Source organism: Cyprinodon tularosa, unplaced genomic scaffold, assembly GCF_016077235.1.
Source record: "Cyprinodon tularosa strain WSP-4 unplaced genomic scaffold, ASM1607723v1 ctg1202, whole genome shotgun sequence".
Classification (NCBI taxonomy): Eukaryota; Metazoa; Chordata; class Actinopteri; order Cyprinodontiformes; family Cyprinodontidae; genus Cyprinodon; species Cyprinodon tularosa.
The window spans coordinates 27,690-99,778 of NW_024038007.1; the positions used below are offsets into that span (position 1 = coordinate 27,690).

A 72,089-nucleotide genomic window follows, 5' to 3' on the forward strand; every position below is an offset into this window, starting at 1 on the left:
AAATATGTTTGTCGCTTTACATCATATATTAAATTTTATTTTATGTCAGCATGACAAAATAAATTTGCTTCATGACATTTCTTTAGGTTATACCACTATCTAGTGGTATAACCTAAAGAAATGCTGTCCTGTTTCTCTGACTGTGACTAACTGGATGTGCTCTCTTCGTCCTCTGACATGGGAGCTGAATCGGACCTCGTCTGCCTGGCTGTGTGTTTCCTGGACGGGACCGCCTTTTACAGATGCTTTTTGTATCTAAGCTTCTTTTTCTATCTCCGCTTCTGCCTCCTTGAACCCCAGTCGGCCTCAGCAGATGGCCGCTCACACTGAGCCTGGTTCTTCTGGAGGTTTCTTCCTGTTAAAAGGGAGTTATTCCTCTCCACTGTCGCTACAAGCATGCTTAGAGTGCGGAATTGCATTCGAGTCAATAAGTTGATGCAATCAACTGGTTTTCTAAGATAAAAAACTTTGAATCAATCTGACTGGATGATCTGGTGAACTGGAAAGTGTCTTGAGATGACATGATGTGAATTGGCGCTATGGAAATAAACTGAATTGAAATGAAAAGTTCTGAGCATCACTGAATCCACAGTAATAAACACCATCTATTGTTTATCATCTAAGTCATATTTGTTATTTCTTTTAAAAGGGGATTCTGGAGTTAATGCAGTAATGGTAGTGAAGAAACATCTAGAACATAGAATATGTAGAACACTGCTTGTAATCATAATATGTAAAAATCTATATCTTATTTAGATTAAAATAACATGCTACTCCCTCCTGAACATAAAACCCAACACCAGTTCATTTAACCACTCCATGTTTATTGCTTATTCATATTTTTACATTAAAGTTCGTGAAGCTACTGAGATCAAGAGAAACGCAACATTTGTTGTTCACTCCGTTTCAGACCAAACTCCTCAGCAGGAAGAGAATAAATCATTCAGAGAAACATCATCAGATAAAGTGTGAATGTGACAGGAGCTGGTTTTTTATTTTTCATAAATAATCAAAAACAGTCGAGCTCGTCTTAAAACAGAAACGAAATAAAACATTCAAATCAGACGGAACAGGAGACTGAAAGCGCTCCTCGGCTTCCTCTGGGTCCAAAAGCGGCGCAGGGCTCTTCCACAGAAACATTTGATCATGGCGGCTCTCAGCTAACACCTGATCAGGGATTAATAAAAGCCCGACTGGAGCCATAAAAAACCAGAAACCAGATTGGATTAAATCAGAGAAAAGCTGCACATCAGAACCAGGAGAACCACAGCCGATACAGGAAGTAGGTTAAAACATGAGAGCCAATGAAAGGGAATCAGAAAGAAAACATTTTACTTCCAGACATGATGAACTGTAGTTTTATTGACTTGATTTGGAGGAAATCCATGGAGGGAGAATTTAAGATTAACTTAATCTGACCGAGTTAAACTAACTGACAGACAACCTCTCAGTGTCAATCGTTTTTAGTCATCAGCAACATCCTTTCTGTTTCATTCTTTCACATCGAGCTAAAACAAACACACTGGCCTCCATCTTGGTTTCATCCTAATCCCAAATATTCTGGGTTATTCATTTTAGACGACATTATTACTGAAAATTTGTTCCCGGAGTCAAACTGAAGAAGTTCTGTTTGGACTTCCATACCCCGGCTACACCTTCCATCAGAACCATCATTCAAAGATTAAACCTTCAGAACCAGAGCGCCTCCCACCGCTAAAGGAATCCCAGGTTTATTTTTCTTCACTCCCACATTTATTTGTAGAAACTAAACCTAGAGATTCTGTTTGTCAGATCTATAACAGAAAACGCTGCAGACTCATAAAAACCTCCAATCGGTTCAGCTGAGCGGTTCTCCTGCTCACAATTCCAGGAGTTTCTCCAGAAATCTTTATGTTTTTCCAGTCATCATTAGAAATCTCCTCCATTCTAAGAAAAGGCGGGAATCACCATGGAAACCAGTGACTGCTCAGTTCGACCTTAAAGTGAAGATTCTTCCAGGAATCAATTGTTCTGATATGATTTCTAGTTTATTAACGGTGGATTTTTATCTGAGGTTTAAATATAAAGGAAGCAGTGATCCGAACAACCCCCCCCCCCCCCCAACTGCTGCAGACGCAGCAGAGGAAGCTTCTCCTGATTGGTTGAACTCACGGTTCCGGTTCAGAAGTTTTTATTTTGTTTATGGGTCGAGAAACTGATACAAAAATTAAAAACACATGATGAGAACTTTCTTCTGTTGCCTTCACTGTCGTTTCTGTTGGTCCGTTTGGGTTCCTGACTCCTGAATACTTGGATTTTAGGCGTTTTTATCTCCGCCGTAAGAAGAAAAGCAGAGATCAGAGATGCCATCTGGGTCAGATCCAGAACCTCAGTGGGTCCTGGTCCTCGGCTCTGACAGCAGATCGGTTTGATTTAAATACGGAGTGAAATCGTGAGTGTTTACAGCCTTATTATAAAACATCCACACAGTAAAAGGATGAGACCCACGCTGAATATTTACATATATAACAATCGAGTCCACCGCCGGGCCGCCGGCGCCGCTGCAGCCGGATCCACAGTTCAGAGGCGTTAACAGAGGAGGGACGTCTTAGTCCCATCTGAGAACTGTATATCTGTGTTGCTAAGTCCTCCGCACACGCACGCACACACACACGCACACACACACACAGAGAGAACAGTCCCCCAACCCAGCTGAAGAGATGTGCAGCCCCCTCCCAACTAAACAAGGCAGCTCCTGTCATGCGTCACACATTCAGGTTTAGTCCAGAAAACCTTCTGCTCTACCAAACAAGAGGAAAAATTTGAAAGAAAGCAAACGATTAACCCCGTCGGTGACGAACGGCAGGAGGCTCCTCCGGTCGGTTAGCTTCAAACGTGTTAACTGGGAGTCGCGGTTCCTGTGCCGTCAGCCTCTCTGTCCGTAGTTTACATCCTGGCCGTTATTCGTCTCCATCGGGTCGTCCTTGAATTTCTCACAATGCTCCATGACTTTCCTGGAAACAAGAAGCATCAACGGCGTCACTAGATGAACGTTTTCAGATTCGCTAAAATTCTAACAAAAACTAGAGCGCATTTTAAGTGGCAGACCAACACAGCGGGAGCATCGATGTAAAGTTAAAGATGGATTCTATCATCTTTAAATGGAATCTGAAAAGTGTGGCATGCATTTATAAAGTGTGTATAAAAATGCACATTTTAAGAACTTCTCTGCTTCCCTTCCTCATAAAGAAAGTCAGCTGCAGATCATCTGAATTTATAAATTTTTTTTTTAGCAAGAATAAATTTTATTTGTAAAACATGGTCAGAAAGTAAATACATTTAATTAAAAATAAGTAATAATTTAAACGAAATACATTATTTAATTATTTTAGTTTCATTAATTTGATAACTGCATCTCAAATATCATTAAAAATTTATGTTTGAATCCAAATTAAAATATTTCCTCCTTGATTTAATTAAAATATTGGCACCTATGGCTTTCCATACAATCCAAATGTTTGAATTGATCAACTTTACCTGGTGTGAGAGATTTAGATTTAACTTTTAATCCTTAATAATAGAAGATTTCTTCAGTTTCTACATCAAGATAAGTGACAGCAGTAATAAAAACACACGATAAATAAATGACATAATTAGCAATGAGTTATGTTATTTTGTGGATTTAAATCATTACATTTTACATCAGAAAAATAAATAAAGGAAGACATTTTCACAGCTTTAGTCTTCATATAAAATCCTGTGTCCTGTACTAAAAGTACAGCCGGTGCAGTAATTGATCATTTAAATTAGTTTAATTAATTTAGTTCTGGAATTACAGGACATGCTAAGAATAAATTTAAGGATTTTATATTTTTTCTTCTTTTGTCTTAATAGCATGTACAGAAGAGGATTAGGACCAGTGGGAAAAGAAAAATGTAACTGATTTTTACATTTTATTTCAGTTAAGAATTCTGACTTTTCTCAGAATTCTGACTTTTTTTATTGTCAGAATTCAGTCAGAATTCTGTGATTAAAGTCAGAATTCTGAGAAAAAAGTCGGAATTCTGAGAAAAAAGTCGGAATTCTGAGAAAAAAGTCAGAATTCTGAGATTAAAGTCAGAATTCTGAGAAAAAAGTCAGAATTCTGAGATTAAAGTCAGATTACATTTTTTCCAATACTAAGTTGAAATAAAATTTTAAAATCAGTAAACTTTTTTTTTTTTTTTCAGTGGCCCTAATCCTCTTCCGTAAGCATGACACTGTCTCATTTCCCAGTCTTCTCCCGATTGGTTGATCAGCGTCTTCGTTGAATTTGCTAGTTATGAGAGTCCAAAGAGAAACAGAACCAGTGAGAAGTGTCTGCCTTCAAAGCCTATGAATGGTTTCTCTTTCTCACTAAAGTTGTGTCCTACTTCGACTTGTTCTGTCACATAAAACCCACTCCAGTTCATCGTTATACGACATGAAATGAGATGTAAAAATGGTGTAAATGTTTTATTCCTCTCTCACAGTGAAAAAAATGGGAGCTGATATAGAATGACATCTACTGCAGATTATATTGTTTTATTGAAGCCTTGAATTGTGTAGTAAATGTACTGCAGCTGTGATAATTCAGTGGAAACCTGCAGATCAATGCATGTTAAGCCTGAAGCTTTAGGATGAGTACCGGGAACAGAAAGTGAGACCTTTGGAATGACTGCTGCTGATTCATCTCTATGCAGATGACGCTGTTGTTTTAGAGCAAAATGAAGGGACTCTTGCTCACCTGGCCATCTCCTTGGTCTCTGGTTTTGAACTTTCCAGTTCAAGGACTTTCTCCAGAAGGCTAACTCCACCTTCCTTTATTAGCAGCGGACAATATTTGCTCGCTGTTGATAAAAATGAAACCATAGAATGAGTCCCATGCACAATACAGTTAGATCTGAATCAAATGAGCACATCAACTTAATATGAAGGAAGTTGTGAGAAATAATTCAACGAGGTAATTAAGGTGAAGAAATTTGTCCAATAAGCTTTTTGTACAACATCAAAGTGTTTTATCAAACACAAATCTGCTTTATAAGCTGGAACATGTTTAACATTGTCCTCCTAAGAGCAGTTCTGCTCATAAAGGTTATCACAGATTGAAACCAAGCAGATACTCACGGTAAACCGAAACCAGGTTGTAAAGAGCCCACGTGGCCCAGTGCTGACTGACAGGCGCGATACCCTGAGGAAGGAGGCGGAGGATCGGCTCAAATGACCTGCAGGATAAAATGTAAAAAAATCAGAAAAAAAATAATGTCACCTCCACAACAATCTTTAGGTTAAGAGCTAGGCTAACACCTCCATCATGATTTTTAGGCTGACAGCTAGGCTAACACTACCATCATGATTTTTAGGCCGACAGCTAGGCTAACACCTCCATCATGATTTTTAGGCTGAGAGCTAGGCTAACACCTCCATCATGATTTTTAGGCTGAGAGCTAGGCTAACACCTCCATCATGATTTTTAGGCTGAGAGCTAGGCTAACACCTCCATCATGATTTTTAGGCTGAGAGCTAGGCTAACACCTCCATCATGATTTTTAGGCTGACAGCTAGGCTAACACATCCATCATGAATTTTAGGCTGACAGCTAGGCTAACACATCCATCATGACCTTTAGGCTAATAGCTAGGCTAAGACCGACATCATGATCTTTAAGCTAACAGTTTGGCTACCACTATTATCATGATCTTTAGGATAACAGCTAGGCTAACAATATTTTTTCATGATCTTTAGGCTACCAGCCAGCTTAACAGCACCATCATGATCTTGAAGCTAACAGCTAAGCTAACACTACAATCAAGATGTTTAAGCTGACAGCTATGCTAACAGTACCATCATGATTTTTAAGCTGACAGCTTGGCTAACACTATTATCATGATCTTTAGGCTAACAGCTAGGCTAATACCACCATCATGATCTTTGGGCTAACAGTTAGGCTAATATCACCATCATGATCTTTAGGCTAACAGTAAGGCTAACCATAACATTATGATCTTTAAGCTAACAGCTATGCTAACACTACCATCATGATCCTTAGGCTAACAGCTAAGCTAATACCACCATCATGATCTTTAGGGTAACAGTTAAGCTAACCATACCATCATGATATTTAGGCTAACAGCTAGGCTAATATCACCATCATGATCTTTAGGCTAACAGTAAGGCTAACCATAACAGTATGATCTTGAAGCTAACAGCTATGCTAACACTACCATCATGATCCTTAAGCTAACAGCTGATGTGATGCCTGCATCATTCCTGATCAACCTGCAGTAAAAACCATCACCTGTAGTTGATGTTTCGCCGCGAGCTGACATCCCAGCTCTGGATTGCTTTCCACATTCTGTCCATCACGGCGTCTCTTTTCGGCTCCTCCATCGCCCAAACTTCAGGACCGTCGAACATGATGTGTGACAGGACTCCGCATGCGTTGTAGGACACCTCGATCCCATCGGCTTTGCTCTCCAGCAGGTAACTGCATCAAACAGCAGGAGGAAATCAGCCGATGAGGGTTATTTTATTATAAACGGAGTGCCTCCTCAGCTATCAGACATATTTTATTGTTTCTGGGAATTACACAGTTGCTCAAGGTAGGCTGAGCGTTCTTACCTGAAGACAGTGATGAACTGTGGCGTCAGCAGCTGTGGCCTCAAAGATTTCACCTCTGCAACATTTCCCAGAAGTCCCAACATGTTACGGTGAAGCTCCTGCTTATCTGGAAACTCCTGTTGGGCAGAACCAATCTGGCATTACTTCTCCATCAGGTAAGATACTGAAAGCTCAGATCTACTCCAAGTCATCCCCGTTTATGGAAATAAAGATGAGGACTCACCCCCAGACACTCCAGGAAGAGACTCATCCCACGGCAGTTCAGGAACATCTGACAGTTGTCTGGTGTCTCGTCTGTGATGTTCCAGAGCGCGCTCCAGGAGAACTCCATCACCTGGTCACACTGAATGGAAACAAACATCAGAAACCTCCTAAACACAAGCTCTAAAAACAGGCAGTGGGTCTTAATAAGATGGAGACTCACAGTTCTGTCCTGCAGCTTCTTCTGGATTAGATTCAGCATGGTCTGAGAAGAGAAAAAGATTCATTTAAAAACATCTTAAAAACTGGTCGGAGCTTCATTCCACACATACTGTGGCTCTGGTGGTTAAGGGAATATCTGTTCTTAAAATATTACAAAGAATTATCAATTACAAAAATTTGATTTCATTGATCTTCACCAGTTTCTTCTTCCACTAAACCTTCCATTAACATGCTTGGTTACAGCATGAACAACCAATTCCTTAGCAGTAAGCGTCTGCAGCTTATATCTTCCAAATGTTCTTTGTAGAACACAAGTAATAGTAGTAGTAAGAATATTTTGTGACTGTTCTGATATTAAAACATACCGAGAAACCAAAGGTTTTTTTTTTATTTGCCATAAGCTAGAATTATCAGGGTTAACAGAAAGCAGCACGTTTAATGCACTTTCTGTATGAATATAGTCAACATTTAAAAATAGCTCTTTTTAGATAAACTTGTTTATTTATGATTTTATTAATAAAAGTTTTGGTGACGTTATTTCTTTTTGTATCACAGAAAATCTTACCAATTTTGAAAGTCCCACCATCAGTTCTTACCCTCTCAGATCAAAACCAACTGCCGAATTTTCATTTTTCACCAGTTGGAAGGATGAGAGCACAGAACCAAGGGCAAAACGTTTTTCCTGTCAAAGTTATTCTGGAATATGGATCTGGTTCAAGAGTTTACATTTTATACAATTGGAGCCCAGTGAGACCAAACCTCACTCTTGCTGAATCCCAAATCGCTCCCTAACCACTAACCCTTCACTATCAAGTGTTACTCCAAAGTAGGGATGGAACGGTTTATGAAAACCGTCCGAACCGTTCGATTCGACTGTCTCGGTTCGGTTCGTGTGTGTTGCGTTCGGTTCATACGCTGCTCCTTTTTCTCATAGGCGAAGCGTTTACACTCCAGAGCAGAAGGTGGCGGTACTGCGACCAAAGCCAACCGCCAGTAGTAAACAAGAAGAAGCGAAGCAGCGTAGCCGGGTGTAGCAGAAAAAAATCAGTTGTTGTGGAGAATTGTGTGGGTATGGCGAATGGGAAAGAACAGGAGTTGGAAGACGCGCCAGCAGCACTTTATAGGTCTGCTGTATGGGACCACTTTGCATTTAGAGTGACCTACGATGACGGCGGAAAGAAAGTGTTGGATAAAAGTGCAACAGTGTGCAAGCATTGTGCAACACGTTTTGTTTATGCTAACAGCAACATGACCAACATGTCATGCTAACAATCAACATATACCGAACCGAAAACCGTGACCACGAAACCGTGAACCGAACTGAACCGTGGATTTTGTGAACCATTCCACCCCTACTCTAAGGTCACAGTAAAGTCACCCTCGCAGATGTGGAAGGCGCCTAGATTGCGTGGGGGGTATAAATGTGAATGGGGTGGCCTCTTCCCTCCAACGGAAAGGGAAATCAGTCGTTCCTATGGCGACACCGTAATGCCGTATGGGAATGGCTGTAGCACATTTGCCCCTTTCTTAAAAATAAATCTATCCAGTCAAATAAAACTATTTCAAAGACGACCTTCCATTTAGGGACCAAAGACGTCTTTTTTCTTTCTCCTAATTTGTGATTTTTCTGTCAGTGGGATGCCATATTCCAGTGAGTCTGCACCGATGCAGACTCGCTATTTAAGGGCTGAATGGTCGGACCCTCTGCGGGAACACGTAAAAATAGGACTAGAGTTTAGGGGCCGGTTTTGGGATTAAGCCTTAGACTCCCTCTCAACAGATTTCAGCTCTTTCAAATCTGAACCTCAAAGTTCTGTTTAACCGCTCAGATCTTCTACAGAAACATCTCAAGGTTTGGACCCAGAAGGTCCAACGATCCCAGTTCTGAATTTCCTTAAAACTGCTTCCACTGATCATCTGATGACAGTATGGAATAGTAGGGAATCACCATAGCAACCACCTGGAAGAGGTGTTGATTTGGACTTTCAAAATAAAGCTGAGAGATTCCTATAAAATAAAAGCTGAGCTCTCTAATAGTTTAGATTAATACTAAACAATTTTCTCTGTAGTTTCCAAAGATCACAGAAAGGATTTATTCTTATACAGCAACATCCTTCAAATATATTCTGAAAGGTTTCATGCATCCACTTGTATCCACCATGTATCCACATCTATGCTGATTAAATTCTGCTTTTGTCAGTTTTTCATGCTTTAAATACAGAATGTATCATGTTTCACTCTGATTCAGAACCGAGTGAAAGTTCGGACCCAGCTAGGATCAGTTACCGTGCCGAGCTAGATTCTTAACGAACATTTACACACCATGCTAGTGACGATCTACGGTACTACTGCTCTCTAGTGGGAACCAACATGGAGGCGCCCGTAACATTCAGAAGGTTTGCGGAGAGTCAGGCGACGAAGGCAGCCTTTGGTGAATTTACTAAACAGAGTCGGCTTTTGGGAAGTGGATACGACAAACGATCGTCTAATCGGGGGGATACAGATGCAGGAAACAACGACAGACGTTGAGGTTCATCACACTGCTAAGCAGAATCATGACTGGAAATCATGTCTCATATTAGGGAAGCGAGGATTTTTATGAATGTTTGAAATTGCATGATTAAAGAGGCTGACTGTCGGGAGATGAACTAGTGCCAGTTTAGCACGGTTAGGTTGCATCTGGCACGGTTAGGTTCAGTTTTGCATTCCATTTACAATCAACATTTATCTCAGTTATCGTGCTCGGATCTCGGCACGGTTTCAAAAAGGCGGTGTAAATGGGGCTTTAGGAACATCCATATCTCACATTTCCAACCTTCATCAGAGCAAGGTTTTTATCTAAATTCATCTTCCAGAAGCACACATTAAATCCTCCTGAGGTTATAAAGACAGGATATCCAGGTGATGGAGTTACCTTGACGAAGCCCATCTTCCCCACAGCCTCCTTGTGGTGGTTGTCCACCTGGCAGACCAAAGCGTTGCAGAGGTGAACGGCGATCCTCTGGATGGACTCGTCCTGCCGGGCCGGCTCCAGGATCTTCAGCAGCAGCTGGTTGACCCGGCTGTACTGGAACTCCAGCTCCTCTGGGATACTGAAGTTACACAAAGTCAAGCAGCAGTTTCTCTGGACCTGAAGCGAGAATATGGAGAAGTTTCAACCGGAGGAAAGACATCCGCTCACTGAAAGCAGATCAAACTATAGATTTTCTACCCAACGGAACCATCTGACTTACAGTGACCTCCTGGTACTGCTCCATCCCGTTCAAAACCACCTGGATGACCTCCCGGCGTAACCGCACGCTCTGGTCGCTGCGGTACTCCGTGTTGGTAAGGTAGAAGAGAGCGGCGCTGCCCGTCACCTGGATGCTCTTATCGTATTTATGGCACTTCAGAGCGGCGATCACCAGCTGTTAAAGAGCAGAAACAAACTAACAGTCTGAGGCAGCGAGGCGGCTGGAAATCAGACGTGTGGGTCCAGGTTCTGACCTGCAGGGCTCGCAGCAGCTGGCTGCAGTGTTGTATCCGGGCGATGTCAAACAGCTGGTTGATGGCTCTGTGGGCGAGCTCCGGACGAAACTCTGTGTAGGCTTCTATGGCGTTCAGAACCTGCTCTTCATTCTTTGATCCGGTTACCTGAGAGGGCGCCGAGCAACAGGAGGGTGCGATTAGAGATCAATCGACACGGGTTTGTTTAGATCAGTCCAGTGGATCCCAGATATGTGCAGCCGATTAGTTTGGGGTCCGATTCCTTCTTTTAGATGATAAAATGTAACTTAATTCAATTCTCGATTTAAAAACAAACAACTCAAAGAAAATGTGAATAAAGGCAGAAAATGGAGTAAACAGCATTGCATGCACTTGATCTGACAAAGGCAATTCAATTTGCATGCATGGACCTGTGTTCTGATTGCAACTCTATTTTAATCTCTGTAGCGGCAAACAAACTTCAGGGCTGGAGTGAAAAAGTCGCTCTCTTACACATACTCCTATATATTTTACCTTCAATTTATTTTGGTTTCATCTTGTTTCATCGTTCTGCATTTATTCTGAAATTTAGTTGCATTATTTTCCTACTTTTTTTACTACAATAATAAGTTATGAGTTCAATCTTTGTTTTATTCAGTATTTGTTCCAGATTTTTGATCCCATTTTGATTTTTTATTAAAAGATCGCAAGACCTGTCTTGGTTTTTTACAATTGCTAAATTATTCTTTTAATTTGAAAATCCCTCTAAAAATGTATTAAAACCAGACTGAATTTAAGCCACCTCCATGCTCTTCTATCCAGTTTTGTTCCACTATTTCAACCAAAATGTAGAAAAGATTTAAAGGACTTTCTTTTTATCCTTTTTTTTTTTTTATTTGGATTTTAAATGTTTCCTAGAGTTAGCATTTTTCTTCCAGATTGTACCCAGATTTGTTCTGGATGAAGGAAGTTTGTAACTCTAAAACATTTGTTTTATTAAAGTACAATAAATAAGTAAATGCATTTAACCTATCCGCTTGGGGGGCAGTGAGCTGAGTTGGGGAGCAGTCTGGTGTTAAGGGTCTTGCTCAGGGACCCAGAGAGTCAGTCTAAGGCAGGGGTCGGCAACCCAAACTGCTAGAAGAGCCATATTGGACCAAAAAAAATAAAAAATAATCTGTCTGCAGCTGCAAAAATGTAAAAGCCTTACATATGCCTCATATGGCATCTTGGGCTCTAAGTGTTTTATCCCACTATAGAAAAGGACTATGTGGGCTTAAATATATAATAAGCATTCATGATTAAATGTTTATCCTGAAGCAAATGTCACATAGTAGCCTGAGGTGAGGGAGGAGCATTTATAATTATAGAAACACATTAAAGGAACCTTTCTATGGTGTTTCTGTGTTTCTGTTGGGAGGAGTTTATTGAGTCATGAGGAACCAAGCAGGAAGTGACATCAGAGCTGTGCTCTCTAATCCCGAAATCCCACATCCTCCGTCACCATTGTTCCTTGGTCTGATTAATATTTTTAGGATTTGGGGGAAAAAATGGAAGAAAGTTCCCATCCCTGCATCAGAGCGCTGCCTGTTTGATCTGTGGACGGTTTTCCATCATTGCAACAAAACTAGCAGCAGTAGTGGAGTTTGGAAAAGCAATCCACTTCTTAAATCTATCTTTGCGCTCTTCTAATTTATCGTGCAATCGCACTTTTTCTCTCACTCCCAGCTTGGTGGTGGGCTGCAGATTTAGCTTTCCCTGGAAATGCCTTTCCACATTTTTCTTTTTTGTTTTTTGACAACCTCTCATTACAAAGCGAAAATGCAGGCAATCGTTCAGCATTGTAATGAAAGCAGATGAGTCGGCCTATTTGAATCCTCTTTTCTCATCAGCAATCTTCCTTTTTTTCCCTTTGGGATTCATATTCCGAGACACACCTGCAGCTGTGTTAGCCTGGCACCGAGCCACGCTGGTTCCAAGTTATGATCACTGATCTCTATGGCTTTAACACAAATTATTGTTTAAATTTATTTATAATACACATTTCTAAAGCATTGGAAAACATTAATTTTTGTTTACAACCTGCACACCATATAAAAAAAAAAAAAATCGATATTCATAAATTTTTTAAAAAGCTCCAGGGAGCCACAAGGGGAAGGCTAAAGAGCCGCTAAAGTTGCCGACCCCTGGTCTAAGTGGACAAACTATGTAAAATCAGTAATCCCTGTGATCTAAACTTATCTTATCACATGCTAATACCATTGTGCTGTGTATTGTACCCTATTGGCAGGCTTATGTCCTGGATTGTGCTTTTCCCCAAATATAAGGAACATTTTAATCAGACCTCATGTTCCCACTCCCTTGCTTTTCAGTTATAGATGTTTGGCTATTATACAAAAACTCTGGATCGGCTTATGTTGTTCTTTCCCATATTTCCACTGTGGTGGAAGCTTGAATGTACAAAGTAATTGTAACTTGCCTTTCCAAATAAAAATTTCAATAAAAAAATAAAAATAAAGAATACATTGGTTTTATTAAAGTAAAATAAATAAATAAATGCATTTAACCCATCCCCTTGGGGACCTGAGTGAAGTTGGCAAAAAATTTTGTTTGTGCCGCTATCATTTTAAAGATATAAAGAAATGTTTCTAGAGGTCATCAAGGGTCAACCAGCCCCCCCGCCTTCTTCAAAATCAGACGAAATGGATGTCAATTAACTCAGCTCCGTTTGTGCAGCAAAACATTTTGTTTGTGCTGCTTTGGCTTTGAAGATATTAATGAAAATGTAAAGGTCAAAAGGTCAACCAGCCCCCCCACCTTCTTCGAATTAGACAAAATTGGTGTCAAACGTTTGTGCAGCAAAAATGTTCGTTTGTGCCACTATCATTTCAGAATGAACAAATGTTCACTGACCTTTGATGGCTTCTACAAACAATTATTAATATCATTAAAATGATAGCAGTACAAAAAATGTATATATTTTAAAATATGCATTTTTACATTTTTTATATATTTATTTTAAATATTTTATATTTAAAATTATCAGCCAAAGCTTCAGCCCTCTTCAAAGCAGCTGAGCAGTACCTTATAAGCAGGGATGTGAGTCACGTTGCACAGTGTGGTATCATAGAGTCCCAGAAACTGCAGCGGCCTCTTCAGCTCCTGGAACGGGTAGAGGCTGCTTTTACAGGGTTCAGTGCTGAAAAAAGAGACCAAAGTCTGTTATCTGATGGGAAAAAAATTTGATTTATCCGAACGTCAGATGGATACCCACCTGGGACGGCCCAAAGCTTCCTCGAAGTGGGGCACTGTGCAGTTGTCCAGCATGATGTGACCCGAGATGTCCAAGGACACCAGATTGACCAGACGCTTAACGATGACGGTCAGGACCTCCTTGGTCATTTTAAACTTGGTATTCCTTCTGCTCTCTCTGGATATATCTAGGTGTCTGAAAGAGAACACGCATGTTGGGGCATGAAGAAGAGCTTCAGTGTGATGAGACGATGCTAATCCTAACAAAGAAGTTATTTAAAAATTCATGCAAAACTAACTGAAGGCCACAATGTTGTAATTACTTAATATCATTATTATAAACGTTTCTCAGATAATCGACAAAGTATTGAAATAAATGAGTTTCCTTCAGATGTTTCTAGTTTAAAACCAGGATAATAATGTTAAGTTATGAAGCATTACATCAACCTTTAGATGAGAAACAAGCTGCAGGCATTCAGGAGCCAAAGGAACAGGTTGATCTACTTTCCTTTAAGGATGTCTTTCTATTACTGCCTAACCTTGGATTTCCTGTTATAACATATTCAGGCTGTGAGGTGATGATGTTAAAATATGATCTGACTCTCAAACATGTTCCAAAGTGAAAATGGAGGCAAAGAAAGAGAACTGAATGTTTCAGACGAGCATAAACAACTACCGAAGTGTATTTAAATGACAGTGGAGTTAAGAAATGTCTGTCAGATCTTTTCTCTATCACACTCTAATCATTAGAATGGTACAAAAACAATCCCCATATAAACCTGACACTGAACTCTAAACAAAGCCAAAATGATAGTTATCTTTATTTTACAAACAGCCCTCTGATCTAAAACTACTGTTTCTGTTCACCTATAGATGGATAACAGGATCTCTAAGGAACTCTAGCCTGAATAGATGGCTCAAGGTTAATAAAGATACAATTTTCTGCATGAACACTATTGTAATCAATTCATTTGTTTGTAATGTGCTGAGTGAGTTTTCACTATTAATTTTTGCAGCTCTTTCCCACTACAATCCCACCAATTACACTAGGCTGATTCTACATCCCATGGCCTTTTTTATGTAACCCTGAGCTATCTCTATAGTTATACTGCTATAGGCTTAGACTGCTGGAGGACATGGGGACCCCCATTTCATCATTCATCTTTTTCTCATAGTAGCTTCATCTGGTCTGTTCCTGTTCTGCTGTGACTCCATCCTGGGGAGAAATATCAGCTGTGCTGCTGCCATCAACACCTTTGTTTCTAGATGTTGGAGATCGGCCTGTTTTTCAGTGTAGTCCTGTTTCTCTGATACTAACTGGCTGGATGTGCTCTCTTCATCCTCTGGCATGAAAGCTGGCTTGGAGCTCGTCTGCCTGGCTGTGTGTTTCCTGGACGGGGCCGCCTTTTATTAGCCTCGTGAGACCATCCTGATCTCGCGAGCTTTCAAGGTTTCACTCGCTAATCAGTCTGGAGACTCTCCATTGAAGAAAATTTGGAGCCGTTCACCAAACGAATGTCCAATCAGCGTTGGTTTTGAGGCGGGTTGAGGTGTGACTCAACGAGAAGCGCGAAAGTTCAGTCTAAAGAACATGGCGGCTTCAGCCGATGAAACTAGCGTTAGCGTGACTATCGAGCAAGTTTTATGGGAATTACAGAGTATTTCTTCACTGAAAGAAGAGCAAAACACTGCTCTGGAGGCTTTTCTCAGAGGAAAAGATGTTTTTGCTCTTCTCCCGACTGGTTTCGGCAAGAGTTTGATCTATCAATTGGCTCCTCTTCGTCGTCGCTCTGTTAGTACGTCATATGCTTCGTTGATCTGATTGGTTTATTTGGCCCGTCTATCACCAACATAGGCCAATCAGCTAACCAGTATTTTCGCTCCTTCCCAAAATTACTTCAACGGAAGGTTTCCAGATGGATATGCGGAGCAAATCCATCTGGCGGAGTCAGGTTACCCTTTTACAGCTGCTTTTTGTATCTCTGCCTCTGTCTCCTTGAACCCCAGTCGGCCTCAGCAGATGGCCGCTCACACTAAGCCTGGTTCTGCTGGAGGTTTCTTCCTGTTAAAAGGGAGTTTTTCCTCTCCACTGTCGCTACAAGCATGCTTAGTGTGAGGGATTGCTGAAGAGTCAATGAGTCGATGCAATCAACTGGTTTTCCTTAGATAGAAAACTTGAATCAATCTGACTGGATGATCTGGTGAACTGGAAAGTGCCTTGAGATGACATGATGTGAATTGGTGCTATAGAAATAAACTGAATTGAACTGAATTCATTTTGTGCATTAAAAACAAAACAGTGAAATCTGTGAAACTTCAGGGATTTTTATGTTATGCATACATCTGAGTAGAAACAGAGGTGAAGTCTTAAAGACATAACCAAGAAGAAATACCCAAAGAAAAATAAACAAAAGCTGTCCAAGTACCAATCCCTGTGGAACGCCAGGACAAAAGAGAGAGGCCCCGTTCAAAGGATATGGTCAGAGTCAAGGACTCTGACCTTAAACTCTTAGCAATTTAGTGCGTATTTGTAATTTAAATATCAGACATGACTGACATCAAGGACTCCAACACATCAAACCAACTCATAATCTCTCAGACTGGGTAATACAGACACTATTTGTTGGATTATTCCCCCTATGGTTCCATGAAGTCATTTTTCTCTATGTAATTTAACTACATAGAGGCCCAAAAGTATTCACACCTCTGGCCGGTTAAGGTTTTTTTTTGACAGGTTATTATTGAAGTAACATTAATGGTTCGGTGTGGTCAGTTCAGAGTCTGGATTTAATCTGATAGAAAATCTGTGGCAGGAAATAAAGATAAGGGTGATGACACAGAGGCATTCCAACCGCTTTCTCGCAAAGGAAAGACCCAAGAAAGGGAAAAAGCTTGTCTGCCATCGGAGGTTAGATGGCTGTAATAATATTAAATATGTTTCAATTAATTATTCATGTTTCCATTAATTATTGAGAATTGTATAAATAGTATAATGGTATATTTTAATAAAATGTACAGATAAACAATCCTGAATTGATTCCTTTTCCATCTATGGGTAGCGTGGGGGGGGGGGGGGGGGGGGGGGGGGGGTTCTGGTGTCGTAAAGGAAAAGTTTGGTAACATTTAGAAATTAAACTTCGGAAAGTACTTTAAATAAGAAATTATTCCATCCTGTTCAATAAATTATACGTTTTTTTTAAATTCAGAGTAATTTTCATGTGAATGAGCTTTACTGGAGGCATCCATGTTTGTCAAAGAACACTACTGCCACCTACTGGTTAGTGACGTCACGGTGCGGTATCGGCTGTTGATCAAGTCCCAGTGCTGTATCTGGTGTTTGTCACAACGCGCTATTATCCAAGCCATGTTGAAAACATTCTTCTTCCAAATGTTGGCTACATATTACGGGTTTTTTCTCTGGCCAGAAGTTCGATGGCAAATTCTCCCTCTTCAAGTTGGCGATCCAACGACCAACCCGTCCGTGGAGGATCAGGAATCAGAAAGGTGGAATAACTCTTTTTTTTTTCACTTTTACCCGATGTATTCCAGCATCCAGCTGCCATGCACGTGGGCATTGTCAGTTTCACTATAGCTCTGGTGAATTTCAATGGTGAAGTCCTCTGGAAATCTTCAATAATTGTTGTTGATTGCAGATGTGTCTAGTAGTTCCCATTGATTTAGCTTGTAAAGCGGGGAGAATGGCGCTAGGCTTACCGCACCGTGACGTCACTGCTGGAAGATGGCAGGAGGGAGGGGTTACTATATTTGGGCAAAAATGGCCACTCCCAGACTCTGTGATCGCAACTAAAATTATTGTTTGGATTTTCTTAATGATTAATAGTAAATTCATTAAATCACCACAAACATACTAGTTTTAGGTAAAGATAATGATCCATTGATCATTCCTTGCTGACCTTGTTTCCTTTAAGTGTGTCTTATCACCTCAATCATGGATACAATGTCACCAGACTGATCAACATCTACATAAGTTATTTTTTCTTAAAATAAGTGAATTTTTTCTTGAATTTAGGGGATAAGTGAGACACTTTGCCAATGGAATAAGACAATTCACATTTAAAATAAGAAAAAACAAATTCATTGTCTTATTTGAAGTGCATATTATCTAATTATCTTATTTTAAGAGTAAATATCCTCATCCCATTGGCAATAAATCTTATTTACATACTCAAATTAAGGGTAGATACATTTAATTTAAGACATTTTGACTTATTTCTAGATGGTTTTTGCAGAGTATAACTTGACACAACCTTACTTTGAAAGTGTATTTCCAGGCTCGAAACTCTGCATGACCTTCTCCACCTCATGTTCCTCTGAAGATCTCACCAAGAGCTTACAGAGACACTCAACATTTTTTATTACTGAGATAGCAAAATCTAAGCAGCTAATTTTACCTTCCTAAAGCTTTAAATAAGCCTGCAAATTCCTAAAGGTTTTCCAAAGACGCAAGAAAACTAAGAAGTTAAACCAGTTACTCCTCAAAAATAAATTTGATAACTAGATAAAAAAAACAACAACTGTTTAATCACCACTAATCTATTAATCACAGAGTGGAGATTATGACGATGCAGCCAATATGTTGAATCAGATCACGGTTCCAGATGGCTCTTTCCGACCGATACAACATATTTGTATTGGCTGACAGAGCAGTAAAAGTAAACAACTGTAAACATCAGATGATCAAGTTCAGGACATTGTGCATCTCTGTTTAATCAACGACGCCATGAGCCAAATGCTTGATGTAAGTTTGAATATTTTTTCTTTCTTGTTTACTGTTTTTCTCAGATTTATGACTTATATGAACATGAAATATTTTGGTTTGACTTAGTATGAGTTGAATTAATTCTAAAAAAATTTATTGTTTAGTTGTATTTTGTGCATAATTGATGCCATTTCTCGCCTTTGCCCCTTCATTACAGACAGGTGACCGCAGCACCTGGAATATTTTGGAGTTGGGTATTGGGGCCGGGTGAGCTCTTGGATTGAGGCTCGCAGCCATGCAGTTTTTGACCGCTATTGATTGTTTTTGTTTTTCAAGTGGCATAAAATGAAAGAAATGAGCCACAATGATCTGGCTGTCACGTCATACTGTGGTAAGAAATTCTAAATGTGTTTCTGGATAATAAAGTGTCTTGAAAAGGAGGCAAAAAGTGTGTTGGATTGAATAGCATCTTTACCGGAAGGCTTGCGCTAATAAACAACTTGTGAAGATGTAGCTCAATAAAAGTGAGGAAAAACAGGAGAGCGAGTATTGATCCCTGTGGGACGCCTGAAGGAACGGCTTTAAATTTGGACTTTAAGGAACGTATGAGAGAATTAATGGAGGAGATAAACTGATCTAAAACAACAAAAACTGAAAAAATATCTTCAATCTGAGTTGAACTTTCGATGAGTTTTCACATTTCGACCGTTCCACCAACTCAAAGCAACCAAAGAAGTCATTTTGCCCTGCGAGAACCTTACCTGAGGTTAACCAGCTCCAACACTGTTCCAACCAGTTCCTCTGATAGGTCCACATTGTAGAGAACAAGAGAGGCCAGTCTGTCCCTCCACTGAGTGAGAAAAGCTGTTCCCTGTAAGTGTACTTCTGACAGATCCAAAGAGGTAATGGACTTCAGGGGTTTGAGAAGGTTCTCCACTTTCACATCGGCGGGCAGGCTGCCCAGGTTGAGCAGCCTGAGGCGGTTAAATCCGTGGAAGCTAAAGTCTGTTTCCAAGTTCTGCCGAGAGGCACGGCCGTCTTCGTCCTCATCCTCGGAGTCTTCGGGACAGGCGAGCGTGGGACCGCCCTTCCTGTAGAAGATGTTTTTACAGCGAAACAGACAAAGAGACACCAGCGTCTCACGGAAGCTGGTGAGCGTCATTAGGCTGCGAGACGACAGGCTGTCACAGTAGGGGAGGTGGAGCTCAATCAGGTCCTGGAAGATGTAAACAAAAAGACAATTAATTAACACTAGATGTCCCATCCCCCATCCCCTCTACAACATTATGTATTCACCTTACCTTGCTAACTGTCCCTATTGTAATGCAAATAACCTGTGATATAACCAGCCCTTCTACAGGAGACTGGATAAAGCCTGAAACAAACTGGCATCAGAACTTTTCAAGCACTTTTCATTACCTGCCCCTGCAACATCAGACCTTTTTGCAGGAATATCTTGATAAGTCATATCTAAATCTTTTATTTAACCAAACTTATTGAACAACCAGATATCATACAGGTCCTAGTTCCTGAGCTGAGAACAGGTCATAACCATGCTTTTCCAACATGGCAATGCAGAGCCTATTTATATTGTCCATTCACCAACAGACTCAATTATATTGCAAAGCTCACTATGTGAAATATATGGAGGATAAAAAGTGCCAAAATTAAATAAATAAATACAAATAAATAAATAAACAATTCATTAAATGTGTAATTCATTAAATAAATAAGGAATTGAATATATAAATGTGTCATTCATTTAATAAAATACGTCTTAATTTTATTAAAAATATATATATAATTATTTCAGTGTGCCTTTAATTATTTCATGGTCCTGTGTCGCAGTGCATCGAAACCATTAAAAGAATCTGTCAAATTCACCCATCAAAGTTAGGGGGCGGGGTTAACACAAATCGAGTCGCCACCTACTGTATCAGAGTATGTTCACAACCTGTGGATCACAGTCTCTGTAATCGATTTGCTTCGCCTTAATGTGCAGGGTGACCAATCAGGTGTTAGATAACCGCCCCCTAACTTTGATGGGTGAGTTTGACAGATTCTTTTAATGGTTTCGATGCACTGCGACACAGGACCAGTTAAGTTAAGTTAAGTTAAAATATACACAAAAAATAAAATGAAATGTGAGACTGAAGTTAAAGTAAAGAGAAGCTAATATCAGCCAGAAAGACTTGGATCGGTGCCTCTCCTATAATAGTGACTATTTAAATCGTGTCATCATATCATCCATGGTTCATTCCCTACTTAGGAGCCTTTTAACGCCTGCATACACATCAGACTTTTACAGTAAACGAAAAAATGTATTCCTCAGCATTTAGACAGAAGCTTTACCTGTTTCCGTATGGCCTCCAGGTCTCTGTCCCGTACAAAGTTTCCTCTCAGCTGCACTCGGCTCACTCTGGTGCTCCGAGGGTCTGAGAAGAGCTGGAAGAAGCTCTCCTCTGGTTCAAAGCTACTGTCAGAGTGGACCAACTCCATGTACCTGAGAGGAGAGAGAAGATAAAAACATGCAACAAACACAGACAGTGCCGTTTTCGATTAAGACTAAAGGTTTGCGTACGTGTTGACGAGTTTGTCGCAGATTTCGCTCGGTAGGAAGATGTCGGAGCGCATGCAGAGCTTGTTCCTGGATCCTTGGTAGCACATGGTCTTCCTTAGATTCCTGAGGCAGAAGACTGTAGCCAGAGTCATGAGGCTGTCCGGGTCGTCTCCTGCTTTGGCTGCCATGTTCGCCCCTTCTTCCCTGGCTCAGATTAAAGACGGGCAGTGCAGGCGACCTAACGGGACACAAGAGGGATCATCACTGCCTTGATGCATGTGCAAGAAAAAAAATCAGAACTATGAAGGTTTCCTAAAAGCCAAAACTGAAGTACAGCGTGCGGGCAGTATGGTTCAAAAGAACAGGTTTAAGTCAGGATAGTTGGAAATTAAACTCTGATTTGTTTCCTGCTAAAATTAGAGCAACCAAGCATCATTTATCAAACTCCTCTCCTGTAGAACCATCTACCAGTTTTAGTCTGTGATGCAGACATCCCTTCTGCTTTTAAAATTAGGCTTAAAACTTTCCTTCTTGAAAAAGCTGATAGTTAGAATAGCTCATGTTATCCTAAGCCATCTTTATAGTTTTGCTGCTATGGGCTTTGATTGCTGGAGGACATAGGGACCACTTTCCCCCTCTCTTCTTCCTGTTCTCTCTCCCATCCCTTTGACATGAAACTTGGCTGAGAGCTTGTCTGCTCGTCCCTCACCTCATGCTACATGACATTTGCTCGAGATTAACATTTAATCATGAATCCTTATTATATATTTAAGCTTAAATTGTCCTTTTTTATAGCGGGCTAAAACGCTTAGAGCTTGTGTTGCCATAAAAGGCATATAAAAGACTTTAACATTTTTGCAGCTCCAGACAGATTTATTTTTGTTTTTTTGGTCTAATATAGCTCTTTGAGCATTTTGGGTTGCTGACCCTGGGTTAATTGGATTCTCCGCATTCTCCTTAGGTGTGCGTGAATGGTTGTTTGTCCCATTTGTCTCGGTGTTGCTATGCAATGGACTGTTGACCTGTCCAGGGTGGACCCCGCCTCGCTTGTAGACAGCTGGAGATAGACACCAGCACCGCTTGGGATCATTGTGACAGAAAATGGATGGATTTCACTTTCCAGCAGGAGAACCAACCTGAAGATCCAGATTGAGATATGGACGGATGGCCTAGTAGTCAAAGCCCGGACCTAAACCCAACTGAGAACCTGAGTAGAGACCGGAAAGCTGATGTTTACAGATGTTCTCCATGTGATCTGACTGAGCTGTAACTGTCTCTAAAGAGGAAAAACTGAGAAAAGCTTCTGAAAAATATTTTCTCTTCCTTCCTCTTCAGTGTTTAGAGCCTTTTTGATCATTTCTCACATATGATCCAGATAAAACTTTAAACTCTTCGCTCGGTTCTGTTGCAGTGATCTCTTGTTACGTCACATTTATCATTAATATTCAGAAACTTCAATCCAAACACAGATTCTGCTAAAAGTTTAGCACTTGGATCTAAAAACCCGATCTGTCATTAAAGTGTTCACATCCATGTTGATCAAATTATTCACCTTAAATCGGCTTCTTTTCAAGCTCAATCTGGTTTCAGAGTTAAAAAATAAAATGAAATACCGATAAATATTAAATAAACCCATCATGTAATAAAGCCGAACCATCAGAGGAGTTCTGTGACCCGGTTCGGTCTGTTCTGATCACTGAGCTGAACTGTTAGCAGCAGGTTAGCTGCAGTAGCTGCTGTTAGCTGCTGACAAGCCCAAACTCTCCCCTGAAACAGCAGAACCGAACCGGACAAACTGCAATAAGTGATGTTATCAAAGGTTAAAGGTCACCTCTGCTTCATTCTGACCCCAGATCAGCTCACTGGGGAATTAGCTGCTAGTTAGCGCTGACTTTCCTGCTCTGAGACTAGCCAAACTTAGCAGGAAGCTAACAGAACCGGCCGGACAGCTGAGCTAGATCACAGCCGCTCAGCGGGACCGGACCGCGGCACACACCGGCTCCGGAGTCTGGCGGCTGGGCAGAGGAGCCTACCTGAGCTTCGTGTCCTGATGACGGATGAAATTAAAATGTTTTCAGTTCTCACTCATCTGATTTTCGCTTTCGTCCCGATGTCAACAAACAGACTCCTCCTCCTCCTCCTCTTCCTCTGCTCCCACTTCCTGTAGCTGTCAGTCAGCTAGCCTCCACTGGAGCAAGGCAGCAAAACACCTCATTTACATTCAAATGTCTCCAAACGGACATTTGGAGCTGAGAAAATTCAATGTTTAAACATGGAGGCAACCAGAGGAGGAGAAGGAGTCAGGTGGAGAACCTGGGGCTGAACCTTCCAGTGGAGAGGAGAGTGCAGGCAGTGTGGGGCAAAAGAAGTTAGGATAGCTGGAAATAAAACTCTCATTTATTTCCTGATGAAATGAGAGCATCCAAGCATCATTTATCAAACTCCTCTCCTGTACAACCATCTACCAGTGTGTGATGCAGACACCTAGAGTGGCTCAGCTTATCCTCAGCTATAGCTATGCTGCTATAGGCTTCGACTGCAGGAGGACAAAGGGAGCACTTTTCCCCTCTTCCCTTCTTGCTCTCTCTCTCACATCCCTTTTATGTGGAACTTGGCTGAAAGCTTTTCTGCTTATCTATTTCTTCTCCAAGACGGAATAACCTATGAAGCTAGTTTACCATTACCCTTTCAAACATAGGAAATGTTTATGGATCAGTGCTTCTTTGTTCCTCCTCTATATCTGAGTTTCTCTTCTTGAATCACGGCCAGCCTCCTGTAGAACCATCTACCAGTTTTAGTCTGTGATACAGACAGCCTGTCTACTTTCAAAATTACAATTCAAAATTTCCTTTTTGATAAAGCTGATAGAGTGGCTCAGGTTATCCTAAGCTATCTCCGTAGTTTTACTGCTATAGGGTTCGACTGCAGGAGGACATAGGGACCACTTTTCCCCTCTCCTCTTCTTGTGCTCTCTATCATCCCTTTGACATAAAACTTGGCTGAAAGATTGTCTGCTTATGTATAGCCCCCAGACAGATACACCTATGAAGCTAGTTTACCATTACCCTTTCAAACATAGGAAGTGTTTATGGATCAGTGCTTCTATGTTCCTCCTCTATATCTGAGTTTCTCTCCTTGAACCGCAGTCTGCCTCAGGAGAAGGCAGCTCGAACCGAGGCAGGTTCTGCTGCAGGTTTATTCTGTTAAAAAGGAGTTTTTTTCTCTCCACTGTCTCTGGGTGCATGCTAGGTGTGAGGGATTGCTGTAGAGTCAAGGACACAATGAATCTGAATGTTTTCCAGAGTAAATTTCACAAAGCATGTTTACTGAAAACTGAGTTTTCTAAACCCCAAATATGGGAGAAATCTGAGTTTTCCGTTTCACAAAGAGAGTTTATTCAACCCGTTTAAGTCAGTATAGAATCATTCTCCTCAGAGCAGAGCTCCTGATTTCCTGATTTAATCAAGAGAGTTTGATCATATTTTTGTGCATAAAATAAGAAAATCAATTACTAGGTCCTGAGACACATTGTTGTTGTTTTTTTTATACAAACATTGCATGTTCGTTTAAAGAGGATCTTATTAAAGAATGATCGGCATTTTCTTAATTGGTAATTAAAGAGAGATGATTCTACAACTCAGTTGACAGGAGATTAGATTTATTTTAACTAGATTAGTTGGTAGTTTGTTTATCCAGATCATTTTACTTTCACAGTCGTTGCATGAAGAACTACTGAAATTATTTTCAGATTAAACATAAATAGATTAATCAGTGGCGGTTCTAGATCAATTGTGATACAGGGCGAGGAGGGGGCCCATATGTTTTCATGGGGGGCACAGAAAAGCATGAAATAAAAAACACGGCAAGGGATTCAAATATATTATAAGATAGCAGCATGAAGTGAAATTTCTATTCAGTTAGGTTTAATTAAAATGTATGTCTTTTTAGGCCAATATACATCATTTAGGAATTTTACATATTTTTGACTTAATTTAAGTTAAAATTACTGTTTTCTATAAAATAGGAATTAGAACTCAAGAAAAAAATGATAAATTCAGCTGTAAAACTTAGAGTATTTTTTAAATTTGTTTTGAAAAAAACATTAAGCAGATGAAAACTAGGAAGCTATCTCAATTCCACTGAAGCTATTATCTTATTGTTTTTAAATAAGAAAATAGATAAATAAATAAATAAATAAATCAATAAATCAATAGATCCAAAGGACCTATCAGTAACCATGTCTGTTCCAGTGCATATCATCATTAGAATTTCTTTTAGTTGTATGTCTTCAGCACAGGGGCCATAAGAGGGGTCAGGACATTTTCTACAGGGGCACTGGCCCCCATTGGCCCCTGTCTAGAACCGCCCATGAGAATAAATAATTCCGTGGGGGGGAAAGCACTTACGTTGGGACAAGGATTAGGATTCATTCATTGATAACAACCTACTGAGCATACTTGCACAATCTGAAGCCATTCTATGATAACCGCTAATAACAACCATTTATTGGGATGATAAGATCCGAAGAGACTGCAAACATCCACTTAGAATTTACTGTGTAAAAGAAGAAAGAATCAAACTGAAGAACCTCATGAGACAATGAGGTTCAATCTATTAGAACAACTTTTTTAGATTCCTCACCTGCTGCCAGATGATTGACCCTAAATAGATATATTGATCCACCAGCATTCAAGAAATAAACCCGTAATGTTATCGTGGTAGCAATAGTTAATGGCAAGCCGATTTGATATGTATTAGTATTGCTGAGTATTCCTGATATCTGAAATAAAAATACGTCTTTTCCTTGTCAGAATGAAAATTTCAAACAAAACAACATTCAATTCTAGATGTCTAGAATTATTTAAATTTTTGAATTTTTTTGAATTTTTTTTGAATAATTTTTGAAATATATAATTTTTACTTTTACTCGAGTAAATTTTAACCTAAGTAGTTTTACTTCGCTACATTTAAAACCCCGTCACGTTACTGAGTAAAAAAAAATAAATTTAAAAATTATGGTGGTGAAAAAATTAAATGCGGCCGGAAATTTAAACCCCTGTGTTACTAAACCGACACATAATCACCATAAAAAAAATTTACTTTTGACTTTTAACAGCACTTTATTTACACAATGCAAACATATAAGCAATTGATGTAAAAACAAGTGTCAGATAAAAATCCCTATTAAAGTAAAACAAGTGTCAGTTAAAATCATTAAATGAGGAGCTTGTTAATAACACTGGGATCCTGTTGCGTTTTAGTTTGATTTCTGGTATCTTTTGGGCATTTAATTTTGTGTGCATTTTGAAAACTTTAAAATGTAGTTTAAATTTCTTTATTTCTATCATGGTGTTGTCTGTTGGACAGTAGGTTTGAAAATAGTTTGCACTTTATGGTACAGGTAGTGACTGTCCTTGTGCTGTGAGGAAGTATGTTCTTTAGCCCAGCTGATCTTTTGCAGGTGTGGATTTCCACTGAAATACGCCTTGAAATCAATTAAAACACCTTGTGCTCAATTCGATTCATGACTCATCCTTTTTTGTATTAAATAACTCAAAGTAACTAAGTAACTTTTACTCAAATTACATTTTAAATGAAGTAATTCTGTACTTTTACTTGAGTAAATGTTGAGATGGGTAATTTTACTTTTACTCTGAGTAAAATTTAGGCAAAGTAAAGATACTTTTACTCAATTACAATTTTTTTAGTACTCTTTCCACCTCTGTATGTGAGTAATGAATATTAATATTTTTGACACCTCCGCATTGCACCCTCAGTTCTATGCTTTGCAGCATTTGGCACCTGCAGAAAAAAAAAACTCTGGAGCTTCTGGAGCCTGGTTCTTGTTCTGTTGTAGTTTTAGTTATTCCTCTCCATAGTCACCATATGCATGCCCGCAATGCAAAATGACCAGCTTCTTCACATATAGGCAGATCTAATGTTGCTTCTGCCAGTGGAGGTCGTGCAGAGCCTCAGTCCAGGCTGCAGGGCGGCAGCAGTGGCTTGCATGCCGCAGCTGATGTCTCTTTAAGCGCAGGGCAGACAGCAGATCTCCGATCCTCCTCCACGGAGCGGATTACGGCTACAGCTCAGCGTCTCCTGCTGCTACATCACCAGCTGATTCTGGGTAAACAAAGGCGAGCAGAAGCCTCTCAGCACCATGGACTTCAACGTGAAGAAGCTGGCTTCAGACGCGGGGGTGTTCTTCACCCGGGCCGTGCAGGTAAAACCAGCGGCTCTCCTGCTGCGGTCTGCGGGCTGATGCGGCTTTAATCGCCGTTAGAAAGCTCCGCATCCTGCAGGGATGGAGGCTCTGTGCGTGCGGAGCTCCGTTTGGACCGGCCGGCTCTTCTTCTGCTCATTTCTGAGGTTTTTCCTGCTTATTGTGGCTCAGATGAGCAGCAGCTGTAAGATGATAAAGGTCCGTCCTGACTCGATCCATTATTGATGGCTGTGATCAGCTCCATCACTCATGTGACACCAGCAGAACCCTGCTGCTGTCGCCAACCAGACTCTGTTCAAAAAACAGCTTATTTAACTTATCTGGTTGATTTCTTCCTGTGTATTGATGTTGTTGAGGAAACAAAAACATTTATTATAATGTTGGAGATTTGGGTTAATATTCGGCTACAATCTAATGCATTATGATGTTATTCTAATACAGACATGGAGGCTTTTTACCCAGGGCATCAGCAGGTAATGGGGAGGATAAGGTTATTATAAATAAGGAAAAATATGGCTTGTAAAGTTATAGGTCATGTTTTCTCTCACTCTTTTTGATTGCGTCCTTAAAATATGAATTTAACCAGAGACACAGCAGCTCAGATCCTCAGGCCTCTTAGGTGTGGTTAGAATAATCAGAATAGGGGGATGGGTGTCTGTGTGTCCTGAAGAAGCTGCAACATCCCTGGTTTAAAATGCAGTCTGCTAATCAGGGTCCCTGAGGAAGACCCTCACCCCCTAAGGCTCCCTAGGCTCTGCAGGCTGCTCACTGCTCCCTAAGGGATGGGATAAAAACAGCTCCTGGTTTCTTCTCCTGAATAATCTTCTCCTGTGATTCAGTTCACAGAGGAGAAGCTGGGCCAGGCGGAGAAGACGGAGCTGGACCCCCACTTGGAAAACCTAATAACCAAGGGGGACGCTACGAAGAACTGGACTGAGAAGATCTTAAGACAAACAGAGGTTCTGCTGCAGCCCAACCCAAGTGAGTGATTCCTGCCGGTCTAGATTAACGATCTTTATGTCTGGTAGGTATGTAGACAGGGGCGGATTTACCTTTAGGCAATACTAGGCAGGTGCCCAGGGCCCAAAATTCCTGGGGGCCCCATCAAACTCCTCCTACATGCATGGTTAATACCGCTATTTTTTTATTTGTGCACATTATGTTTTTGATGAAAATCCTTTCACTAAAATGCCATCAGAACGCCGATAATATTAAGTGTGTCTCAGCCCCCGCCTTCAGTTAGCCTCGTAAGACCATCTTGATCTCGCGAGCTTTCAAGATTTCACTCGCTAATCAGTCTGGAGACTCTCCGTTAAAGAAAATTTGGAGCCGTTCACCAAACGAACGTCCAATCAGCGTTGGCTTTGAGGCGGGTTGAGGTGTGACGCAACGACAAGGTGCGACAGTTCAGTCTAAAGAACATGGCGGCTTCAGCCGATGAAATGAAACTAGCGTTAGCGTGGCTATCGAGCAAGTTTTATCGGAATTACAGAGTATTTCTTCACTGAAAGAAGAGCAAAACACTGCTCTGGAGGCTTTTCTCAGAGGAAAAGATGTTTTTGCTCTTCTCCCGACTGGTTTCGGCAAGAGTTTGATCTATCAATTGGCTCCTCTTCATCGTCGCTCTGTTAGTACGTCATATGCTTCGTTGATCTGATTGGTTTATTTGGCCCGTCTATCACCAACATAGGCCAATCAGCTAACCAGTATTTTCGCCATTTCCCAAAATTACTTCAACGGAAGGTTTCCAGATGGAAATGCGGAGCAAATCCATCTGGCAGAGTCAGGTTACCCTTCAGTGTCCACCATATTTGATCAGTCCATTTGCTGCACATGTTCAGAAAGGTCCAAACAGACAGCAGCAAACCATTTGAAAACAAACGATGCAAAGAGCAGTGTTGCCAACTTAGCGCTTTAGTCGCTATATTTAGCCACTTTTCAGACCCCTCTAGCACTTTGATTTCTAAAAAGCTCCTAGCGCCAAATCTAGAGACTTTTTTCTGCTACTGGAGACTTTGGAGACAACATCTAAAAGCAGCGAGCTCTGCTCTCCAGAGCGCGTAGATTGGTAACCCCGCCTCCTGCTCTCCTCTATCTTGTCTGCTGTCATGATTCATGCAGCTATTATTTCATCCAAATGAAAAATGGAGAACAGATAAGCAGATCATGGCTTGTCTACAGTGAAAAGAAGGACTGGGTTATTTACTTTGGCCTTTTTGGAAACACAGGAAGGAGCAATGTATATTAGGGCAAGGGAATGTTTATGGTAATTACTATGACCTTGTTTTTTGCAAATTTTTTTTTATGTTACAGAGTTAATAATGGCTGCCTTAGAATGCCGCCCTAACCCCTAAATCCCTCAATCACTATATAGAGCGGGGACTTTATAGTGAACTCAGTTAACTCACCATTCGGACAGATGATCACTACTTTCTGCTCCCTGTTGCTCACATAACTCCGCCTCCCAGACAGCAGGCTGCTGTGACAACTAATCCCATGATGCTTTGCAAGGAGGGCTCTCTGTGCAAAGCATTCTGGGATATATCTGCTCCTTTAGTGACCATGGATGATAACTATTTTTCAAGGTGCATTGTGGGAAATTTCAAGTCCACTACTTTTTTAACCCACTAGACATCCTCTAAAATGGCCTAACCTGTATATAGTTCCCCATATCGTGGTTAGGGCGGACATTCAGACACATCCAATGTCTTGTTCAGTCCTCTAATGACGCTCTTTACCTGGCATTTTAAATTTCAAAGTAATACACTAAGTTCCTTATAGTGGGTTAAAGTACATAAAGGGTTGATATTTTCTCTTTTTTGGACTGGTAAGTTGAATGTTATCATTAGCATTATTGTGGCAACTAGACATTACATTTTAAAGGACTTTACAGCAGATCAGATTATTAAAATAAGAACTAATTACATAACTTACCATCTGCCAACAAAAGAGAAAAAGGTGCAATTCAAAATTATCAATGAAATTTATCAAACTAAAGAATTTTTGACTTCTAAGTTTAAGTTTCATACAGAATGTTGTGTTTTTTGCATGAGAAATGTTGAGAGTTTGAAACATTTTTTTTTTTTTTTGTGAACCAATCTTTAAATTCTGGAAAGATTTCCAAAGTTGCCTAATATTGAAGAACGTTGTTTTGACACTACCTGACACAAGTATTTTATTTGGTTTAGAAAGTGTGAATAAGACTCTTGAATATTTAGGAAATTACTAGGGATGCACGATATTGGGATTTTGGCCGATATCCGATATGCCGATATTTTAAAACTCACGATAACCGATATCGATACCGATGTTAAAGCTGGACAAAAATAAGTAGTCATTGAAAATAGCAGTTTTGTTATCCATTTCTGACACTTTGAAAAATAATATACTCAAATATATTTTCATATGCTGATATCAAATAGATTTTTAAAAACGCGGTATCGATCTATTTTACTTTCAAAATCTCGTGAAATTTCATGGTTCTGTTACAAACTCTCTTGATATTTTGCAAATTCTTGTGAGATTTTGTTAGTAAAATAGATCGATACCGCATCAATATATCAACAAATAAAAATATGGCAAAATTTGGTGAATTTTCGGGGGATTTCGTAGCATAACGATGACATATAGCAATATTTCATTAGTAAAAGAGATTGATATGGTGTTTTTAAATGGCAATATATCAGCATATGAAGATATTGGGATATTTTAATGTATCAATATTTTTTCCCTCGTCTTTAGAAGTTTTTAAGTCTGTAAAAAAGAAGTTTTTGAGGAAGAAGAAGAAGTAGTATTTTTTTTTTTAGACTTTAGAAACTCAGAAGCTGATTAAATATCGGGTTAAATATCGGTGGGGTGGCCGATGTCCGATATTCAGTTTTAAGGCCAATACTGATAGGGGGCCGATTATATCATGCATCCCCAGAAATGACCTTATACTGATGGGGAAATTTTTCATTCACAGATGTAGGTATTTTAAGACAAAGCCCACTTTTTGCCATTGGAAAAATGACTTTGATTTATATTATAAGTCTCTGACTAATTCCAAACCCGCTGTCAAAGTAAAACTTGAAGTTGATATAAAATTGCCCTTTGTTATTATTTTATTACTTTACTTTTGTACAGTTTTGTTATAATTTTATTTCAGACACAATTCAGGCGTGTAAATGGTATAATGTTTATGGTGTCTTGTTTCTGTATTATTTCATGGTTTTTATTATTTATATACTTGCTTGATGTGTCTCCATTTTACGAATTGACTTGATCTGTTAAGAAGTTGTTTTGAATTGAAATCCATGTACATTTCGCCCTGTCATTGTTTTGTACTTTGTAAAATTAGCATAAAAAAAACAAAAAAAAACAAAATTATTGTGGCAACTGGTTGGAAATCAGCAAAGCTAGCGCCACCTTCTGGCTGGGAGGAGTTAAACTTGTAGCTCTCACCTTTAAGCTCTCCGAGACGTTGGAGTTAAAACCAGATTTAGAGGTTCCTATAGCTGTTGAAGAACCGGAACTGTTTCTGGCTCCTTTATTAACATCTGATCTCTGTTTTCCTTCATGCTTCAGTTGATCACACAGGTAGGTCTGTCCTTTTTTCCCAGCATGCCTCTGAAATGAAAGGGATTGATGTCTGGATAAAATTTAGAAAGGAATCTCCCTGAAGCCCGGTTCTGAGCTGTCAGGAACTTTCTGATGATGATTGTTTTAAATAGTTCTTGGTTTTATTCTGTCGTAGTTTTATGTTAATTAGTTTAATTATTTATTTAATCAATGTAATTTATTTGGTTTTTGGAAGTTTTATCAGTAAATTTGTCTGCAACTTTTCTTTTTATGCTGTTCGTATGATTCCAGTGTTTCTAACTTTATTTTGCATGGAGAAGGGAGGCGGTTGAGAGAATCTGAACCATTTTTATCGCTGCTTCCAGGCGCTCGGATCGAGGAGTTCATCTACGACAAGCTGGACAGGAAGCTTCCCTCTAGAACCACCAACGCCGAGCTGCTGGGCCAGCACATGCTGGACGCCGCTAAAGAATTTGGAGCAGAAACTCCGTACGGTGAGCGGCTGAATCCGGCTTTCACTCCTGTAGCTCCTGAACGTAGATCATCAGGTTCTGTTGATGGAAGTGATGAGGAGCGATGAAGGTCTCTGTGTGTCTGAGCTTCTGCGTCCGTCTGGCTGCAGGCAGCACCCTGATCACCGTCGGAGAGTACCAGAAGAAGCTGGGAGGAGCCGAACGGGAGTTCCTCCACACCTCAGCCGTGACTTTCCTCTCTCCTCTGCGCAACTTCCTGGAGGGAGATTGGAGAACCATCTCAGTGAGTCGGATCCACTCAGAAACCAGCGTTGGATTCTGATCCAGTCCTGGTTTCAATCCTGTCTTCTGTTGTAAAGCGAACTGGATCAGATGTTTTACCCAGGAAGATTATTCTTCGAAAGAAAGATTAAAACTCAGTTTTACTGGTTTGCTGCCATAAATTTAACAGAATATTCAGAAAGCAGAAAACATGTTCAGTGAGCTGTGAGTTAAATCGGAGGGAAACCTTCAGAATTGTTCCACAGCACCACTTCACAGATAAAAGGAAAGCCTGAAGGGTCGGAATGAACCGAGGACTGGATCAGGATCAGAGAGCTTAACTCTTAGTTAAGATATCCTGAGATAGAGAGAACTGCAGGTTCATTGGTTCTGATTCTGTTTGCAGAAAGAGAGGCGGCTTCTGGAGAACCGACGCTTGGACCTGGACATCTGCAAGGCCCGTGTGAAAAAGGCCAAGCAGGCTGAAGCCAAAGCAGCGGTGAGATAAGTAGACCCTCAGATGAAGGAGGTTTTCCTTAACCTTCTTCCTCTGCTGTTCAGTTTGTTACCCAGAAGGTGGCGCCATGACACAAGGATCTGATGACAGAGTTCCTGTGATTGGAGAAAACATTAAGAAGGAAATGTATTGAATGGAGCATGGTGGTGGCAGCATGATGCTGTGACAGGTTAGCTGGTCAGAGGTGATGATGGTGGATGGAGTTAAATCCAGAAACATCCAGGAGGAAAAGCTGTTAGAGCTGCAGAGGACCTGAGACTGAGGTGAAGGAGAACCAGCCTGATCATCCTGATCCAGTGGAGCGTTTAGATCAGGGCAGATTAATGGCCGAGTCAAAGCAGAGACTGAACTCCAACTGAACAGCTGAGACTTTACCTAAAAAGTGATTCTGATGGATGTTATCAGTCCGATCTGATTCGGCTGGAGCGGATTTACAAAGGAGAGCAGAACTGCAGTAAACAGAAACCCCAGAAGATCCACAGGGGAGGAAACCTGGTGGAAGAGAAACGATTATTGTTTATAGATCTTACTGCAGGCGAGAGGAAAATATGGAGGCTGGTACCATGTTAATAAGATCTTATAAGGTTTAACAGAAAAATACAAGATTGGGAAGAAAAAAAGTAAGATAAATACAAAAAAGGGATATAAAGAAACAAGCTCAAGTTTGATTAGACCTGCTGTGTTGCTTCTTAGTCTTTTAATCTTTATATTTTGATTTAAACAATTAATATTTTTTTTTTTTGTCACAGACAGAATTACTCTGGTTGATTTAAAAAAATTTTTTTTATTTTTATTGGTTGTAGAGATGAACCAATCAGGTTTGAGCATCTGTTTGCTGAGCAACGGTAGCAGTTAAATATTTAATGCTGGACTGGAGCTCAGAAAAATATTTAGTTATATTAAAATAACCATTAACAAAATATTTATTATTTATCTGTTTATTTATTTTTTTGACATGTATAATTCAGTTTGAATCTACATTTAAAATTTAACCTCTAAATCCTTGTATTTCTAGGATTTACATCCTGTAATTATCTGGCTTATACCTTCAATGCCCACTAGGGGGCGACATAAACCACCATATTCATCCCTTACTACTATTGTTGATTTGATTGTTTGCTGATTCTTTCCTTGTTTTGCATTTTATATTAAATATTTTTTTTGGGTGAATTATGAAAGGAAGCAACATTAGTGTTTCTGTCTCTCTTTAGGCTACACCAGATTTTCAGGAGACGAGGCCCAGGAATTACGTCCTGTCAGCCAGCGCATCCGCGGTGAGAGTTGAAGACACACACACTGCATATCAATCAGACGGACCTTATGAATGGGTCTAATTGTATGGAAGTATAAAGCTCCACAGGTTGTTTAGAGAATAGGCCTCTTCCTGCAGGGTGATGCTGTCGTTTGTCTGGAGAAGAGCATTCAGAAAACCAAATAAACAAGCAAACATTAGTAGCTGTCAGTTACTGTTAGACTCCTGGTGTGATTTATGGATTTATTTAAGCCGTTCTCTGGTCCTTCTTCCTGTTTCAGGCACGCCTACAGTAACTTAGAGTATTAAACCAGATCAACCGGACAAGAATATTAAATTATGAAATAAAATGATGACATCCAGTTTTAATTAATCCCCCACCCAGATGAGAAGATGAATCATATTCATGCTGCATCAATGTGAGCTCTAATTCAGTCTTTCATCAAAATAACGGATCATTTTGATGTTTTCCTGCAGGCGTCAGCAGCTATAGCTCCTTCAGAGCAGCTTAGAGCAGTCTGTCCTTAAAACACGTCTTCTAAGGAATTATCTGACCTCCGCAAAAACTGATCTAAACAGAAGTAAAAATCTCTAAGAAGCCGTTAACTTCTCTTTATTGTAGCAGGTAAATAAGATGATCTTTTAAAAGAATGAGCATTTTTCCTTTAAAATAGGATAAATGGATATTATGCTTAAAATCCGATAATTGAATTAGTATTTTTTAAGTTTTTTCATCATTAATCATATTTCATTGTTTCATTTACCAGCTACAAACAGATTACATAATAAAATTTTATTTGCTTATATTTAATTTTTTGCAACTGTAAAAGGCATCATCCAGGAAACACTCAGCCAGACAGACGAGCTCTGAGCTGTAAAGCGTGATTCACTGAGAGCATCGATCCGATAAGGTCTGCAGCCGGTCATCGGGTCGGGGCGTCTGTCCTGCTCAGATTTTCCTGGGGAACGTCGGATCAGTTCTGACTCATATGTGATGCAGTCTGCAGATCCTGCAGCATCAGAGATAAAAAAAGAGACATGACAATGTTTTAGAAGCAGCAGATATTCCTGTGAAAATCTCCAATCATAACCTTCAAATTTAAAGTCTAAAGTTAATCTCTTTAGGCTTAAAAACCTTCAATCCTAAATAAATGACCTTTTATCTTGAATTTAATTTTAATTGAGGGATTTTGATATTGAAAAAAGATGCAACTTAGTCTTAGAAGAAAAAAAAAGAAGAGAGGAAACACATTTTAACTTCTCTGGGTCAGATTTCTACAGACACTGCAGCGCTGATGAATAATGATCTTATATTAAAGGGAATGAATACTGGATTATTTTATTAATTTGCTCAAGTTAACACTTCTTTTCAGAAAGTTTTATTTGTAATTAGATCAGCTTTTCAGTGGAGAACGGATGCTTTGCTTCTGGTTTCCATCTGAGCTTCTGTAAACTGACCTCGCAGTGTTGGATGCGCTCGGAATGTTCACACCAGGGTTTATTTCCAATCCCAGTTTCCTCAGGAAGAATAAAGCAGAAAGGTTCCGAGTGTGAACAGAACTGGTTCTGGTTTCAGATGAAACTACCTCAATGGGCGTCTATCGCTTTAGTCATGTTTTAGACCTGCTCCACAGGTGATCTCACCAGTTTTAAGGTGCGATCACTGTAATCTTCAAAAAAAAAAAACACTAAAAAGTGAGAAGTAATTTTTCGTACAAAACTAAAGGGATAAATTAAAGTTGTAGGGAAGCCATATTTAAATGTCAAATCATTCTGGCTTAAACCAGCTGCCTGCTTCTGCTCTAAATAGTTCTTGCACAATTTGGAGGTGTGTTTAGAGTCATTGTCCTGCTGTAGGATGAAATTGGCTCCAATCAAGCGCTGTCCACTGGGTATGGCATGGCGTTGCTAAGTGGAGTGATAGCCTTCCTTATTCAGAATCCCTTTTACCCTGTACAAATCTCCCACCTTACCAGCACCAAAGCAACCCCAGACCATCACATTACCTCCACCGTGCTTAACAGATGGCGTCAGGCATTCTTCCAGCATATTTTCATTTGTTCTGCGTCTCACAAACGTTCTTCTTTGTGATCCAAACACCTCAAACTTGGATTCATCCGTCCACAACACTTTTTTCCAGTCTTCCTCTCCAATGTCTGTGTTCTTTTGCCCATCTTAAACTTTTTCTTTTACTGGCCAGTCTCAGATCTGGCTTTTTCTTTGCCACTCTGCCCTGAAGCCCAGAATCCTGCAGCCGCCTCTTCACTGTAAATGTTGACACTGGTGTTTTGCGGGTACTATTTAATGAAGATGCCAGTTGGGGACCTGTGAGGTGTCTGTTTCTCAAACTGGAGACTCTAATGTATATTTTCTTGCTCAGTTGTGCAACGCGGCCTCCCACTTCTTTTTCTACTGCGGTTAGAGCCTGTTTGTGCTGTCCTCTGAAGGGAGTAGTACACACCATTGTAGGAAATCTTCAATTTCTTAGCAATTTCTCGCATGGAATAGCCTTCATTTCTAAGAACAAGAATAGACTGTCGAGTTTCAGATGAAAGTTCTCTTTTTCTGGCCTTTTTCAGTGTTTAATTGACCCCACAAATGTGATGCTACAGAAACTCAATCTGCTCAAAGGAAGGTCAGTTTTGTAGCTTCTGTAACGAGCTAAACTGTTTTCAGATGTGTGAACATGATTGCACAAGGGTTTCCTAATCATCAATTAGCCTTCTGAGCCAATGAGCAAACACATTGTCCCATTAGAACACTGGAGTGATAGTTGCTAGAAATGGGCCTCTATACACCTATGTAGATATTGCACCAAAAACCAGACATTTGCAGCTAGAATAGTCACATTAGCAATGTATAGAGTGTATTTCTTTAAAGTTAAGACTAGTTTAAAGTTATCTTCATTGAAAAGTACAGTGCTTTTCTATAAAAAATAACGACATTTCAATGTGACCCCAAACTTTTGAATGGAAGTGTATATTTTTTTTTTAGGTGCATTATGTCTAATGATCTTATATTAAAGGGAATGAAAAGTGGTTTCACTGTCAGATTATTTTATTAATTTGCTCAAGTTAACATTTCTTTTCATAAAGTTTTATTTGTAATTAGATCAGGTTTTCCGTGGGAAACGGATGTTTAGCTCCGGTGTTCTGTCAGACCAGCATACCTATTGTCAATATGCATGCGCAAAACATCAGATTTCTGTTTATTCCTTTAGGTTTGTATGAAAAATAGACTTTAAACTACCTCAATGGGCGTCTATCGCTTTAGTCATGTTTTAGACCTGCTCCAAAGGTGATCTCACCAGATTTAAGGTGAGATCACTGTAATCTTCACAAAAAAAAAACACTAAAAAGTGAGTAGTAACTTTTCGTACAAAACTAAAGGGATAAATTAAAGTCATAGGGAAGCCATATTTAAATGTCAAATCATTCTGGCTTAAACATGTATATAAATGTACTCTTTATCAAACGATATATGTTTTAGAAATCCTTTTTTTTTTATTATATATATATATATATATATATATAAATTTTTTTTTTTTTAGGTGCTTTTTTATGTCTAAAATCTTATATTAAAGGGAATGGATACTGGTTTCACTGTCAGATTATTTTATTAATCTGCTTTTCAGAAAGTTTTATTTGAAATTAGATCAGTTTTTCAGTGGAGAACGGATGCTTTGCTTCTGGTTTCCATCTGAGCTTCTGTAAACTGACCTCGCAGTGTTGGATGCGCTCGGAATGTTCACACCAGGGTTTATTTCCAATCCCAGTTTCCTCAGGAAGAATAAAGCAGAAAGGCCGTCAGTGTTTATTCAGTAAATGAAGCTAAAATCTAGGTTCTGTTTGTGGGAAAGTGAGAACAGCCTGACTGCTAGAGGATGTTGCTGATGCTGATTTTGCATCTGGATTGCTGTGAAGAATTCTGGAAAACCAGGAAATAAACCAGATTATTCTGATTGTTTGAAAAGGTCAGAGATCGAAGGGATCAGATGTGGGGGGAATATTGGATCAGAACTCATTCAGTGGTTCTGTGCGAAGTCACTGTTTTATTTAGTTTGAATCTGCGAACATTTCTGCTGATTCTCAGTCTGTTTCTCCGTGATCCGACTTTAGAGCAGCTGGGAAAGCTGGGATGTGGAGCCCGATCCCAGTGTCTCTGCACAGAATAAGGTTGGACAGATAGATGGAGTAGAACTGAGTCCTGTAGCGCTGATAGAACAGCAGGTCCGAGTCAGTTTAGATGTGTGTTTATCCTTTTAGTTTCCTCATAGAGCCTGAAAATAATGGAGCCAAAAACAATCAGAGAAAACCAAATACAGAAGTTCTGGATCAGAACATTTTTGCAGCTTAGATTATGGGGATTTATGTCAGTTTTTCTCTGTTCTACTGAAAAATCTGAAATTATATTATCCTGAAATGTATTTAAAGTGATGGCCTTTAGCTGATTTATAAAGCAAGTGGTTCTGTAGTATGTGTCAAAGTTCAGACTCTGAGCTGTAAGGTGTGAATCACTGAGAGCATCGAAGCAGTGATCTCTGCAGCTGCTCATCGAGGCTAAGAAATGAGTAATTCAATAGTTTTTTTTGTACGTGACTAAAGGGATAAATTAAAGTTGTAGGGAAGTCATATTTAAATGTCAAATTATTTTGATTTATCAGAATCAATCAGAATCAGAAATACTTAAATAATCCAAGAGGGAAATTACTTTTGTTACACGCTCCAGTTACAGTTTTACATACATATATATATATATATATATATATATATATATATATATCTATCCAACTACACAAGATAATAAAGATTAAAAATAAAAAGAGACATATCACATATAGAGATTGATACATGTTATCACACACGTTATAGAGTTTAAATATGTATAGAAATGTCCTCTTTATCAGAATTTATCTCTGATAAATTTCTATCTAAAAAAAAAAATTCTGTCTTAAAATCTTTTTTTTTTCCGTTATCTTCTGCAGGCCAGTTAGTTCTACGTCAGCCTGAACACCTAAATTCGGCCAATCATATATCAACGGTCATCTGTCAATCAAATGTTTTCGGTCGTAGCATCTTGATTCATATGTCGCAGCTAATATACGCAACGGTTGAAATCAGAATCCTTTCCTTTCCCATTGAGTTGCGTCCCAGTGTTCACGGGGATGGACGTCTGTGTCTTCAGCAGGCGTAGAGCTAACAGAACTGGCAGCGTTGCGAGGCAAGGGCTCAAACATGTACGGCTGGAAGCCTTCTACACCAAACCAAGCTTCTGCCGCCCTGGCGTCCTCTTCCACAACATCTTCGTCCCCGCTTTCCTCCTCTAAATAAAAAATGGATGACGGAGGAGACTCATCCACGACCTCCGGCACTAAACTCTCCTCCTCTTGCATGTTTCCGCTGTCCATAGCGTTCCTTGACAGCGTCGTTTCTAAGTCACCAATTTAGTGCTACTTGGTCCCAATGGAATTTCCCATTGGGAACCTGCTAGCACTAAGTCGCTAACTGGTTAGCAAGATGCTTCCGACAAACTGGCCACAATCTAACTTGCTTGCGAACCTTTCGCCACAACAATCACTCAATCACCCTTGATCATCAACCAATCACATTCACTTTATTCACTGGTGTAAAGTCGTGCACCACTCAGGAGAATTCGGAAATGCAACGATTGGAACAGCCGCTTCCAGCAATTTAACACAAATAAGATAAATACTTTGCAATAAAATTAAACAGAGGTTATATGAGTGAAAAAAAATAATTAATCAATGCAGGTAAAATCATTACAGCCCAGAGAAAGTAAAGATGTGTTCACTAAAAGCAGCAGCTGTCAGTCAGTGTTATTAAGATGTTGATGAGTTTCTTTAGATCACAGCTTCTAAGAAGCGTTGATAAAGTCTGTTCTGCACAAAAGGATCAAATCATTGCAACATTTAGTAAAGCTGTTCTGTAGGAACGCTGTCATTGACGCTTCAGATGCTGCGGGCGCCATGTGCGCTCGCCAGGGAACTGTAGTCCTTATTTATATGCGTTAAGTCAGAAGTCTTCCAATAAGGGGTCCACAGAGGTACTGCATTGGGGTCGTGAAAGTTTTGGTTGATTAGACTTTTTTTTATAATTCACCCTGCAATTTTTTTTCCCACTAATTGAAACATCTTTAAATCACATTAACATGAATTCAACAAACGGTAGTAAACAGATAAATGGAGGCAGAAGATGTCTTTCAGTCATCAATGCCAGAGGCGGTTCTAGACCAAATGTACCAGGGGACCAGGAGGGGGCCAGGCGGGGGCCAGCGTGTTTTCATTGGGGCCACAGAAAAGCATGAAATAAAAAACAGGGCAAGAGGTTGAAATATATTAATATAGCTGTATGAAGTGACATTTCTATTCAATTATGCCCAATTAAAATTCTACGTCTTATTAGGTCAATATACATTTATAATTTAGGAATTTTATATATTTTTGACTTAAGTTAAAATTACTGTTTTCTATAGAATCTGAATTAGAACTCAAGAAAAACTGTCGTAAAATAATTTCAGGAATTTGTTTTGAAAAAAAAAAACACTTAGCAAATGATAACTGGAATCTTATCTCAATACCACTGAAGCTATCACCTTTTTTTTATTTTTATTTTTTACATAATTAGTGAAACAGAATTTGTAAAGGAAAAGAATGAACGAGATCCAAAGGACCTATCAGTAACCATGTCTGTTCCAGAGCAGATCGTCATCAGAATTTCTTTAAGTATCACGTCTTTAGTAAAGGGGCCATAACAGGGGCCGGGGCGTGATCTACAGGGGCACCGGCCCCCGTTGGCCCCTGTCTTGAACCGCCCATGATCAATGAACACATTCAGCGACACACCAGAGCTTTTTCAAGCTGGGCACCGTTTCATTCACAACACCTGTCCCATCAACCAGGAATCAGAATCAGAAATACTTTAATAATCCCAGGGTAATAATTACTTTAGTTACATTAGAGTGACTATATTGATATAACATCATTTCATACAATATATATAATTAGGGGGTCGTTTTGTTCTTTGTTTCTATATAAGAGACGAGGCGTGTATGCTTGTTCTGTATATTTACTTCGAACTCCACAGAACCATCCAGTAGCAACCTACATCCCGAACCGCCGCCCGCTCTGACCTCCAACCCGTGACGCCACGCGCCCCGTTGCATGCTGGGTATTGGAGTTCAAGAGCTTTCCGGCTCATAACATCACAGGGGTCCCCCTCCATCTCGCCATCAGTTTGGGGGTCCTTGGCCTGGAAAATGTTGAAGAGCCCTGCATGAAGTAATAAAGAACAAAATGGTTTAAAGCAGGGTTCTTCAACGCTTTCCAGATGGAGAGGGGACCCCCTAATTATATATATCGTATGAAATGATGCTATATCAAACTGGTCCTATAGTCACTCTAATGTAACTAAAGTAATTATTACCCTGGGATTATTAAAGTATTTCTGATTCTGATTCTGGTTGATGGGACAGGTGTTGTGAATGAAACGGTGCCCAGCTTGAAAGAGCTCCTGTGTGTCTCTGAACGTGTGCATTGATGACTGAAAGACATCTTCTGCCTCCATTTATCTGTTTACTACAGTCTGTTCAATTCATATTAATGTGGATTTAAAGACATTTCAATGCATGAGTGAATTAAAAAAAAAAAATAATGAATTTACCAAAAGTTTCGTGACCCCCATGCAGTACCTGAGTGGACCCCCTAGGGGTCACGGACCCCCTGTTGAAGACCTCTGGTTTAAAGCATAACAATGACTGGGAAAGTAACCTAGTTACTAAAACTCATCACTTAATAATGCATCAGTCCCAACCACTGCTCATTTATGTCTTTTCAGCACTTTTTATATTTGCAATTCCTCCCTCTGACCACCATGTGGCGCTGCAAAGAGAGAACAGACTGTTTAATTTAACTGCAGCTCTTTGGTATGGGGCACCATTTGTAAAGTTAAGCAGTAAATAATTAGGAGCAATATTTATAGTTATTTTTGCGTATTTTAAGAGAAAAGTAAGGGTTTATTTTTTTTATTTTTTTCGCCGTCATTCATTCATTTATAAAAATCTTACTTTGATAGATAAATATTTAGTTTAGAGCTAAATATTTAGTTTGCAAATTAAATATTTAGTTTGTTAAATAAATACTTAGCTCCAAACTAAATATTTAGTTAGTTAAATGAATATTTAGCTAATAAACTAAATATTTAGTTTGTTAAATAAATATTTAGTTTGTTAAATAAATATTTTGTTTTTTTAAATAAATACTTAGCCCCAAACTAAATATTTAGTTTGCTAAATGAATATTTAGCTAATAAACTAAATATTTAGTTTGTTAAATAAATACTTAGCTCCAAACTAAATATTTAGTTTGTTATATAAATACTTAGCTAATAAACTAAATATTTAGTTTGTTAAATAAATATTTAGTTTGTTAAATAAATATTTAGTTTGTTAAATAAATATTTAGTTTGTTAAATAAATATTTAGTTTGTTAAATAAATACTTAGCTCCAAGCTAAATATTTAGTCTGGAGCTTGATATTTATATGAAAAAAAAAGAATAAAATAAATAAATATTTAATTTCCAAACTAAATATTTATTTAATAAAGTAAGATTTTTATAAATGAATGAATGGCATAGAGAAAAAATGACTTGGAAAAAAAATAAACCCCTTAATTTACTTTTAAAACACGCTACATAATTATAAATATTGCTCCTAATTTTTGACTTCTTAACTTAAATTCTTAGGGTGTGTTTCTATACTATAACCTGTTTAGACCAGAAAAAAGCAGAAAGTTGGACCCTTTGAACCCAGTTCTGGTTCATTCTGGAAACGGATGGGTTAAATAAATCCCTGTTTCTGCTTCTGTTTTTTTCAGCTGCTGAGTGAAGAAGTGGACAAAGTGAGTACTCTCCCTCGCAGATGAGTGTGTGTGTGTGATTGTCTTGGTGTGTTTGTATGTTTTAACGGCCCCTTCTCCTCGGTTCTTCCCTGCCAGGCGGAGCACGAGCTTCGAGTTGCCCAGACAGAGTTTGATCGTCAGGCAGAAGTGACCCGCCTGCTCCTGGAAGGAATAAGCAGCACACATGTGAGTCAGAGGCGCCGGTCCCCCTTCACCACATCAGGAGGGTTGCCAGGGGTTACTGACTCAATTTTCCAGCCCAGAAAATTTACATAAACCACCTGGATGTACGACATCTCACCCAATTTGAATCATAACCAAAGTCTATTGATCTCTTAGGCCGTAAATCTAAAGAAAAACATTTTTTACCCATAGACGGCCGTCCTAAACTGCCAGATTGGAAAACATCCCAACCTGGCAACGATGCACGTAAGACGGGAAACATTAGCCTTTAGATGCAAAACCCCATCATGTATTCAAACATAAATTCAACAAATATAAGAGGAACATCGTAGTTTGGTTTAAAGAAAGCATTTAGGTTTTATTATAATTAAGTTTGCGAGGATTTTACAGTTTAAAGAAATAGAAAATTACACCACATGCCAACCGTCACAAGGATGTGCATGACAAGGAAGGGCTATATATACTGCAAGCCAGTGTTGAGAAAGTTCTCTTTCTACGTGAACTAGTTCAAAGTTCAGTTCACACATTTTAAAATGAACTAGTTCAGTTCATAGTTCATAATTCAACATTTTGAACTAAGTTCACAGTTCCAAAAAATGAACTACTTCATAGTTCTTTTTTTATTTATTTATTTTTTTACAGCTCAATTACACCATCCTACTGTAGAACCACAGACAGCAATTATTTTATCAGTTGTAACTCTGAAACTGTGCGTCAGATTTCATCTTCATATCCAGTTTTGAATCCTTATCCAACCAGGGTTTACATTAGCATTGAGGGGACAGCATTTCCCCATTGTTGCTTTAACGCTTTGTTGCTGTCCATTCACTTCACACTAGTAGCAGCTGCAGCTTTCACCCCTACAGTATATTCTCAAAAACATCATTTTATGAGGAATTATTAAAAGAAAAACAGGAAAGTAGTCTTTAAGGAGCAAATGTTATTTTTTTGTTTTTTTTAAGTATTTTTTCCATTTGAAATTTAATTTCAGTACATACTAAAAAGGAATCCAGGCAGGTTTAAGTGCGGATTTTTTTTACTGAAAGTCGGCGGGCAAAGTTTGCAGAAAAATGTAAGATTGTTGCCATCATCCTCACCGACCACCTGGTCATAAAACTGTTTTAAGTGATGTTAAGGAAGAAAATATTCTAAAATAGTTAACTTTGGAAAAAGGTTGGCTTTTCATTCTTCCTTTCCCAGGTCCACTCGGCGAGCTGCGTGTGGTCACAAGGAAAACCAGCATTGCGTGTTGACATCACAGAATTACAGAGTTTAATCCAATATAAGACAATGCATAAACTTAGAAATAAGACAATGCACAAACTTACACCAGAAACTGCAGAAAAACGGAGACATACATTCAATTACCTGACATAAATGGAGAGAAGGAAAGAAAGCAAAGACGTACAAAGACACCTTTGGAGAGTTGCAAGAGGCAAATCTGATTTGTTACTCTGTGTAGAAAGTTTTAACCTCTTGTATTTAATTTATTCAAATAAGGCTGGCTTTTGCTCCTCCAACCAGGAGCTATCTCTGACACTCAGAAAAACTTAGAGCTTCCCCTAATTTACGGCAAACATCTGGGGTCATAAAACACATGACAAGATTCCACAGAATAGCTGTTGGAATGCTCTTCCTGCCATAAATTCTCCGGAACAAACTTAAATTCAGTAATCTGGTTCAAGGAAAGGTTATCTTCACAAACTTGTTCAAAATTAAGAAATATGTTCAAAATGAGAGTGTTCAACATACCTTTTACACATGGCATAAGATTAACTGTATTAAAAACTAAAAATAATCATTTTTCTTCAACAGTGATCATACTGCTGCTTTGTCGCCTCCACGGTCGCCTCCATGCTGCTGTGGCTTCCACGCTGCATTTTGTTTTGATGACGCATGCGGCTGTAGGCTACGACGCTGGTAGCTGGTGTTGCCAGATTGGGTGTTTTCCCCGCTACATATTAAGGCCTGTTTACAGTGTGATTTAGCCGGGGTTTCGCCTGGAGGACTCTATAGAAATCTGGCAACCTATTGAACGTCGTTGAACTGAGAGAGCGTGCCGTTCACAGACGCCAGAATGAACGAGTTCACAATAACGTTCATCAGGCAGTAATGCAGTACGTTCAGTTCACGTTCGCCCAAAATATGAACGAGTTCATGAACTTTCGTTCAATGAACGCGTTCAGGCACAACACTGCTACATTGGATTACCTCTCGATCTCCTTGAGTTATTTACTGTCTCAGGCAGATGCTTCAGGTGGAGAATAAGTGTTGGGGCCGGTATGATTTAAGGAGGGCCGGCCTTCGCACGCTAAAAGTAGGACCTGAAGGATCACCGGGTATTTGGTCCTAACTCACTCTGAAATATAGAAAACTTTCCAATATGTTGTGAGGTCAATATTTTCTCATGGGTTCAAAGAACTTTTTCCTCAATATTATGTTTTAAAAACTGTTAGGAGGGACATTCAGCAGTGGTTCTGACCTTTAGCTGCTCCCAGGGGGGCATTTCTGTTCAGTCTCTCTTACTTTATGTTGGATAATGACCTCTGACCTTAACTGAAATTGATTTAAGTGTGGGATCTCATGCATAATTTCTTTCTATCTGTTGGTACTTTGTTTAACCGGACGGATCCGCCTCATCTTCTGCTTTGTCCCCTCAGCTCAACCACCTGAGGTGTTTACAGGACTTCGCCGAGGCTCAGGCCACCTATTACGCTCAGTGTCATCACTACATGCAGGATCTGCAGAGGGAGCTGAACAGGTGAGGACTTCCTGCTGCAGGCGTTCAGCCTCCGCAGCAGAAACCTGCAACACTGGTTGAGTTTTTTTTAGGGTCCTTGTCGTGGGAAAAAAGTATTCAACTATTCATCCTGGTTAAATAAACGGAGATCGATGGAAAATAGGCTTTCCAACCGATTTCAAGAAAGATGTTTCCAAGGTAAAGCAAAATCAAAGAACCAGAAACAAGAGTTTCATGAATTGAAGAAACACCGAACCAGAGTTGCAAGAAGCTGAAACATCAACAAACAGATTCCCAAACAAATCAGACAGTCAGGCTGAGGTGTTCAAACTTCATCCAGCAGTCTAGCAGTCGTTTCTGTCCTCTGCTGCCAAACATTTCCTTAATAGATCATTTTCCTTTAGAAGGCCATTTAATTCCCCTCTTTATTTACTTTACTGGTTTAGTCATAATTTAGTATTTCATTAAGTTGTTTATTTATTCTGCTCTCAATTATCAACCCAAATTCCACATGGACTGTTCCAGATGGAAAAATAAACAGCATCTCTATGGATCCTTATTAGTTTAGTTTTGCTTTTTTTCTCTTGTTTTATCTTCTTTCCACCCTTTTCTTCATCAGAACAAATAAAATATGTTCTGTTGAAGAAAAACCATAAATTTTCAGTCATTTTAACCTCCAGATATATCTGAGCTATGGATTCATTGAGAATAGATCATTTTAAAGTCTCCACCATTCATCTTAATGTAGGAATAAAATCCTGTAATTAATATCCTCTATCATTGTAATCATTATTATTAATGTTATTAAATAATATTATTATTAAATAATGTTATTATCATCATTATTTCCAATTAAGTCATTTGAACATCGTATAATTATTAACCAATACTTATGTTAAATCAATTTGCGTATTTAATCCAGATCAGTTTAAGATAGATTTAATTCTTAAAGAATTGTAAATAATTTAAAAGCAAATTTAATCAGCCTAATTTATTTTTATACAAGTTATTTGCGTTACACATATAGATTTATTTACCCTTAAAGTTTAATCTAAATCTTAAAGAATTAAACTTTAGCATTTAGTATTTAAATAATGACACAGGTCCTTGATTATTTGAAGAAATGCCCAATTATTGTTAAACAAGCAAAATCTGTTAATTTGGTTTAATTTTTTTTTCTTTAAATCTGTCTCATTAAACTTTATTTGTTGTGATATTTGAACCTTATATCAATCCCCTTTATTACTAATTTAACACATTTAACTCCTGCTTTGTTTTGAAAACAGGTTAGGGGGAAGAATGAGCAACAGAAACTAGAAACTTAATTTACAGTTTAACCCTAATTATTCCCTCATTTCTATTTTACCAAGACAAAAATAACTAAACTATCATTTCACAAATGGACAACATGCTATAGTTAGAGACACTACAGACAACATATAAGACAAACAGATAAGACAAACAAATGACCATAATAAGAATTGTTGCATGCAAACCTTCATGTGTGTCAGGCCCTTTTTTTTCTTTTTTTTTTTTTTGGGGGGGATGGGCAGCGTTCGTTCCTCCTACTTACAACAATGGAAAGCAGTCAGAGTCTAAACAAATTACACACACTTTGGTTAAACAGTAACATGTTATGAATAAACCTTGAGAAAGAATCTAATTTGTTATGGGAAGAAGCTATGTCTGGTCTACAAACACCAGCCTGCAGGGAATGGTGTGGCCTTGAGAGAGAAACAGACTGAGTGAAAACTTTTATAGTGAGTAAAGAGGATAAATTAATATATAATAGAAGAAAAATTGAAAAAAAATTTCCGACAACAATATTCTTTAGAGTAACTATCGGGTGATCAGGTCTAAAGAGACCAGAGGTGGATGAAAGTATTTAAAAAAACGTCATTATTTAGAACTTCAGTCAATTTAACACGCCACCAGGTCCAGAAAGCTAAAAGGGTTTTCAGTATGTTGGCAGATAAACTGCAAAAATTGGAAATAATTTATTTTTTTCCCTTTAAATAAACGTATTTTAAGTGTAATTTAAGACAGTTTGCCATTGAAATAACATGATTTACATTTAAAATGATAAGAAACAACCCTATTATCTTATTTTTAATGTACAATATTCTGGAGAATATTATTCTCTACCAGCGTTTCTATGTAACTAAGTATAAATACGTTCTTAAATGTATAATATCTCTGCAGATTCTCTGATTTACCTGCTTAAATTAATACGTTTTTTTTTGTTTTGTTTTTTATTTATTTTTGTAGGTTTATTTGCTGTATTTAGAAAAGGACAGCAGATGGTCTCTGACCATCTTTAATGCTTACAAATATTTTAGATATTTGCTGTATTTGTAATTTAATGGTTATTATCATGTATTTTATTTGCCCCCTTTTTCTCCAAGGCTGAGGTTTTAATCTCAATGCAACATTTTTTCCACTTATATTTGGGAAATTATGACAAAATGGTAAAGTAATTGCTATATAAGGAATGGCGTATTATTTGTTTGCCACTCTAGCAAGAGTGGAAAATATAGCAGTATGGATTAGTCAGTAGAACCAGTATTAGCGGGCCTCATGGGCTGGATTAGATCAAACTATGAGTGAGTCAGTGAAAACATCTGGAAGTAATTCCACCTGCGTCTTTCTGTTTTTCTGTCTTCATGTAGATGTGGTAACTCCAGCGGTGCTCCCCAGTCCTCTGCTGCCGGCGCCGCCGATGCAGCGTCATCTTCTTTCCCCTCTGGGAGGTTGTCTCCAGGAGCCTCTGGCTCCCGGAAGGCGAAGGTCCTTTATGACTATGATGCTCATGATGCAAGCGAGCTGTCGCTGCTGGCTGATGAGGTGAGATCGGATGCTTTGCCTAATCTGCCATCTCTCCCGATAAACCAGACTCAGACACATAAAGTGACACACAAAATGTGATGTCCCTGCTCCAAAAAAGTTAAAAAAGTTTGTTTCAAAGTTTGAAGATGTTTCGCTTCTGATGCAGGAATCTTTTCAATTTAAAATACCAGAATACGTCTGACATTTTGAAACAAAAAATCTTTTCAATGAGAGATCATAAAAGTTCAATATTCTTCTGGACAAATGGAATAAACTGGAAGAAAGTCGCTAATAGATCATTTTTTGGAGAACTGGTATAGTTTCATTGAAAAGTCAACACTATGTCCAACCGGCTACATAACGAGAAATCTTTATGAGAATACACACAGTGCCTCAAATTAATAATTTATATAAAGTGGAAACCCATCAGGGAAATATGTATTTAATAGCAAAGTGATGGTAGGAAAACACTTTCTTGTATACTCCGATTAAACCAGCTGGATTTCTTTTTCATTAAAATTCCTAAAAAGAAAAAAAGAAACTTGCTTTAGCCAGAACAGGAGCTATTGGTGGTTGTTGGCAGATTCCTGAGGAGGCATGTTGTTGGAAACTCTTATTTCACTGAAAACGACTTTATATGAGACTGACAGGTCGTTCTCTAGGCAGCAGCCAGTGAAGTTTTAGTTTCCAGTGACGTTCTCCACGATTGACCCAAGAGTACCAGAATAGTCGACTCCAGTTCACCCGCAGCTATTTTCAGAACACATAGGGTTTTTTTTTTTGAAAGCCAGAACCTCCCCTTCTGTGGCTCAGTAGTAATCTGGTGAAGGAACCTCAAAGAAGGAAAAAAACAACCCTGTCTGCAGGGAAGCATGGCAGTGGCTCAGGGATGCTGTGGTGCTGGGTTCATTTCTCTGAAATCTTTGGGTTGTAAAGTCAAAGTCAATTCAGCCCCCCCACCCCCCCGTAATTGACATTTATGCACTATTTTTGCTCACCAAGTATCACTTTAATTGGATTTATCACTTTACTTGGATTTATCACTTAATTTGGATTTAGTTTTTACATATGCATAGATATACGTCAGAGGTGGGGACTCGAATTTGTGACTCGTACTCGAGTCGCACTTAAGTCGCATATTTAATGACTTTAGACTCGACTTAGACTTGCATTTGAAGGACTTCAGACTCGACTGAGACTCGTGATTTCTGACTCGTGAACAATATTTTATTTCAAAGTGTTTTTTTGTTTAACTAACTGGACTGATCGCCGCTCGCCTTACCCGCACACAGCAGAGGTAAATAAAATAAAAAACGGCAGAGGGGCTGGCAAACTGTCACGTAGCACTGACGTCACTGACGCAACGCTACGTGACATATATGCCCGCGCGCCCGTGCGCATGCATGCATGATCAACAAGCCAAGCTTTAAAAACTTCATGGTAGTCGTAGAGGAGAAATATGTTGTGAATAATGTTGTGAATTGGCACTAAATAAATAAACAGAATTGAATTTAAAATACTGCCTGCCAAGTCGGTTCTGTCTGTTCAAGGGCATTAAGTTACAAAAAGTTATTGCCACAATGTTTCTCTTATGAAAGAATTTATATTGTCCTGGTATTTATTTAGGGTTTTTCTTTATCTGTTGTAGTTGCTAACTTCATATGTATTAATAAAAAGCAGGATTGTGATTGTTTTTTTTCCCACAGCCCTCATTTTCACTTATAAATAAAAGAGCAGACATATACTCCTAAAACTAGAAAAAGTTGTAACTACAAATGTCAGGTAAGTACTGTAAGAAAATTGTTGTTTTTGAAAGAAAAAAAAAATGCAAAATTTAACTGGAAAAAAAATTGCATATTGTATTTTTCATTTACCAGTTCAAGATAATGATCATTCCATAGATATAATAGCGACCTTTACGCTATACCGTCTAGGTGACGGAGATAAAAACACAAGGAGAAACAAGCAAGCACGCAAATTATAACACTTATTTTAATTAATCGAGTGACTGGAATTTATTGTGCGATTATTTGATAATTGTGACAGGCCTTCTCAGGACTTGAGACTTGACTTGGACTTGCAAAAAATGACTTGTGAACATGTCTGATATACGTATATATAAATATATATATATATATATATAAATATATATATATATATATATATATATATATATATATATATATATATATATATACACACAGAAGAGCTATATCTGTATATATTTTATCTTTTTTTATTCTTTTTTTAACTTTATTATATTGTGTTGTTGGATGTGTGTAGATATTATATAAAACTGTAACTGGAGCGTGTAACAAAAGTAATTTCCCTCTGGGATTATTAAAGTATTTCTGATTCTGATCTGATAAGGAAGCCATATTTAAATTTCAAATCATTCTGGCTTAAGCATGTATATAAATGTACTCTTTATCAGACCATGTTGTCCCAAAAGTTAGAACATTTCTATTTTTAAAAAATCCTGTCTTATAATCTGTTTTTTTTTTCCTTTTTATTATCCTATGCACCTACACCTTAATTTGGAGTAATGCTTTGCGTCTCTCCTCCAACCACATGGTTACTATGTACGCAGTAAAATGTGACCGCGAATGAGATGTTTGAAAGTGACCGATCAGAGCACCCAACCTCTGTTATCTTTGGCTAAAGTAAATGAGCAGAAAGGGGGAAAAAAGCGGGAAGTATTGGTGGGCACTGTCCAAACCAGGCCAAAATTGGTGCAATTATGTCCACACCATTCCCTCAGAAAGTTACGCCTGTGGGTGGAGGCCTTTGGCTTTGTCAGGAAAGCAGCTGAAAGCTGCTGCCTGACTGCACATCTCTTCTGCAGAAGAGGGTCTGGGTAGAGCTTTATTTCTAGCAGATGTGAAGTAGGAAAATCAAACATGATCCTTTTCCACTTTTATTTTCTGGCGGTAGAGGTGCATAAATCTGTACGGTCATTCGTCACACTAAGTATAGTTTAAGGATCTGCTAAAAGAGGCCCTAGGCCTATATAAACATTGGTCTGAAGCATATTCCATATTGCTCTCCTCTTGTTCGTCATCACTTTAAAAATGGTTTTGTGTTGCTGTCATGCTCTCTTTCCTGGGTGTGATGTAAGCCACATTATCTGAATTTGGCAGCTTTTAAAATGCGTGATTTTTGTTTGTTTATTGTTACTACTATATATAATGGGAGGAATCGGGACCATTAAGATTTGAAACAAATTTCTTTCAATGTTGGTGAACTATAGAGCCTTTTAAATATGGAACCACCGAGCTGTCATGGTTTCTTATTTTATTTGGAAGCTTTCTTAAAGTCATAGGGAAATTATATTCAAATGTCAAATCCATTCATTTTCCGTCATGCTTATCCCAAGCAGGGTCGCGAGGGGTGCTGGTGCCTATCTCCAGCTGTCTATGGGTGGAAAGGCAGGGCACACCCTGGACAGGTCGCCAATCCATCACAGGGCTAAATGTCAAATCATTCTGGCTTAAACATGTAAATAAATTTACTCTTTATCAGACGATATTGTCCCAAAATTTAAAAAATTTTCTATTTTTAAAAATAATCTTATTTTAAAATCTATGTGTTTTCTTTTCCTTTATCTTATGTAGACCAGTTAGTTCTACGTCAGCCTGAACACCTAAATTCGGCCAATCATATATCAACGGTCATCTGTCAATGAAATTTTTTCGGTCATAGCATCTTGATTCATATTTCGCAGCTAATATACGCAACGGTTGAAATAAGAATAGTTTCCTTTAACTTTGAATTCCGTCCCAGTGTTCACGGGGATGGACGTCTGTGTCTTCGGCAGGCGTAGAGCTAACAGAACTGGCAGCGTTGCGGGGCAAGGGCTCAAACATGTACGGCTGGAAGCCTTCTACACCAAACCAAGCTTCTGCCGCCCTGGCGTCCTCTTCCACAACATCTTCGTCCCCGCTTTCCTCCTCTAAATAAAAAATGTATGATGGAGGAGACCCATCCACGACCTCCGACACTAAACTCTCCTCCTCTTGCATGTTTCCTCTGTCCATAGCGTTTCTTGACAGCGTCGTTTCTAAGTCACCAATTTAGTGCTACTTGGTCCCAATGGAATTTCCCATTGGGAACCTGCTAGCACTAAGTTGCTAACTGGTTAGCAAGATGCTTCTAAGACACCGGCCTCTATCTAACTTGCTTGTGAATCATCCGCCACATCGTTCCTGACCTCTCCATAAACGACCAATCACATTCACTTTATCTCCTGTGTAAAATCGTGCACCACTCGGGAGAATTCAGAAATGCAACGGTTGGAACTTTAAAGGAAATATTTTTAAAAAAAGTTTTGTTGTAAATGTTTAAAGCCTGGTTTATACTCAGAAACTAGGTTGTGGCGTGGAATAAAAGAGCACCGACCAAAAAATCGTAACCTGACTCCGCCAGATGGATTTGCTCCGCATATCCATCTGGAAACCTTCCGTTGAAGTAATTTTGGGAAGGGGCTAAAATACTGGTTAGCTGATTGGTCTATGTTGGTGATAGACGGGCCAAATAAACCAATCAGATCAACGAAGCATATGACGTACTAACAGAGCGACGACGAAAACACAATCACAAGCCAGGCTACTCTTGCCGAAACCAGTCGGGAGAAGAGCAAAAACATCTTTTCCTCTGAGAAAAGCCTCCAGAGCAGTGTTTTGCTCTTCTTTCAGTGAAGAAATACTCTGTAATTCTGATAAAAATTGCTCGATAGCCACGCTAACGCTAGTTTTATCAGCTGAAGCCGCCATGTTCTTTAGACTGAACTGTCGCGCTTCTCGTTGCGTCACAACTCAACCCGCCTCAAAGCCAACGCTGATTGGACGTTCGTTTGGTGAAAGGCTCCAAATTTTCTTTAACGGAGAGTAGCCAGACTGATCTGCGAGTGAAACCTTGAAAGCTCGCAAGATCAGGATGGTCTCCCGAGGCTATAAAAATCGGGCATAAACCAAAAATATCTGCGTCTTGCCTGCGACAACCTCAGTACGACACTCTGAAGGCTGTGTATACTCACCGCAACAGTCTCCATGTTTAACATAACATTTCCTGTTGTTGTCCTTTCTCCAGGTAATCACTGTGTACACCGTACCAGGAATGGATCCAGACTGGCTGGTTGGAGAACGGGGGAACGAGAAAGGCAAAGTACCCGTGACCTACCTTGAACTACTCAGCTAATGGACCATGTTGCAAACTCACTGATTAAAACCCTTCTCGTTTCGTCACATTCATCTACACTCACTGTTAGCTTCACTTGGACATTATGTCGGCATATTTTCCAGCCTGTAACCACTGAAGAGTTGTAGGGTTTTAATGAACGATCTTCCTCTGAGAAAACAATGCAGGGGTTACCTCTCTGAAATGAACGGATGCAAATAGTAGATGTAAGCCAGGAGTGTTTTAAATCCTCTAAAATCTTAGGCCCAGCCAGCATGTGTATGTGGGCCCAATACGGTTCTGGTTAGGGTCAGTGAGTTCTAAGTGGACCAAATGGGCATCCCATAGGGGACCTACTTGGGTTCATAGCAATACCAGATGGTCCAAGTTGGGTTTTTACTGATGATTTCTCTGTTCACCCAAACGTTTTCTCCAATAAACCTTATGAGGCAGTTATTATGAGGCAATTAAACATCCAGTGGTTCTTACTTTTTAAAATCCATTTAATAAACGTGTGGGACCCTTATGTAAATGTTGACTAGTGGCATTATGGCGTGTTTGATTGTGTCTTAGGGGTTTGAGCTCATACCTTTGAATGCTGTCACTATGGAGTAGAGCGATTTCTGGTTACAAAATCAACTCATTAGGTTTTGCTTATTTTATTACTAACTCCTACTAGCGGGAAGAAATGAAAATAATTCTCAACAGTTTCATTCTAAGACAGAGGGGCTTTGTCACAGATGTTTTAAAGTGTTCTGTGTGTCATTGGTTTAAAGGTAAACCAATGACACAAAGGTAAACCAGAATTGCTAAGAAACATTTCATTTTGGCTACTTTCAGTGGCCTACATATGCAAAGAGGCCATTTGGGATTCTGATCTTATGGCTGCTCCGGAACCTCGATATTTCTCGGTTGAAATTCCAACTTCAGGGACATTCTTGTGGAATGTCCACCTAGGAACTCGACGCAAACTTCCGAATGCAAAGGGAATGCACCATAATACAGGCAGCTTTATTTTAAATGCTCTCCCTGCTCAACATGTTTGAGTTTTGGGTTTAAAGTCATAGGGAAATCATATTTAAATGTCAAATCATTCTGGCTAAAATATGTTAATAAATGTACTCTGTATGAGACTGTATATAAAATCTGTGGGTTTTTTTTTTCATTATCTTATTCAGGCCAGTTAGTTATACATCAGTCTGAACACCTAAATTCAGCCAATCATATATTAACGGTCATCTGTCAATCAAATTTTTTCGGTCATAGCATCTTGATTCATATGTCGCAGCCAATATACGCAATGGTTGAAATCAGAATAATTTCCTTTCCCATTGAGTTGCGTCCCAGTGTTCACGGGGATGGAGGTCTGTGTTTTCGGCAGGCGTAGAGCTAACAGAACTGGCAGCGTTGCGAGGCAAGGGCTCAAACATGTACGGCTGGAAGCCTTCTACACCAAACCAAGCTTCTGTCGCCATGGCGTCCTCTTCCACAACATCTTCGTCCCCGCTTTCCTCCTCTAAATAAAAAATGGATGACGGAGGAGACTCATCCACGACCTCCGGCACTAAACTCTCCTCCTCTTGCATGTTTCCGCTGTCCGTAGCGTTCCTTGACAGCGTCGTTTCTAAGTCACCAATTTAGTGCTACTTGGTCCCAATGGGATTTCCCATTGGGAACCTACTAGCACTAAGATGCTAACTGGTTAGCAAGATGCTTCCGAAAAACCGGCCACAACCAAACTTGCTTGCAAACCTTCCGCTACAACAATCCCGCCCCCTTGATAATCGACCAATCACATTAACTTTATCCACTAGTGTAAAGTCGTGAACCACTCGTGAGAATTCAGAAATGCAACGGTTGGAACAGCCGCTTCCCTACGACTTTAAAGGAAAAAGGAAAAAGCCTGGTTTATACTCAGAAACCAGGTTGTGACGTGGAATAGCGCAGACCATGCCTAAAAAACGAGCAGAAATTAAAAAAATGTATTCACAGATGACCTTTGATATACGATTCGCCGAGTTTAGGTGTACAAGGTGAGGTATAATTACCTGGCCTGCATAAAATAACGAAAACCACAGATTTTAAGAAGGGATTTTTTTCCCCCCAACTTTTGGGACTATATGATCTGATAAAGAGTACATTCGTATACATATTTAAGCCAGTATGATTTGAAATTTAAATATGACTTCCCTACGACTTTAAATGTCTTAAGAAATACCCCTCGAGGTTTGGACTTGGACTGTCAGAATATTTTTGTCTTTTACCACTAAGCTCTAAAATTGTATATGACCATTCTATTTCTAAATAGTTTGGAAATTGGACCTAATAATTGACTTGAAGAAGGAGCGGGAGATATATACTGAAGCTGCTACCCCCGTGACCTTACCCTGGATTAGCGGAAAAAGGATGGAATAGATTGATGGCATTGACATTTTTTTTTTTTTTTTATCTCATCAAGTTAAATCCACACATAATACATTAAAACATCTGTTTGTATACATGCTCCTCTAGACTTTGCATGAATACCTGGAGGGCAATATTTGCAGGCCTGCATTAGCAGTTAGCATTACTACTAAAAACAAACAACAGCAGTTCCAACTGGTTAACAGAACTGTAATATTATTGCTTCAATTTGAGATTTTAGAAACGCAGCTACTGAATTTTTTTCGAGAAAAAAATCAAAAGTTAGGCTAACGAGCTTGCTCATGCTAATGCTGCTAGTATTCTGACTTTTACTGCTGTATTTCTGTTTTATAACATTTATTTCCATTAAATTACCTTAATATTGTAGCATGTTTTTATTAGTTCTTATATTGTTTGTACAATATATAAACAGAGACCATGCTAGCTACTAGCAGCTTTAGCACTTGCAGCTAGCTTAACTTGCAGGTTAAATATCGAAGAATTTTGTTCTACTGTTATATATTTTACAGAAATGAATCCAAGACTTGATGGACACAAGCTGCTCATCAACTAAGAAATGTTTTTTTGTGATGGCGGCTCGGGGGAAAGATCTGTTTTGCTCTATGTGTAAAAAATAACTAAATGCTCAGTCATTTGGTTCATGGTAACCAAAAACACAGGCTGAAATTGGAAAGTAACCAGACTTTTGACATCAAAGGAGTCTTTGTAAGATCTGTCAGCTCACGCCAGATCAAAGTGCGGCTACCTTCCAGTTTAAGCCTGTTTTGTGGTTATAGTGAAATTATATTCTTTTCTCTCTCTTCTTTTCTCTTTTCTTTTAAAGTTTTGATAGTTTTGGACTTTGATATAGACATCACCAATAATGTATATCAACGGATTTACACCAAAAAGTCTAATATAAAATAAAACTATTATATTTAGGATAGTTTCCACCAGGGTTTCTACAAAGTTCTTAAAAGTCTTTAAGATAAACATTTGATTTGGGAGCATTAGAAGTATTTATTTGAGGTAGATTTTCAATACAGGCTTTTAATTACCTCAGTTAGTTCTTAATTTGTTAATTTATGGCTCTTACCTTTGACTTTTTTAAATAATTTAAAAGATTAATACAGTATTACACTTTGAATCTGCCCTTTAAAACGTGTCTTAACACATTCTTTATATTTGTCGCTTTGAAAAACCTGAATTCCAGTAAATCAGATTTTTTTTTTTTTTATCAGGAGGTAGGGCTGGGTGATAAGGCTTAACAATTTAATCTCTGATTTAAATTTTTTTTTTTACCCTACAAAATAAAATTGCAAGTGTTAATTTTTTTCTCTTAGGTTGTATATTAAGATTAACAAATCACAAATAATGCTTTTAAAACAAGCTTTGATTTCAATCATCTCCTTTGGGAGAACACCGTAATTTAAAGGGTAACTAACTTCAAGCTGTGCAACATGCTTGTATAATAATAATCAGGTTTCAAAACAAACAATAAAAATATGGCATGCTAAATGTTATCTGCTTGTGATCTCAGACATTTCGTTTAACGAGTTAAAAGTACACAGCAAAGAAGACCAACTAACGAACTGATGTAACTCTAAGCTACGGATGGACTACACTGGAAAAACGATCTAGAAGTTAGTAAATATATCTTAAATTAAGTGTATTTGTCCTTAATTTGAGTAGGTAAATGAGATATTTTGCCAATTTAATTAGTATTTTTACTCTTAAATTAACCCTTTAAAGCCCGATCCAAGAATAAAACAAAACAGAAAATTACTTTTTTTTGGTTTGAAGTCCTTATTTGCTCTTTTAACAAAATATGTAAAAAGAAAAAAACAGAAATACATTTTTGATATTAATAATTTATCACTATGCGATAAGTCAAGATTATTTTTTGTGTAGTCTTCTACTGGCTGTTATCAGGTATATCTGATTGTGTACAATAGGATTTTAAGCAAAGTTTTTACCATTAAATCATGCAAAAGGTGTCAGACCCAAAACATTTCAGAAACTGTATGTATCAAATATGATACATTTGGCATTATAGGGTTAAAATAATTAGAAAATATGTACTTTAAATACGACATTGCAATTGTATTTTCTTCTTTTTAGTGTAAATTGTCTCGTTCATTTGGCAAAATGTCTCTTTTACCTCCTCAATCCAAGAACAAATGCACTTATTTTTAGATAAAATTACTCATAGATTTTGATTTTTTTTCCAGCGTGGGAGGCAAGATTCCAGATTTTGCAAAAATGAAAACATCACAAGCAGAAAATGTATCGCCCAGCCCTAGCAGAAGGCCACTGAGTCATAATCTGTTACATTTTATTGGAGCCAAATGATCAGAACCAAAAGAATACTTCTACTGATTTATAAACACTGAACTTTTTTTTTTTTTTTGTTTTTTTACAGCACTAGTGGCTAATTTTTTCCAAAGGACTAAGCCCTCCGTAAATGGGCCGTGCACGCTAACCGCTGCTCCACCTGGACACCCTGTTACTTTATCTGTATCATATATAAAAATCATAAACTATAATCTCAAATTAACTGATGTTTCTTTAAGCACAAGGATTCTTAAATCGCATAAATAAAAGAAGTGGATATAAGGAAGGTATGGGAAACCGATATTATGTGGTAAAAAAAACCCATAAAGTATAGCACCCAATTAAAAAGGAGTATACTTAAAAACAATAACAAAAAGTAAAGAGTTAAAGTCAGGATAACAACTCTATCTTTATCCCAGATGTTTTGTCACTTTCATTTCCTTACACAGCTGGTTGCTGTAAACACTGAGTAAAGGAAATTACATCATCCTCTTATAACTGTAAGCATTACTGGTTTATCTGAAGTGATTGGTCATAACTGATTGTTTTCCTGTAATGTTTCTCTCCAGTTTAACAATGCTGCGGGTTTTAACTGTTTTTGTCTGAACGCTGTAACGCAGTCTGACTTTGGAGTTGCATCGGGTTGCTTCATATCTTGTCCACTTTGGATCATTATTGTTTGGATGTGGCTGTTAATAGATGTCATGCTCTGCAGTGTTGCTGCTGAGCTTAACTACATATCAGAAATATGCAGCTGTATTCATAGTAATAACTAAATGCAACTGATTTTAATTGTAAGAGATAAATTTCATTTTCTGATGTTGATCATTAAATGTAAACAAAACTAAAGAAAGAAGAAGGTGAACCCATGAATCTGCAGCTTGGAGAACCGACATCAGCCACAATACTTCACACACTCAGGTGATGAGTGTGTATAAAAAGAGGAAGTTTATATTAGAAAAAACTGCAGCAAAGACGAGACGCAGGTGAGATCACAGAACCAACAGAGCGGCGGTAGAATGTCATGTTAGCTCTACAGAGGAAGACTTTTTTTGTTTCTCTTTTTCTCTTAAACATTAGATTACTTTTTTATGTTTAGATCTTTTGTCAAATAGTTGGAGACCGAGACATTTCTATTTGCAGGAAGGACCATCTGTACATCTTGCTGCTGAACCTCAGTTTCTTTTTCTTTTTTTACAGTGTCCTGTCTGGCAATGTGGCAATAAGAATATAAAATTGCCATATTGCTCCACTTGTTTCATGCATATAAATTGCTTTATTATAATTATGCAGGGAGTTTTACAGTTTATATGGACACTGCAATGTAAATAGAGCAGAAAAACAGAAGACGAAAATGGAAAAAAGAAAAAAAAGAGAAAAGATGAAAGAAAGAGGAGATAGAAAGGAGATAATGACAAAACATTTTCAGTCTGCTTCATCACCTGTAACGAGATGAAAAAAGAACAGCACAACCGAAAGACATGGTACGAGACATACAATAAAGCAACATCTTGAAACTATCGCTGAAGTAATATTATTAAGTCTGACATGTACTCTGTGTTACCTGAAGATATGAATGAACCTCAGTTTCTACCTCACTTTATTAATGATGAGTGGGTAAACTTCAACCCCGCCCTGTTTCATATAAGTCCTTAAAGGAATAGTACACCCAAAACATGATTAGCCTTCATTTTCTACTCACCCCCATGCTGAACAACACTCTGGAGTACTTTTTTGATATCTCAAATGCATCTGGAGATCTGGGAGGCTTCTTGCTGTCTGCTGACATTCAAATAATGGAGGTCTATGGCGCCCGAGGCAGAAAGGTCCATAAAAGTCCACAAAAAACGTGTCAATATTCCTCCATACTGCTCGTCCAATGTATTCCAAGTGTCCTGAGTGGGTAGCGTCCATAATTTACTCGAAACGAAATCATTTAGAATGTTTTTAGAGCATAAACAGTAGTGTATAGGACTTCCTAAACGCGCGCGCATGCGAGTTCACGAGTCTACGGAAACCGCGGCAGACCAAACCAGATGAAAGTGCGCATTCAGCTCGGCAAAGAACTCATGCTCTTCCTCAACACTGAAGTCCTCAGACATTTTTCTTTCGTTGTTTCTTTCTTTGCACAGGTAAACGGCACATTTCTTCTTCTACGCTTGCATTATCGGCGGAGCAGACGCTGAATGCGCACTTTCATCTGGTTTGGTCTGCCGCGGTTTCCGTAGACTCGTGAAGGCGCTTTTAGGAAATCCTATACACTACTGTTTATGCTCTAAAAACATTCTAAATGACTTCGTTTCGAGTAAATTCTGGATGCTACCCACTCAGGACTCTTGGAATACATTGGACGAGCAGTATGGAGGAATATTGACACGTTTTTTGTGGACTTTTATGGACCTTTCTGCCTCGGGCGCCATAGACCTCCATTATTTGAATGTCAGCAGACAGCAAGAAGCCTCCCAGATCTCCAGATGCATTTGAGATATCAAAAAAGTACTCCAGAGTGTTGTTCAGCATGGGGGTGAGTAGAAAATGAAGGCTAATCATGTTTTGGGTGTACTATTCCTTTAAACGAACACCGGTCGCCACCATCATGGATAATAGTGCGTTGTGACAAACACCAGATACAGCACTGGGACTTGATCAACAGCCGATACCGCACCGTGACGTCTCAAAGAACACAAGTAGTGTCCAGTTAAGCACATTCAAATGAAAATTACTCTTAATTAAAAAAAAAACGTATCATTTATTGAACAGTATGTCATGATGTCATACTTAAAGTACTTTCAGAAGTTCGTATTCCGAATGTAACCGGACTTTCCTTTTAAAACTACCTTGCAGTGACAGGTTCAGCTATTTCTAACGCAGACTCATGTGGCCAATTATAGCAACACTCCCCTCTAAATTCTTGCGTGTCAAAGGGGATGAGTCAGCCTTGTATGTGTTTATTTTTAGCTTTGATGAGCACCGTCAGGCGGTTTCATTTGAATGAGCCGTGCTGCTCCCGCTCCAACCATGCAATCCCTCTGAGTCACGTCCGTGAGGAATTCCCTCAGGGAATTCCAAACGTCATCCGCCAGGCTAAGAATGGAAACGGGAGTTTAGCAGGAGGTTCTCCAGGCTGCTGAAGGTTCCCAATGTGTCCCAGATGTTTAATATCTTAATGGAAAATGACCAGATTAATGGAGGAACTTCATATATGCAGGCTCTGGCATTAATACTAATCATAAGCAGATGTCTGAGTTTTCCTCTGCTCTGTATGGAGTGGATTTTGTTCCACACGGGAAAAATTAGAAATCTGGATAAGTCATTTTTTCTTAAAATAAGTGAATTTGTTCTTGGATTAAGGAAGTAAAAGAGACTTTTTTGCCAATGGAACAAGATAATCTACATTTAAAATAAGAAAACACAATTGCATTGTCTTACTTCAAGTGAATGTTATCTAATTATCTTATTTTAAGATTAAAAATACTAATTCCATTGGTTAACCTATCTCATTTAACTACTCAAATTAAGGGTAAATACACTTAATTTAAGAAATTTTTACTTATTTCTAGATCGTCCCCCCCCCCAAAAAAACAACAAAAAATTCAAAGAAGATGCAATCCAGAAATTAAATCAAAAATGATTGTGGGAGAGTAATTTTACTGTATCAGAGACTCTATTTTCTCAAAATCCACAACAAAGACAAATCAAGTGTTATATTTTCAAACTTAATTTCTTTTACGGATTTTTTTTTTTTTATAGTCATTTCAGAGTTTCTCTTTTTCGCGTTCAGTTTTATGATTTACCTTTTACAGATCACATTCTCTTCACTTTAAGCCCAATACAAATGCTCACTCTTGATGCATACATCCATAAAATGATATTAATAATAAAAACATGTTGTTTAAAAAAACTATACAGATCAATAGAACTGCATCTTTGCCCCTCACTCCACGGGAAAGCATTCTGAAAAACAGAAATCTCAAACAATAAAAATTGGAATGAACAAAAACGGTAAGAAAACCAAAATGGAATTTGAAAAAGAACATTGGAAAGAAAAATTTTAAAAAATACAATCTGAGAAAACAGCAAAGTAATTATCAAAAAGTTTTTCAAAATTTCTTCTCTGGTTTGCATTTTTTGTTTTAATTTCCATTTACAAAACATGTTATTCGCTTGCAACAATAATGGAACAAAATTTACTCCATACGGATGCATCCCAGTAAATCTTAATAGAATCATAATTTATTTCAGTTTAACGATGAAAACTTCACAGCGATTTATTTTACACGAGTTATATGGTTCTTATTTCTCTTCTTTTGGCTGGTTTTGGCTTACAGTAAATTAGATTCTTACATCAGAGGAATGCAAATAACATTTTAATATAGAACATTTTTTTATGGCTGACATAATTGAAGGACTTCTTTTCCTACAGAAAAATTACTGACTTACTCTACATGGAGGATAAACCACTAGAAGTTGTTGTTAAAGTTGCTGCTTCTTATCATTCTGTATTCAAATGTAATAAAGGAAAATTTAGTGGAAGGAAAAAAGGTGCACAGGTAACAGGTAACAGCAGCACTGAGATTACCAGAACCAGAGTAATCTATGTAGGATAAAAAGTGGCAAAATTTTATTAAACTAATGATACATTTATATATTTAATTCCTTATTTATTTAATGAATTACACATTTCATTAATTGTTTATCGCTGTATTTTTTTATTGAATTGTGGCATTTTAAATTAGTGACCTGGTTTTAATTAATGAATGACATTTTTGTTTATTTAATTCCACATTTAATTAATTATTGACACATTTAATTATGTATTTAATGTTGTATTTATTTATTTAATTTTGGCACTTTTTATCCTCCATAGTAATCAGAACCTCTGCTAAGAATTAAGAACCTGTGATCCAGTATGACAACAGACCTGCTTCTCTGCACTCCAGCTTTTTGTACTTTACATTAAAAAAATAATACATTTGTTGAATTAAGATATCATCCTACATGTTTTTATTTCTCGAAATGTTATGCAAAATCTTTTTTTTTTTTTAAGTGGTGTTTTCCTTCCACTCAACTTTCCGTTATTACTTTATTATTAACTTTTGAGACTGTATTTCCAAATTGTTTTTCAGCTCTAATTCGACTGTTTTCCATATAACTGTGTCGCCCATTACACAGTCCCAAAAGAATATTTCTATGTTTAAAACATTTTTATTGCTCTGAAATAATATTTAAATTTCTTCAGAGACTGAATTTGTTGTCTGTAGCTCTAAGCCAGAATCAAGCGTCTGCAGATCAGATTGTCTAACGGCTCTGATTCATGCAGCTGTTGGGGTTTGTCTTCTGTAGCTTGAAATGATCTGCTTGGACCAGATAACGTCCCTCCTGTGCTGTTTGTGTCAGTGTGCTCGTGTAAATAAAGTTGTGTCGTCTGACATGTTTTAAATCTCATATGTTGTTGTTTTGGGTTGAGATTCGATGACGGGTCGAGTGATGTCACACCTCTGGATTGGTTCAATAAACATGCATGTGTGTTAAAGTGATCACGTTGTCCGAGTCTTCATTGATCTGACCGAGAAACGTCTCGAGACTGAGCCCAGGCGGAAACACCCATGTGATCAGGTTACGGCACCTGTATGGAGTCAGTTTTGTTCCATTATTTTGGAAAACAAGGAACACCTTTTAAAGGGAAATTTTAAATCTAAATGTAATGCAGATATGAAATTATTACAACAGCCACCTAATTTGAGGTAATCCTCACCTATTTTGCATACCAAAATGGAAAAGCAAATAACTGACAAACTGTAAGCCCAAATTACATGTGTGATACGTCATTTGAAAGCTAAAACCTTCTAGTTTCTGAAAATATAAATGAAAATAGTGAATAAAAGACAGTCTAAGTTGCATCAGTTCAAACATGTCTTAAGGTTTTTTTTCTTCTTGAAAAAAAAAGTTTGTTTTTTTTTAACAGCAGTAATAAAGACATCATGTCAACCACAAATGCAGAAAACTTCAGACGTCTAGCAACAACAGTTCCAGAGTTGTGGGACTTTGAACTCTTGGTGTCACCAGCGTCTCCAAATCTCTCCATATGAGCAGGATTAAGCCAAATTCTTTTACTCAACTATTTGACCCCATAGAATAACACTAAATCATTTTGATGGCTGCAAGACATTTATGAAGCAAGTTGTTGCTGCAATCGAAGTCAGAATAAATAGATAAATAAATAAGAGATTAATAAATATTTAAAGCTACAGTGTGAAATAGTTACAGGGATATACAGTCAGAAATGTAACATATTATACATAACTATGTTATTTTATCATCATCTACGAGCTCAGCCTCTTAACCTTAATATTTGCGTTGCCTTAGAATTCGTTATTTATTTTTACATAGGAGCGGGTCTCGCAGCCATGGAGGCAGACATCTTTGCGCTACGGCAGCGCAGAGCCAACAAACTAGCGATTGCGAGATCGCCAAAACGTCACAACGACGTAGAAAAAATAACGGGTATATTTATTATCTTAAGTCTACATTAAATCTATACCCTACACAGACTAATGAAAAACTATCTGTAAAATTATCTATGTAAACAAACCTCATCACTTGAGAAGGTAGGTGATGCGGACGTTGTGGAAGACATTTTGTCCCGTAACGCTCGCCGTACTGTTGGGGGGGAGACGCGGTGTGGGGGAGATGTTCATGTTGCTGCAGTCTGCAGGCTGACCGCTAGATGTCGCTAAAAGTTACACACTGTAGCTTTAAGTTAAAGGAAAATTCCGGTTTTTAACACTTTTAGCCCATTTTCTGTAGTGTCCAGGATGAAATCGAATGATCGACACCAAAATTTTGACGATTGGTCCTGTCTCTGCTATTTGGCTCATGCAGAATCCCCCCCTGGCTGCTTTAGAACGGCTTCCATAGTGCATGTCCGATAATGTCCTTAAAAAAACCTTAAACGTTCTTTTTTTAAAATATGCTACTCACCGCTGTTCAATGACATTCCAAAAAAAGTTTCGTAAAGAAAAAACGTTCCTGTAGTGTTTTATTTAGCATTTTGTAAATCCCATTGAGTTCTGTTGGAATAGTCAATATTCCTCCGCCACCGGAAACGGAAATGGGGCCTGTTTACGCTTAGTTGTAGTCTTTTCGCAAGGCCCAAGTGTTTCTGCTTCACTCTGTTTACTCCGACGTCGAGGTGCTAACGTCTCTGTTAAACACTTTAAAAAACTCTGAAAATGGAATACGAAAGGTGGATTCTTGAGGAGGACATATTGGACTTTGAGTTTGACGGTAGAGGATACCGTCGCCAACTAGTGGTCTGGAGTGTGCAACGCTTCAGATTCGAACGGGAAGCGGAAGTTTATAAGCGGTTGTGATGTATCGGAAAAAATAGTTCTGGGATTTACAAAATGCTAAATAAAACAAGACAGGAACGGTTTTTCTTCATGAAACTTTTTTTGGAACGTCATTGAACAGCGCTGACGACCCGGTGAGTAGCATATTTTAAAAAAAGAACGTTTAAGGTTGTTTTAAGGACATTATCGGACATGCACTATGGAAGCCATTCTGAAGCAGCCAGGGGGGGATTCTAAATGAGCCAAATAGCAGAGACAGGACCAATTGTCAAAATTTTGGTGTCGATCATTCGATTTCACCCTGGACACTACAGAAAATGGGCTAAAAGTGTTAAAAACCGGAATTTTCCTTTAAAAATATAGAGCTCATAAATACATACATTTTTTAGTAATAAAGGTTACATATTAGAGTATAATTTCATGTGTTTCTTGAATATTGTTTTGATGCGGGGGAACGAGTCCTCATTAAGGGGTTAAGGGGTTGCAGCTGTGGGTCGACGGAGTGTTACCTTTAAGGGTCGGTACCTGTGGATCTGTAACGTGGTTCTGGAACAAACAATCAGGCAGACACCGCGCTGATTCCTCTGCCTAAGTCACCAGTGATAAGGACATTGGATAAAGGACTGAAGATTCAAATTTTCTCTCAAGGGAAAGCGGCCAATGAGGTACATTTTAGTTTAATTTACTGTTTACTTTGTTTGACCGTTAAGATGTAACGCGAAGAATTTCTGTTGAGTCATATATTGTATGGTCGCTTTTTTCCTTTGTCTTTGTCACGGCACACTATCATGCTTCTTGTGTGATTAAAGCCAGTATCTAAAGAACGACTTGGTTTCCTGATTTTCGACTTGAGCGGGAATTAGACAAGTAATTTCCCAATTTTTTTTTAGAATCAATTTATACAACAAAATGTAATATTCACAAACCTAAAATAACATAAAAATCTATAAAAAAAATTGTGAAACTGCTGTTTTTCAAGCTATGATAAGCCTCAGTGCCTTTTCAGAGCTGTATTTTTGTTTCTGTCTTAGACATTGTAACAACAGCCTCAAAACTTCAAAAATATCGGAAAGTTTTAATACACTTCGAACTGTGCGCATTGATCCAGCCTCAGCAGTGTATTTCACTCTTACTCAAGCCAGTAACGCGGCTCTGCTTTGTGCAACCCAGCCATGTCTAGCCTTGTTTGAAACCTTATTTCATTGGCTACAAAGCCAAACCGCCCACATGGTCTTAACCAGGGGCGTCTCTAGGTTTAAGAGACAAGGGTGGCTCAGCCCCTAGAAGACAATGCGCGCGCATAGTGCGCGCCAAATTTTTTCAGTGCACCTGCTAAGGCGTTGTCTAAGACAAGGGTGTAACTTTGTGTTGAAAGTTGGTGGGGACGGCTCATAAGGAAAGGGAGCTACCTGCACGACGCCTTTTTTTTTTGTTGGAAAGGATAAAGCCAAAAAAATGCGAATAACATTTATCAATTTAATGCTTACAGTTGAAAACATAACTGTTACAATATTCACTTATATATTTTGTGCAAAAAATATCACATAAATCTAACTGACAGTACAAATCAAAGAAATCAAATAAATATATCAATTTTGTAGAACATTTATTGACGGTCAATTTTGGGTCACTTTTTAAAATTAATTTACTTTTAAACCAGGACTCGGACAAGATCCTATGGGGCCTTAAGCAGAATATGTTTAAGCAACTCCGTCTTTCTGTAAAGAACATCCACTAGCAGGGTATCCAGGGGGGGATTTACCATTAGGCAATACTAGGCAGTTGCCTAGGGCCCCAAGTTCCTGGGGGCCCCATAAAACTCTGTTTCCATGTATGGTTAATACAACTAATCCTTATTTGTGCTCATTAATTATGTTTTTGATAAAAATCCTTTGGCTAAAATGCCATCAGAACGCTGATAAATAGAGAGGAAAAAGGGACAAGAAGAGAGGGACAAAACCTAGAACAAATAATGGATGTCTATTCTATTAACATTTCTCTATCTGTAGAATGGGTCTGTTTTATGGGTTTACTTCTCAGGGGCCCCCCTGCCTGTCTTTGCCTAGGGCCCCAAATTTCCTAAATCCGCCCCTGAGGGTATCAATACTGATTTGATAGAATCTGGGAGAGCGGACTATGTTCAACCATCCATTTTCTTTAACCTTATCCCTCAGTGGGATCAGGAGGTGCTGGTGCATATCTGAGGTGGGATCACCCTGGACAGGTCACCAGTCTCTTGCAGTATGTTCAACCAGCTTAAAAGTAATCGGTAATCAGATTTATTATTTGCACTTTTACTAAGTGAACTTTCTAACTCCCTTAAATCTGAAATTCCAATGACAAAATTGTTTAAATCTTTTATCTTTGGACCCCCTGCAGAGTGACGTCACACCTGCAAGATCCTATCCTTACCTTCCTGCTAGATTGCAAAAAGCAGCTTGCTCATGAGTTGTCAACATAACACTCTAAATCTTAAATGTACGTGTACATATAAAAGAAAAAGGGGCGCAGTGCTTGCTACTGAATGGCAACACTATCAAAGTCAGGAAAAAGTTTTAAGTAAAGCCGGGATTAAAACAGTAGCTACAAGAAGCTGCAAATAAAAGGTGTTCTTTATGTTCAACCTAAACACCAACTCCGATAGACCATCAGTAGAGCAGGTGTTTAAATTAATCAATCACTGCTGCGAAAGCTTATAGCAGTGAAAGCTAATATACCACAGCCATCACTTAATAAACGCAAAATAAACAACCCTCTAAAAACGGAAAACTGTAATGGACTGAAAGTCCTGTTTTTTATGTGGGAAATGATTTGCGTGTGTTTTAGTATAATTCTGATATATTGGCGCTGTTGTCTGTTTCTATGGCAACGATACTGAATGTAGTGTAGCTTAGAGACCTGCATGGGTCGAGTTTTACCAACCCGCACCCGCCCGAACCCGTTAGGATGACTACCGAACCCGACCCGTCACCCGCGGATATCTTCAATTCAAATGTTATGGGGAGAGGTTGGAGGGGGGGTGATGGGGAGAAAGCGAGAGGCAACAGATTCTTTTTTCTGGGTTTTTTTGTCGGGGTTTGTGGAGCAGCGGGGAGAACTTTTTTTATTTTCTTTCTGAGGAGCGGCATGAATGGGGTTTTAATCAGATATACACAGCACCGAAAGCAAAATACGTGTACAAAATATTGGTGGGGACATGTCCACACCAGTCCTTAAGGAAGTTACGCTTATGATTGTTCAGATTAACTTGTCTTCTTTATGGCTTTTATTCGGTGCTTTACTGCATTTGTTTTGGAAAAATATGAGGAAAAAATAAATACAGAAAAAAAAATTTTTTTTTTTAAATCGCAAAATAATTATAGGGTGGCTAATGCCAAAGAAAGGGTGACTGAAGCCACCCTTAAATAGGTCTAACGACGCTTATGGTCTTAACCAATAACAGCAGGACTCTATGAGGCATAATACCGCTCTACTCGGTGCGTCATTGGCTGACAGGCAAGGAGCGCTTGTGAGACTTCATCGGCTGTCCCTGACTCAAATCGAGTCATACAAAGATGCGGATACTTTTGTCTTATAGGTAAAAAGGTGAAGGTAAAGAAACATACCAAACATCGCAAACAAATGGAAGTAAGTCTTATAAGCAGTGGTGTCAAAAGTTTACACTTTTGTTACTTAAGTAGAAGTATAGATACTGCAGTTTAAAAACACTGGTAAAAGTTAAAGTATCAACTTGACCTCTTTACTCAAATAAAAGTGAAAAAGTAAAACTACTTAAAGTATAAAGTAACCTTTATTTAAAAAAAAAAAAAACAGCCAGACTCCACTATATGAATTGAAAGCTCAATTTTTCAACTATTTCAAAAAATTCTTTGAGATAGGGAGGTCTTGTTGGTCTCCGTCTCCCGATACGCTCTGGCCTGTGTCCGACCTTTCAGACATTTCAGCATCTTTTTTTGAATCCGACATTGTAGCATGGCATAGACAATTCACGTTAGCAGTTTGAAGAACAGCTGCTTGCTTCTGATGATTTCCTTTAGCTTTCAGAAGAACTTTAAACCTTCTGCTCAGATTATTTGGATTAGATTATCTCCGCATTACCCCAGGGAGGTTTTGAAGTTCAGATATGTAGGACTGAGTGTTACTAAGGATCATTCTTTTTTATAGTTTTGTTATAAAGTTTTGTTGCATGATAAAGAACAGAGAAAAACATCTTCCTCTGAGCAGAGCTGTATAACCATACATAAAAAAACCTGGATCACATTCCTTCACACATCAGGAAAAACTAAACAACCTCATGAATTTCCTCTAAAGAATAAGGAACTGGTTCTGCATGGTTCTGTGACGCATTAAAGATACAAAGTCTGGTCTGGTCTGCTCATCCCAGTCAGAAAACTCGTGAGCTGATATTTTTAACCCAGGCTTGCATCACACATTCTGCTCCCACGCATGTTTCCATTTGAGGGTGTTGATCAATGTCAGTTTGGGAAGCAAAAGGAGGAACGTGTTCGAACCTGCAGCTGGTGGCCGGATGGGTGGGTAAGTGAAAGGAAACGTGTAGCAATGCCTCCTGTCACTTACACATGATGCGTGGGTGTGAGCAGCAAACAGGGATGAAGGTGCTCCACAAACACTTGGTCATTTTCTTCTGCAAATGCCAATAAATCCAATAATTTTTCTTTCTTGTTTGTTTATTACCGTGTGATGCCTGGACCCCATGATTAAAAAGAGAGGAATATTTATCATATTTAATCATAATATTGACTGATTATGTTGGAATAAGACAATCAATAATTAATTATACTAATAAAAATCAATGCTTTTTAATTTATTAGACAATTTTACATTAAATTGGACTAAAATAGAAGTTATTGACTCGATTGGCTTTGTTCAAAATGTGAATAGTCCCACACATTCTCATCTTCATACTTTCAACCTTGTGCTCATTGAATGTGAAGAAATAACAGTATTTTCTCAGAAACCTGTCCTCTCCGACCACTTTTTAATAATTTTCATTACTTCAACAGAAATGTTTACTTTAGATCATAATCAGAAGATGAAGTTGCAAATTTTAAAGAATCAGTTTCACTTTCTCTCACCTCTGTATCGCTGAGCAGTGCTGCAGAGGAAAAGCATTTACCCTATTCCCCTTTACAAGTTGAGGATTTTGTTAATTGGGTTGCTAGTTCTTTGCGTACTGCCTTAGACAAAGTAGATACTTTGAAAAACGAATAATTTTAAAAATAGAAAGCTGGCTCCCCAGTTTAAAGCAGAGCTGTGCAGTCCCAAGCAAAATGCAAGGAAACTCTAGAGAAAATGGGGCCCTACATGCCTACGTGAATCCTACCTAGTCTGGAAAAATTGTTTACTGCACTATAGGATGAACCTCCGTAAAGTGAGAGCACCATATTTTTCATTAATAGAGGAGAATAAGAATAATCCTAGATATATTTTTAATACAGATGCCAAAATCATCCGGAGCCATAGCTCTGTTGAACTGTCCATCCCACCTGATCTTAATGATTTTGTGGATTCTTTAGAAATAAGTCTGATTCTATTAAAAATAACTTATTAGCAGCCCTCTAACTATGATTGGTTTACCTTGGGAAGGTGAGGCAGCATCTGAGGTAGCCATGGAATCTGAATTATTTTGCTACTGCTTTGATCGATTTGAACTTTCAAAGTAGCAAAACTATTGTCTTCATCTAAGCCTTCAACTTGTATGTTAGATCCAGTTCCAAGCAGGTTATTTAAGGAGGTATTCCCTTTGATCTCATCCTCCATTTTAGATGTAATTAATCTATCTCTGTTACAGGGATGTGTACCAAAGGCTTTTAAGG

At 38.6% G+C, this 72,089-nt stretch overlaps 2 protein-coding genes across 5 annotated transcripts; one reads left to right on the forward strand and one right to left on the reverse strand.

Annotated features, from left to right (window-relative positions):
- Positions 1-2,105: 2,105 nt before the first annotated feature.
- zer1 (zyg-11 related, cell cycle regulator) lies at positions 2,106-23,219 on the reverse strand. Its single transcript, XM_038274517.1, has 16 exons — positions 23,072-23,219; positions 21,060-21,276; positions 20,831-20,981; positions 19,240-19,694; positions 13,781-13,954; positions 13,591-13,705; positions 10,528-10,674; positions 10,275-10,448; positions 9,956-10,171; positions 7,043-7,084; positions 6,842-6,961; positions 6,619-6,734; positions 6,296-6,484; positions 5,125-5,222; positions 4,745-4,847; positions 2,106-2,993 (listed from the first exon to the last, which is right to left on the reverse strand). Exons 2-16 carry the CDS (start codon positions 21,224-21,226, stop codon positions 2,906-2,908), a joined length of 2,355 nt encoding a protein of 784 aa, XP_038130445.1. The 5' UTR covers positions 21,227-21,276; positions 23,072-23,219; the 3' UTR covers positions 2,106-2,905.
- A 3,770-nt stretch (positions 23,220-26,989) lies between these two features.
- Positions 26,990-54,635, forward strand: LOC119776232 (endophilin-B2-like). 4 transcript variants are annotated; one of them, XM_038274528.1, is made up of 12 exons: positions 26,991-27,261; positions 28,101-28,242; positions 31,828-31,839; positions 32,187-32,315; positions 32,444-32,577; positions 32,962-33,054; positions 34,284-34,346; positions 43,216-43,239; positions 43,336-43,425; positions 46,083-46,183; positions 48,832-49,006; positions 54,077-54,635. In XM_038274528.1, the coding sequence occupies exons 1-12, from the start codon at positions 27,199-27,201 to the stop codon at positions 54,182-54,184; spliced, it is 1,134 nt and encodes a 377-aa protein (XP_038130456.1). In that variant the 5' UTR covers positions 26,991-27,198; the 3' UTR covers positions 54,185-54,635. The 4 variants fall into 4 exon arrangements, with proteins under 4 accessions (XP_038130474.1, XP_038130482.1, XP_038130456.1 ...); XM_038274546.1 differs by lacking the exon at positions 34,284-34,346 and having other exon boundaries at positions 26,990-27,261; XM_038274536.1 differs by lacking the exon at positions 31,828-31,839.
- Positions 54,636-72,089: the final 17,454 nt, after the last annotated feature.

Coding starts and splice junctions, on each gene's coding strand:
- LOC119776232 (XM_038274528.1), top strand. CDS start 27,199: ATGGACTTCAACGTGAAGAAGCTGGCTTCAGACGCGGGGGTGTTCTTC. Junction 43,240..43,335: donor TGAGTGAAGAAGTGGACAAA/GTGAGTACTCTC, acceptor CTTCCCTGCCAG/GCGGAGCACGAGCTTCGAGT. Junction 43,426..46,082: donor AAGGAATAAGCAGCACACAT/GTGAGTCAGAGG, acceptor TTGTCCCCTCAG/CTCAACCACCTGAGGTGTTT.
- zer1 (XM_038274517.1), bottom strand. CDS start 21,226: ATGGCAGCCAAAGCAGGAGACGACCCGGACAGCCTCATGACTCTGGCT. Junction 20,982..21,059: donor TGCGACAAACTCGTCAACAC/GTACGCAAACCT, acceptor CTCTCCTCTCAG/GTACATGGAGTTGGTCCACT. Junction 13,955..19,239: donor TTGGAGCTGGTTAACCTCAG/GTAAGGTTCTCG, acceptor GTTCTCTTTCAG/ACACCTAGATATATCCAGAG.